At 40.8% G+C, this 69,799-nt stretch overlaps 2 protein-coding genes across 2 annotated transcripts; both read left to right on the top strand.

Moving 5' to 3' along the window:
* Window positions 1-37,164: 37,164 nt before the first annotated feature.
* LOC128508357 (uncharacterized) lies at window positions 37,165-42,638 on the top strand. The gene is made up of 6 exons (XM_053479651.1): window positions 37,165-37,253; window positions 37,363-37,420; window positions 41,500-41,702; window positions 41,986-42,047; window positions 42,140-42,288; window positions 42,486-42,638. The coding sequence occupies exons 1-6, from the start codon at window positions 37,218-37,220 to the stop codon at window positions 42,590-42,592; spliced, it is 615 nt and encodes a 204-aa protein (XP_053335626.1). The 5' UTR covers window positions 37,165-37,217; the 3' UTR covers window positions 42,593-42,638.
* Window positions 42,639-51,259: 8,621 nt separating this feature from the next.
* LOC128508463 (mucin-5AC-like) lies at window positions 51,260-54,879 on the top strand. Its single transcript, XM_053479809.1, has 5 exons — window positions 51,260-51,266; window positions 51,462-53,311; window positions 53,371-53,685; window positions 53,749-53,979; window positions 54,043-54,879. Exons 1-5 carry the CDS (start codon window positions 51,260-51,262, stop codon window positions 54,877-54,879), a joined length of 3,240 nt encoding a protein of 1,079 aa, XP_053335784.1.
* Window positions 54,880-69,799: the final 14,920 nt, after the last annotated feature.

Below are 69,799 nucleotides of genomic sequence, written 5' to 3'. Positions count from 1 at the left end.
GCGATAGGCTCAAAGCACGAGAGGCAAATGTTCGTCCCAATCCTTCTGCCGGTCGCTGGTCAGCACGGCAAGTTGAGTGGTGAGTGTTCGATTCAAACGCTCCACGAGGCCGTCACTTTGCGCTCGCACATCGCCACAAACACCTCCGCCTCGAAGTTACGCCCCTGATCGCTGTGCAACTGCTCCGGGGCGCCGAATCGGCTGAACACCTTATCCACCAGCACTTGAGCCGTGGTGGAAGCGCTCTGGTCAGGAACAGCAAACGCCTCCGGCCACTTGGTGAAGTAGTCCATGGCCACCAGCACATATCGATTCCCGCGATCGGAGATGGGAAACGGCCCAAGAATGTCCACGCCCATATGCTCCATGGGTGCCCCCACCCCAAAGTCTTGCAGGGGTGCCTCGCGAGCGCTGGGTAGGGCCCTTCTTTGCCGTGCAGACGTCGCATCTGTGCACAAAGAGTTTGCTATCCGTATCACAGCCCGGCCAGTAGAAGCGAGCGCGCAACCGCTGCAGAGTTTTCATTACCCCACGTGCCCATGTACCATCCCTAACACACGTGCCCGCAGAGTCCGCGGCACCAGCAGCTGAAAAAAATATTCGTCAGCGCCGCACGTCCGTTCCCAGTGGCGGTAGAGTAAACCCTCCCGCAACGCTATTCGGTTAAACTGCGAGTGGAGTACCTGCTGCAGCGCCGGATCCTTCTACTGCTCGGCGATAGGCTGATCACAGTCCAGCTGTGGCGCAGGCGAAACGACTACAAGCATTTGCTTAGACGATGCAGTAACTCGGCTGCACGCCAGCTCGGACGGCTAATTACCCACGGGGGCTCCAGAGGACTGCGCAGGGAGAATGTTCGGATTCATGGGGTTTGGAAAGTGTTCGATGTCGCAACCACCCACGCGCTCTTCAACCCGCTCACAGTACCGACAACGCCGTGTAACGCTCTTTGTTACACGGCCGGCGGGATAAAACATCGGCGTTAGCATGCAGTTTTTCCGCTCGGTGCTGAACGGTAAAATTATAATCCTGCAACCGCTCAAGCCAGCAAGCTAACTGCCCCTCGGGCTCTTTAAAACTAAGCAGCCACACCAGCGAAGCTTGTTCGGTCCGTAGCAAAAAGGATTGGCCGTATAAATACGGCCTAAAATGTTTAAGGGCCACGACGACCGCTAGCAGCTTGCGCCACGTGACGCAGTAATTCTTCTCCGGTCCAGACAACGCGCAGCTGAAGTAGGCGATAGCACGCTCTTTGCCCTCGGAGACTCGGGACAGGACAGCCCCTAGCCCAACAATGCTTGCATCCATGTCAAGGATGAACATACAAGATGCATCAGGATATTCGAAAACGGGCGACGTGACCAGAGCTTCCCGTAACCGAGTGAAAGCACGCGCGTGCACCCTGTCCCAGCGAAATGGCTGATTCTTTCTCGTGAGCCTGTGCAGCGGACTGGCGATCGTGGCAAAATCCTTCACAAACCGGCAATAGTACCAGGCTAAGCCGAGAAAGGTGCGTAGCTGCGACACGTTTAACGGTTCAGGCCAATTCTGTACCGCAGCAATTTTGGCTGAACCTCAAACTCCTTGCCGTACACCAATAAATCATCTAAGTAAACGACACAACGGTTGCGTTAAATATCTGCCAACACTTTCTCCATCAACCGGTTAAACATCGCTGGAGCGTTACAGAATGGCAGGCGCCGAAATTGCCATAGCCCTTGCTGATCGAGAACGGCGTTTTAGGTTGTAGCGCAGCCACATAAAAGGGCATTTTAACAAACAGGGAAATGGATTAAGGAGCTAATGCTGCTCACCTGTGCTCGTAAATTTGCCCGATTTGGTTTTATTTGTCCCCATTGACAGTGTTGGTCACAGGGTAGGCTCTCGCGTGCATGCGCGATCGCAGCGCGAGAGAACCCGGAAGCGGCGTCGGGTCACGTGTGCCGGTATAAAGCCGGAACCGGCAAGTGGCTCGACACGGAGAGATGAGACAGCGCACTGCATTTAGGATAAGAGAAAGAGAGCTTGGTTGTGGTGACGGTGGATTATTTTCCTTGACTGGATTAATCTTCATTGGACACATTCAGTACCCTTCTCGTTCCGTTTTCTCGTGCTCCCGGATGATACATCTTTTACCGATGAGGCTGAGCCATCTCTCCCGTACACCATTTCACACTCACAATAACAAGGACTTGGACTTTCATACATCCGCACTCACACACACGCATACACTACACACACTGTTTATAGTTGTATATATTTTGTATATATTGTTTAGTTGGTGCACCTTATTTATTTGTCTTTTTCATTTAATACACTTTGGGTTTGTTTAGTAGTTGTTGTCACGTGTCTTGTCTTGCTCCGCGAAGATTGCGCAACACCGGAAGTGAATAATATTAGCCCGTATTTGGATTCTAGACCCCGTATTAGTGTAATTAGCTCTAAAATAAAACCTGAGCGTTACAAGGTCATGCTCCCGGGGCGAGCTCTGCTTGCCAATACCCGCTACGCAAATCCAACAAGGTAAACCACGCCAAACCCGCAACGTGTTCCAGCGCATCATCTATTCATGGTAACGGATAAGAATCTTTGCGCGTCACCTTGTTAAACCGCCGGTAGTCCACCACCGGTGAAGACCACGGTCCGGACGCTGGCTCTATGATGCCACCGGTCCACAACCGGTGAAGACCACGGTCCGGACGCTGGCTCTATGATGCCCAAGTCGGCCATCTCACGCAGCTTCTGCTCGGCGATAGCTCGTTTAGCTAATAAGAGCCATCTCAGATGTAGCCGAACAGGTGCTGCGTTACCCGTATCGATCGTTGGTAAGTTGGTATGAGTGCACTCGCGCTCATCTACCGTGAAAATATCCGTGAACTCGTGCAAAAGGGACTTCACGGTGTCGCTCTGTGTCTGACTTAGCCCCACACTGCTACGCTGCATCAGCTGGGCCATTATCCCTGCTCAGTCGGCTACCAGGTGTTTACATGGCGCGTCCACAGGAAGTTCCGCCCCCCTGGTGCGTGCTACGAACACGTCCGGCTGCGCTTTGGGCACTAGAAACCTGGCTAACCCAAAGTTTCCACGCAAAGTTCCGTCCGCGAGATTCAGTACCGCACCCCACCTTTCCAAACTGTCTAACCTCAAGATACAATCATCCTCTATGTCTGCCAGAAAGAATGTCTGCCACAAAGAACGTCCTGACCGAAAGTTGAACCCGGCAGTTGGGGAAACAAAGACGGCTGTAGGAGGCGACTTCCCCTCTGCGCCCCCCGAAGCTAGTTTAACGGCTGCTGGGGTACGTTGTCCTCAGGCTGGAATCCCTGCAGGAACGCACGGCAAGCTAGCTCTTCCTGCTGGACGGGCCCGAATTCCAAGTAGCCCCGGCGCGCAAGAGATCTCAGGTCCATGGCGAACGTCCCCAGTGGCTTGGAGGCGCTCCGCTCGCGGGTTGCTAGCTCTTCGCACACGGCCTCCTTACTGACACCAAATGTAGCGTTTTTCACCGCTAAGAAGGAACTTGGAGAGACGAGTGAGCTACCTTGCTGCCCAATGCAAATGGCTGGGAGTAGTTTATTCTCCACACAGCATGTATAGCAGGAACAGCACATTCAAGCTAGGGCTCCCTCCACTAGAAAAGCTTATGCCCTCAAATGGAATGTATTTGAAGGTTGGTGCATGACGAAGCAGGTAGATCCAGTCCACTGCCGAATTGTTTCAGTGCTGGGGTTCCTGCATGAAAAGTTGTCATCGGACTTGTGCTCTAGTACCCTCAGGACGTACGTAGCCACTATTTCAGCCTGCCACGTTCCGATTGAGGCGGTTACTGTGGGAAAACACCCTTTAGTTGCCTGACAGGTTTCTGACCCTTAAGATGTTTTTTCTTATGGCCATTACCTCTGTGAAGAGAATTGGAGGTCTGCGCGCCTTGTCAGTCTCCCCATCCTGCCTGGACTTTGCCCCTGGGCTAGTCAATGCCATTTTGCATCCTCAACTGAACTATCTTCCGAAAGTTCCATTCTCAACCATGCACCCTGTTGTTCTTGAAGCCTTCTGTCCTCTGCCTTTCACAGCTTCGGAGCAGGAGAAACTTCACCTACTGTGTCCAGTATGTTCTCTTCAGATCTACGTCCACCACACCAGCCAGTGGCGTAAATCAGAGCAGCTTTTTATATGCTATGGAGGCCGCAACCGGGGGGCGGCCGCCACTACACAGACCTTGTCACATTGGGTGAGAAATGCTATTGCTTTTTCCTATGAGGCACGTGGGAATACCTCTAGGAATTAGGGCTCACTTAACCAGGAGGATCGCTTAATCTATTGCACTAGCAAGAGGTATTCCCCTGCAGCAAGTGTGAGAGATGCGACGGGTTGGTCCTCTCTGCACACATTTGTGCATTTCGAGTCCTCGAGTCAGTTTCCCAGACATAGTTTTGAGACCTCTCGGCCTTGTGCGCACACGTTACACAACCTGGGGGTCCAGACACTTGCAGTGCGGCGGCGTTGGTACTTTCGTTCCCATAGCATTTTTACGCAGCATCGAGTGCCCTTGGTATATATTGGTTTTGGTGCAACATGTTTGTTTATTTGTTGGTTGGTTTTGTTTATTACACTTTGGTTTGATTTAGTAATTGCTGTTGTGTCGCATCTTTACTTGTTCCGCCTCGATTGCGCAATACCGGAAGTGACTTTTAAAATCTTTTATTTTGATTCATGACCCTGTGACATTGTAACTAGTGATAAAAATAAATCCAAACATTACATAGTGGTGGCCCGTACGTAAGGGAAATCTGTGTTTTTCGGGTATTTTCCGGTATTACGTGTCTTGGCAGAGCAAAATGGATGCTAATGACATTAATGCTAATGCTAGTGGTGCCGGAAAGGCCGACTTTGCTGTTGCTAGTCATGTACTGGATGATTTAAATGATGCATTTGTGACACGCCGTAACTCTACAGCTGAAATAACATCATTGATTAGTTCACTTTATATATCAGATAAACATGATGATGATGATAATGATGATGATATTGTTGCTCATGTGTCTGATATTAATGTTGTACACACACTACAAACTGAACTAAATCAATGCAAAGTGGATGTGGTGGCTCTTACGGATAAAGTGAGCATGTTGGAGCAAGATTTTAGACAATCCATAAACAGCAGTATAAACAGAGAAACCAGTTTTCGTGAAGTAGTGGACGCTAGCTTAGAAGGGCTGGATTGCTACTTCCAAGAGGCTCTGGAGAAACTGGAAAGAGCTGTCACTGACTGTTTTCCGCGATGCGACGTTATCTGGGAAAGCCAGATGAAGAAACTGCGTCTAACTAGTATGCCCACCATCCAAAGTTACAGGCCTACACCCCTGCATCACCCCAATCTCCTGCTCTACATTCTCCCAGGACACCAATCACAGTGTCTATGGCCAAGATACAGCAAACAAGCAGTCATGTAACATACGATATTCCTCCTTGTGTTCCAGCACATTCGGCTGCTCAGCTTACCTTCTCAGTTTTACCCTCTTCTTCTTCCTTTTATGCTCGACCACCCATCCGCTTGGAGTTTCCAGGCTTTGGCGACGCTTCAAAAACAGGATGTGCTTAACTTTATAGAGCAATGTGCGAATTATCTGGAGATCAGACTACTGTCCAGCCCAGAGCTGATGGAAACCCTCAGCTCAGTTCTATGAGAAGCCGCTCCAAACTGGTGGAAGGCCGAGAAAGGCAAGGTAAAGGACTGGACGTGTTTTAAACATTCATTCATGGCGGCATTCTCACCTGAAGACTACATGACAGAAGTTGAAGACAAATTAAGGTCTCTGGTACAGCAGCCTGGACAACGTCTGAGGGATTTGCCTATGACTACCGGGCCCTCTGTCTAAAGTGGGAGCCTGATATCTCTGAGGAAGAACTGATGGGTCGAATCCTGAATAACATCAACCCGGGATTGACAGGATGTCTAAGAGGAACTGTGAACATCGTTGAACAGCTGGTGAAGATAGGTTCCATGGTGGAGAAAGACTGTAAGGGCACAAAACACTACTGGCAGAAGGTAGAGTCTTAGCACATTGAGGAAAAGAGCCCTAAGAAAGCAAGTGAGCGGGCTCCTTCGAAACAGGTAGCAAACCTCTTCATTGCACTGCACAACCCCTTGCAGCTCCATCTTTTTTCCTGGTTCCACCTACAGTGCAGGGAAGAAAAGTAAATGCTGTGGTTGATACAGGAAGCTCCTACACGCTGATGAGGGAATGGCTATGGAGGCAGCTCAGCAAACAGGAGGCCAAGTGTGACGTTCCTTCACCCCAGAAGTTTGTTATGGCTAATAAAAAAAGACACATCAAGCCTAAACTGAAAGAAGACTTTATTACAACTGGCACGGGACCAAATGTAAACTAAATACATACATCATGTGCGACTCTTACCTGGCTTTCTGTCTGATTGCGGGGCTGGACTTCTTAAGAGCCACAGGAGCCATCTTGGAAATCGCTCGGGGAAGATACGGGCTAAAATCAGAAGAAGAAATCATCTATCATCCTTTCATAGCTCCTCACCAATACTCTTTTCCTTCTACGGCAGCTAGCAGGAGCAGCACTCACCGCCCAGCTACAACTAACCTGTATCTCGCCTTACCTATTACTTCTGATCTTTTTCTATGCACTTATGGAACCACAGAAAGCATGACAACCTGGGACACTGATAATGAAGAGGAGCTGCTGAAACTAATGGCCGCTTGGCCCCGCACCACCTCCAACATCCTAAGCAAGACTGCATTAGAGAGAGACAGAATCACCTTGTCAGACGACACACCATTTAGGTCATGAGCATATTAAGTTTCACCTTTAAAAAAACAAATAATAGAAGATCAAGTCGACCAGATGCTAAAGGACCACATGATCGAAACTTTGTGTACACCCTGGTCCTCACCTGTTGTACTTGTACCAAAACCCGATGGGACTTACCATTTTTGCGTGGATTTTAGAAAACGGAACAGCAAAACCAAACCAGATGCTTATGTGGCTCCTGGTTCACCACATTGAGTCTGCAATCCGGTTACAGGCAGGTGGAGATGGAGAAAGAGAGTCGCGAAAAGACCGCCTTCATCACCACCAAAGGCCTCTATCAGTTTTGTGCCATGCCACACGGTCTCCGCAACGCCACTGCCATGTTCCAGAGACTGATGGAGAAGGTTTTGGAGGACCTAAAAGGGAAATATTGTTTCGTTTACATTGACATCATTATTAACTCCCAATCACTAGAGCAGCATATAGAACATATGCCAAGCCAACCCCTCCCTCAATATGAAGAAGTGTCATTTCTTCAAGAGACAGCTTTGAAGTTTTCAAAGGCCTCTATCAGTTTTGTGCCATGCCACACGGTCTCCGCAACGCCACTGCCATGTTCCAGAGACTGATGGAGAAGGTTTTGGAGGACCTAAAAGGGAAATATTGTTTCGTTTACATTGACATCATTATTAACTCCCAATCACTAGAGCAGCATATAGAACATATGCCAAGCCAACCCCTCCCTCAATATGAAGAAGTGTCATTTCTTCAAGAGACAGCTTTGAAGTTTTCAAAGGCCTCTATCAGTTTTGTGCCATGCCACACGGTCTCCGCAACGCCACTGCCATGTTCCAGAGACTGATGGAGAAGGTTTTGGAGGACCTAAAAGGGAAATATTGTTTCGTTTACATTGACATCATTATTAACTCCCAATCACTAGAGCAGCATATAGAACATATGCCAAGCCAACCCCTCCCTCAATATGAAGAAGTGTCATTTCTTCAAGAGACAGCTGAAGTTTCTAGGTCACGTCATCTCTGAGGAAGGTGTGCAGCTAGACCCGGAGAAGACAAAGGCGGTGGCTGAATATCCTCCCCCACAAGACTTAAAAGCTCTCTAACGTTTCCTGGGTCTCGCTGGATGGTACCACAAATTCATTCCACACTTTGACGATATAACTGCTCCATTAAATAATTTAAAAAGGAAAGGAGTGAAATGGAAATGGCCAGAAAGGTGCCAGAACAGCATGGATGCCATAAAACACGCTCTCCAGGACCCACCTGTACGAGTACAACCCAACCTAAACCTGCCTTTCCAAATGCTCACTGACACCAGCGAAGTGGGCCTAGGAGCTATCCTCACTCAAACATCAGCATCGAAGTTGAACAAGCAGTAGCCTATGCCTCACGATCGTTGAAAGGAGCGGAGCTGAATTACTCCTCTTCTGAAAAGGAGTGTTTGGCTGTGGTTTGGCAGTAGAAAAGTGGAGGCACTACATAGAAGGCAGGGCTTTCGGGGTCTTTACAGACCATGCCGCTCTCTCATGGGCCTTCCACTGCCCGAAAACCAGCTCTCGCCTCACCCAGTGGACGTTAAGACTAGAGCAGTTTGTTTTCACAGTTCATCAGAAAAAGGGTTGTTTAAATTTGGGTCTGGATACCCTATCCCAAGCGCCCCTGCCACTAAAAGTGGGCGTCGCCCCATGTCTAGCCATCACGACCAGTAAATGTTTCTCTGACCCAGCGACCTGTGTGAAATAACCCAAGCCCAACAGAATGACCCTACGATCTTCAAGCTACTCACTAAAGACCATCTAAGAAGCACACAAAATTAGAGGGTCTCCTTTAAACATCACCAACGGGCATTATATCGCCGGGTACCAGTAATACACGGAAAGAAATTTCAGTCAGTTGTCCCCCAGTCATTAATAAAAAAAATTTCCCACTACTTTCATGACAACCCCTTATGTGGACACCTGGGTCAACTAAAAACATTACTGAGGTTGCTAGATGTGGCATAGTAGCCGACTGTGCGGAAAGACGTCTGGCAGTACGTAAGAACATGCAGCGTTTGTCAAAGGTATAATAACAAAAATCATCAAACCTAGTGGGCTGTTACAGAGCACTGAGGTCCCAGAACCGGGACACACCGTGGGGTTGGACAATTATGGGTCCTTTTCCATGCAGTAAAAGACAAAATGAGTACCTGCTGGTGGTGGTAGATTATTATACCAAATGGGTGACGATGTTTCCCCTTAGGGATGTAAAGACTCCAAAACTCGTGAAAAAGAGAGGAAATCTTCACTAGGTGGGGTGTCCCCAAATATCTAGTTTCCGATTGAGGACTCCAGTTTACGTCTCAGCTGTTGGCTCAACTCTGCCAAACCTGAGGGAGCGTTTAGAAGCTGTCTACAAGCCATCACCCACAAACTAACCTGACGGAACGAGTTAACAGAACTCTGAAGACAATGATAGCTTCGTATGTTGGAGACCATCACCAAAACTGGGACCAATGGTTACCAGAGCTCAGATTCGCCATCAACACAGCTTAAAACACCTGCAGACCTTACACTTGGCCGACAACTAAAAGGACCACTCGAAAGGCTCATCAATAACCCACCAACACCTGATCACTCAGCATACTCACTACTGGATAGACAAAGACTTATCACAGAGGAGGTAAAACAAAGAGTTAAACAACATAAAGCCAAACAAGCCAGATACTACAATGCCCGGAGGAAAGATGCGCATTAATCTTTGTGGACACTTACAATTCACCTCTTGTTCCGTTTCTCATGCTCCCAGATTCCCAGCCGAGCCATCTCTCCCGTACACCATTTCATACACTACAATAACTCTGACTCTGGACTTTCATACATACACACACACACACCTGCATGCACTACACACATTGTTTATATTTGTATATATTTGGTATATATTGGTTTTGGTGCACCTTGTTTGTTTATTTCTTGTTTGATTTTGTTTAATACACTTTGGTGTGAATTAGTAATTGCTGTTGTGTCGCGTCTTTACTTATTCCCCATCGATTGCGCAATACCGGAAGTGACTTTTAAAATCCCGTATTTTGATTCACGACCCTGCGACATTGTAACTAGTGATAAAAATAAATCCAAACGTTACATAGTGACACTGAACAGCTGAACAACCTCACTTTTCTGTTTATCTCTGAGTAAAAAAAGCTGTATTTTGTTTGTTTATATTTAGAATTTTTATAACAGTACAAGAAGGTAACAGTTTGGTCTGTGTAATTAGTGCCCTTGTAGAGAATAAATAAATGAATAACACCTTCCAACCACCTCTCAAGAGAGTGCCATAGTTTTGCAAAAATACTTGCAAAACATCAGCATACATTCGAGGGAACTTCCGAGGTGGTCAGTGATTGATGGCACGGTCGTTCAGAGGGCGTTGTGATCACACCTACAGTTCTTTTGTTCTAGGTTGTCGGTCAACTATCTCTACACTTAAAATGGAAGCCCAAAATGAAGGGGCAACATGCAAGGGATTTCAGCATCTCAACGCGCAGTATGCTAAGCTGTTTATAGAGTAGTTTGTTTGTTGTTGTTTTTTCATTTTGTTTACCTTGTACTGTACAATGTATATTCATTTTTTTACATGAATTACTGTAAATAAACTACATATGCAGTTGATTTACCAGAAAGGACAACAATAAAAAAAATTAAAATTAAACAGCGGTCCGTTCTTCGTACGTCGCTAACTCAGTTAGCTGGATTTGATTGTTGTGGATTTGTCCTGATCTTGGATTGTTTCGTTCTTCGATGCGCTTCTCGCATTTGCTGTCATAGCAACATATCCGTAAGCTTGACCCTGCTCGGGAGCAGGTTTATTTCATGTAAACAGGATTTAGCCTGCGCTCCTGGTGGGTTATGATTGGTTGAAATGGCGAGGTCACATCTTATTGCTTAAAGAGCACGACTGACGCGGACTGACTCACGTGGAAAAAAAAAAGTATAGGTAAGCATAATATAGTTTTCCGACTATGTACACAGTTTGCAACTATTCAATTCAATTAAATTTTATTTGTATAGCGCTTTTAGCAATTTTCATTGCCGCAAAGCAGCTTTACACAGTCAAAAGAATTATTTAAGTTTGTATGAAATGTGAATTTGTATGAATCAAAATGGTCAGTTTGTCCCTGGTGAGCAAGCCGAGGGCGACAGTGGCAAGGAAAAACTCCCTGAGATGGTAATAGGAAGAAACCTTGAGAGGAACCAGACTCAACAGGGAACCCATCCTCATTTGGGTGAAACAGAAAGCAGTAAATGATCTGCATTTATACAGTGTGTAGGGTGGAAGGCAGTTCAGCTATAATAGCTGATGTTAATTGATGTTAATATGGAGTCCAGGTAGTTATTGAAGACCCAGGTAGACTTGTAAGAAGTTCCAGTCATGAACTATCGAACTGTCAAGTCCCCAGAGAAACAGTTGCCAACACCAGTCAAGGCCAGAACCATTTTCTAGGTAGAGAGAATCATTCCCAGACACCAGACGCATCCCAGAGAGACACACGGGGCATCCATGTGACGAGATCTTCAGCCAGAAGCGGGGCACCAGGATGGGTCAGACAGGTCCGGAGGGCAGAGGGAGTCTGGATCACTGGCAGCTCAGGAACGACATGTGTAGCTCGACAGAGAGAGAAAGAGTGAAAGGGGGGACAGGGGGAGAGAGGAAAAAGAAAGAGGGCGGGAAAGAGAAGAAGAGGAGAGATGGCAGTTAGGTATGGTCACAGTCACACAATGTATAATGTGAATGTATATTAACTGTAGAGTGCAAGCAGAGACTCCGGCAGGACTAACTATGACAGCATAACTAAAAGGGAGAGCCAGAAGGAAACACAAATATGAGGGCTTCCTGACATGTAAAGCAAACAATCACCTCACCGTCAGCAAACCTGAGTGATCAATAAGAGTGAGGAAGACAGCATCCAAACATACCAGTTCACCATAATACTCTACGTCCATGAGTCCCCCAGATCTGCTCCTTTACCTATGGCAAATCTATTTATAAAAATGCTTGGCTAAATAAATAGGTTTTTAGCCTGGACTTGAACACTGAGACTGTGTCTGAGTCCCGAACACTATTTGGAAGACTATTCCATAACTTTGGGGCTTTGTAAGAAAAAGCTCTGCCCCCAGCTGTATTTTTCATAATACGCGGTACTGACAAGCAGCCTGCATCCTTTGATCGAAGTAGGCGTGGCGGATCGTAAGACACTAGCAGTTCGCTCAGATACTGCGGCGCGAGACCATTTAATGCTTTATATGTCAAGAGTAGTATTTTAAAATCAATGCGAAATTTCACAGGGAGCCAATGGAGTGAAGATAAGATAGGGGTGATGTGCCCATATCTTCTGGTTCTGGTGAGGACTCTCGCTGCTGCATTCTGGACTAGCTGAAGCTTATTTATGCATCTAGCTAAACAACCAGACAGTAAGGCATTACAATAGTCCAACCTAGAGGTGATAAAAGCATGAACTAGTTTTTCTGCGTCGTTTAGCGACAATAAATTTCTTATTCTGGCAATATTTCTGAGGTGAAAGAATGCTATCCTGGTAATATTATCTACATGTGCTTCAAATGAAAGGCTGGAATCAATAATCACACCAAGGTCTTTCACTGTTGCATTTGATGGAACAGAAAGGCCATCTAAAGTTACGGTGTGATCTAAAATTTTACTCCTAGCTGTATGCGGTCCTATGACTAGAACTTCTGTCTTATCCGGATTTAGCAGATGGAAGTTAATTAGCATCCAATTTCTTATGTCCTGCACACATTGCTCAATTTTAGTAAGCTGTTTTTTCTCATCAGGTTTTGCTGAGACATATAACTGTGTATCGTCAGCATACCAATGAAAACTAATACCATGCTTACGGATTATGTTGCCCAGAGGAAGCATGTAAAGGGAAAAAAGCAGTGGACCTAAAACTGAACCCTGCGGAACGCCAAACTCCACTAGAGAACATGCAGAATAATCACCATTTAAGTCTACATACTGATAACGATGGGTCAGATAGGATCTGAGCCAGGAGAGGGCTGTACCCTTAATTCCCACTACATTTTCTAATCTGTGAAGAAGAATAGCGTGATCAACGGTGTCAAAAGCTGCACTGAGGTCAAGTAATACAAGCATAGTTACACAACCCTGATCAGAGGCCAATAGAATGTCATTTACTACTTTAACGAGCGCTGTCTCTGTACTGTGATGAGGCCTAAATCCTGACTGATACAGTTCATGTATGCCATTTCTATGTATATATAAGCATAGCTGCTCCGCTACTATCTTTTCCAGGATCTTAGTGATAAAGGGGAGGTTTGATATTGGTCTGTAACTGGACAGCTGACAGGGGTCGAGGTCAGGTTTCTTAATTATTGGACAATCACCATAATGCATTGTTTTTTAATGTAGGTGCATGTTATTCACAAGTTCTGACGCGTGTCTTTAGTTACACAGTGTCACTGACGACATCAGACGTTTCGTTGATTTCTTTGTCTCTTGTTTATTTTCAACATCAAAAAACAACGGTTGTTACAGTTTCTTGCATAAATCCACTGTAGTCACGACAAGTCGCTTGCTGTGTTCTGTAGCTTCGATAAGTTACAGTTACAATAACTTATCTTACTGTATTCCTTTTAGCTTACTGTCTCACGTTATCACGGTCAAAAGCTTGTGTGCTCCAAACCTTTCTGTATCCTTCCGTGTCTTAACAACAACTACAACTAACGTGCGTGATAGACATGGAACTGCATAACTGTGGAATGATGTCACAGAACAACCCATGAAGTGATGTCACAATACAAATTATATTTATGATACTTAATGCTTAATGCTTAACTAATAAACTGAAATAAGATAAACATAACAACAAATCACAAGAATGAAATATGGCCCTTACATTTCCAGCCCCTAATTGACAGGCAGGAAGACTGACAATTACACACATTTTTTGTTTTGTTGTTTTTTCTTTTTTTTTTTACAATTGGGCCACAACATTTACTATTGGATTAAAATTTGAATTAACTTTCTTAACACTTTAGAATTAACTTTCTTAACACTTTAAACATTTTTTAACGGTTTAACTTAAGGTATTCATATTGCTGCGTACCAAATGAAAGGAACATGACTACTTTATAAGGTAATTAACAGTCCATTTCACATATCAGGCACAGCTTATCGATGGGTCTTTCCAGGGTACTGGTTTTAGTTTTGACCAGTACACGCCTCACAAGTCCTTTTTTATCAGGGAACACTTTCGTGATCCGTCCGACGACCCATGAATTTCTTGGAGAAGACTCATCAATTATTAGAACTACGTCTCCAATCAAGAGGTTTTTTCTCACCTGAGACCATTTTTGGCGCTCCTGAAGCAAGGGCAAGTATTCACGCACCCATCGCTTCCAGAATAGGTCGGCAAGATACTGAATTTGCTTCCACTTGCGACGTGCGTAAGTGTCCTCTTTTTTGAAAAGACCAGGAGGCAAGTTTGGCTGTTTTTTCATCAGCAGCAGGTGGTTAGGTGTCAGGGGCTCCAGGTCTGTGGGATCGTCGGTAGCGGTGGTAAGGGGACGGTTATTTATTATAGCTTCCACCTCACACAGGAATGTGTGCAAGCTCTCATCGTTTAGTGTTTGTTCTTTTAGTACAGACCTCAAGATTTTTTTAACTGACCTTATCTGCCTTTCCCTTATTCCACCGAAGTGAGACCCAGCAGGAGGATTAAATATCCATTGTATCCCCTTTTGCATGAGGACGCCTTCAATTTTTGACTGATTCCACTGTTGGATAGCTTTACGCAATTCAGTCTCAGCGCCTATGAAGTTTGTTCCATTATCACTTCTCATAACTGACACCTGGCCTCTTCTGCACATGAAGCGTCGAATAGCATTTAAGCAGGAGTCTGTATCTAATGACTGCGCGACTTTAATGTGCACGGCTCTTGTTGTCAGACAAGTAAACAATACGCCATATCTTTTAACATTACTTCTACCCCGTTTGACCTCGAAGGGTCCAAAATAGTCTACCCCTACGTTAGTGAACGGTGGGTGATCTGGTGTTATTCTATCGGGTGGCAGTTCTGACATTTTTTGTTCACTATTCTTCGCTCTGATCTTTCTGCATGTCACACAACTGGACAGAAACTTTCTCACAAGGGAATTTGCTGTCGGAATCCAGTATTTCTGCCGCAATTTTGAAAGCATATAATTCCTTCCACAATGTCCGACCTGTTCGTGAGTGTTTCTTAAGATTAAAGTTGTAATGTGTGAGTCTTTGGGTATAATGACAGGGTGTTTTGCATGCTCAGGCATTGCAGACCTACCAAGACGTCCTCCTACTCTTAGCACTCCATCCTGCAGTACTGGATCTAGTTTGGAGAGACAACTGTTTCTTTTTACGGAAGCATTACCCTTTTGTAACATGGAAATTTCGTCTTTGAATTTTTGGTTTTGAACGAACTTAATGACTTCGTTTTCTGCCCTTGTTAAGTCCTTAATTGATAGAGACTTATGGTTTTCTATTATTGAGTTGTTTGCCTGTCCCTTAATCCTTTTCGTTCTCTGTTTAAGCATGTCTTTAACGCAAAGAATCCAGGCAACGGATCTTTTTAACTTATACCAGTCGGAGTGATAGTTAATCAGTTTACTCACGGCATCTGTGCTCTCTGTAGTTTTTACGAGATTCGCTGAGGCTGAGTGTTTAATCTCAATGTCATCCTCTTTCGTCGACAGATCGTGAATGTTTTCAGGCCATTTACTCTCTGGTGTTTTAAGAAAGGGCGGACCATGGATCCAATTGTTGTTTTTCATGAATTTTTCACAGGAAACTCCTCTGGAAGCAGCGTCGGCTGGGTTTTTTAAAGTGTTGACGTACCTCCACTGCTGTGGCTTGGTTGACTCTCGTATGATGGAGATTCTGTTAGCGACAAAGCTTTTGAAGCGAAGTTTTTCATTAACAATGTATCTCAAAACAGTTGTGCTGTCGGTCCAAAACACAGAGTCCAGCAGTTCTATTTCCAGTTGACCTTTCAGCATTTTGTCGTTGTTTACGGCGACCACTGCCGCTGTCAATTCCATTCGGGGGATAGTAGTTTGTTTCAAGGGCGCTACGCGAGAATTCCCCATCATGAATGCACAGTGTGTAAGTCCATCAGCATTTACTAACCTAATATATGAGACAACTCCATATCCCATTTCACTTGCATCTGAGAAGTGGTGAAGTTGTGCTGTATTTGTGACTTCAAAGTCAACTGGTTTTACGCATCTTGCTACACTAAACTCAGACAATTGATGCAACTCGTGTAGCCAGGCCGTCCATCTTTTTATAAATTGTTCGGGAATGTCATCGTCCCAAGCGAGTCTCTCTTTACATAACTGCTGCATTAAGATCTTAGCTGGCAGTATGACTGGTGCAAGGAAGCCTAAGGGGTCATAAATTGAACTAGTGACTGACAAGATTCCTCTTCTAGTCACAGGCCGCTCTTTTAAACTAATCTTGAACTTGAGCGTGTCTGAATTAATACACCACAGCACCCCTAGAGCCCTCTCAACAGGGAGTACGTCTTTACTCAGATCTAAGTCCCTCATGTCTTTAATTCTCTCACCCTCAGGGATGGAAGCTAGCAATGTACGACTATTACTTGCCCACTTGGTGAGGTGAAACCCTCCACTTGCGCACAGTTTGGTGAGATTACTATATAGCGCAACTGCTTGACTATGACTAGAGACAGACTTCAAGCAGTCGTCTACATAAAAGTTTTTAAGTACTGTGTTGACTGCCTCGGCAGATGCATTGCTGCGGTTTTCTTCTGCTGTTTTCCTAAGGGCGAAGTTAGCTACACTTGGAGATGATTTTGCACCAAACAAATGAACAACCATTTTATACTCAACCAAGTCCTGACTCACGTCTCCGTTCGGCCACCACAGGAAACGCAACAAGTCTGTGTCCTTTTCCGGAACTCTGACCTGATAGTACATGGCTTCCACATCTGCCATCATAGCAACTTCTTCTTGTCTAAAGCGTGCGAGCACCCCAATGAGTGAGTTTGTCAGGTCGGGTCCCTGCAGAAGCTCGCTATTTAATGATATTCCCTGATAGCTAGCAGCACAGTCAAAGACTACCCTTAGCCTTTTCTTTTGAGGATGGTACACACCATGGTGAGGTATGTACCACACCTGCCCGTCTTGTCGACTTAGGTGGGGTGTGGGGACCTTGACTGCATGACCCTTCTCAAACATGTCATTCATGAAGTTTAAATACTCTTTGTGAAAGGAGCGGTTATGCTTAAACTTCCGTTTGAGGTTCAGTGCGCGCTGCATGGCTGCGCTTCGGTTATTGGGCATTTGAATAGCTGCTTTCTTAAATGGGAGACCGATGTAGAAGTGATTATCGGTAAATTGCAGGGAGTTAGTTACAGAGTCTAAAAACTGATAGTCCTCTTGTGACAACTCAGCTTTGTCATCACAGTTCCGTTCAGGAAAATCGTGGTTGTACTGTTGTATCGGTATTTGTTCTACACTTTCGATGGAGACTCTGTTGACTGCAACGCTCACTTGCTCATTGTCACATGTGTCTTCCTCGACCGACTCTCGAAGAGGTCCATTTATGGTCCATCCAAGAGCAGTCTTTACTGCATATGGCCCATTGTGCCTGCTGTTAATTACTCGCCATGGTTCTAGGAGCCTGTGCTCTTTGTTACCTATGAGAATTTCAACTCCAGCATTAATGTAAGACAGTTTTACTTCGCTGAGGTATGGCCACTTATCAATGTCGTGTTGTTGTGGAATATTTTCCACTGAGACTGGGATACTCTTTTGTGTGAACACTTTGGGGAGTTCAACAAAGGTGTTTTCTTCCAGACTGCTAACCTCTAGATCAGTAAGCACATAGCTTTTTACTTGTTTCTTTGCGTTCAGGGTGCTTAACATGATGTCAATTTTTTTACCTTGTACGTTTAATCGCCTTGCTAGTGACTCTGTACAAAATGTAGCAGAGCTACCTGGGTCCATAAAGCCGTATACTTTTACTGTCTTGTTGCCTTTTTTGGACTTTATTTTAACAGGTACTATGGAGAGAATACAGTCATCTCCAGCCCCGATACACGCACTCGTTTCGTGACTCGCTGCAACAGGCAATGTTTGAACTGGTTCGGTTTCGTCAGTCTTTGCGATCGCTTGAGCTGTGTCTTTTGCTGCAATGTGTAGCATGCGAGGATGTTTCTTTGAGCACAACTGGCAGGTAATTTTCTTCGTGCAGTCTTTGCTTAAATGTCCTTTTACTAAACAGCCAAAGCAGAATCCATTCTTTTTTAGAAAGTCCAATTTGACCTTATATGTCTCATTGTTAAACTTGTGGCATTCGTCTAGGGTATGATTTTGCTCACAGGATGCACAAGGTTTAGTGAAGGCACTAATAACTAATGCACCACTACTCTTTACTGTGATTGAGTCTCTATGATTTTTACCAACCTGTTTTACGCCGGTCGCAAAGCTGCTGCCCCTCTTTTCTTCAGTTTTTTGCTTGAATCCTGGAGAGGATTTGCTGCTGTGTTTTTTACCACTAGTCGTTGTACCACTAGTCGAAACGTTCAGGTCTCCAAAAAGCGGGTTAGACATTGCCTTTGCTTCTCGTTCTACGAATTTCATCAGCTGCACAAACTTAGCTGTTTCTTCATTGCGCTCTTCGTACTCGTATACGTGGCTTCTCCATTTTTCACGCAATTTGTAGGGCAGTTTTGAGGCAACACCTCTCAAGTTGGTAGCATTGTCTAGCTCATCCATGTAGTTAATGCTTGACATGGTATTGTAACATTCTACTAGGAACAGGGAGAAAGTTTTTAGCGACTTTCCGTCCTCTGACTTTATTTCCAGCCAGTTGAGTGCCTTTTGCATCAGCGTTGTAGCGATTATTTGTCTATTTCCGAAATTGTCATGTAACAGTTTCATAGCCTCTGCGTAGCCACGATGTTCTGGCATGAGCAGGCAGCTTCTCACTAGGTCCTTAGGCTGTCCTTCAGTATACTGCTCGAGAAAGAACAGCCTATCATGATTGCTATCAGTGTTGGTTTCGATGGCGTGTTTAAAGGCTCTTACGAAGGACGTGAACTCAAGAGGGTCACCATAGAATGGAGGAACGTTGCGCGAGGGTAAGGAATGTTGCCTCTGACTCTTTGCAAACATTTTTGTAAGATCTGCCTGAAGTGGCATCCTACCCTGAGGCTCCACTATGTCAGTGTTGTAAAGTGAGTGTTCGTTACCTTGGGTGGGCCGTTCCATTAGGGTGCTTGACATTATGGGTTTGGCACTCACTGGCATGCTTAAGTGGGTTGCTCGGAGGCGTGATGGCAGCTCGAGGTATTCCGTTGCCGAACTGTGGTTGCAGTGGTCGTTTTGCTCTGGTTCCGAGGGGCGTGCACCACTCGTTTCGACGACCACGCTCCGTCTGGCAGGATGTTGTTTTTTGCGGTTCTGGTAAGAATTTAGTTCAGCATCGGCCATTGCAAGCGCCGTTTCCATTTCCAGCCTTTCCTTTTGTGCCTTTAATTGTGCTTGTTTAGCCTTTAGTTGTGCTTCCTCAACCTTTAATCTTGCTTTCAATTGCTCTTCCTCAGCCTTTAATTGTGCTTCCTCCAGCTCCAGCGCCTGCCGATCTCTCAAAGTTGCTGCTTTAGCCAGCAAAGCTGCTCTGTTGGCTTCTGCCTTTTTTAGTCGAGCTTCGGATGCTGCTGACGTTAAGGACCTCTTGGATGCCGCTGACGTTACGCTTCCTTCCCTTTGGGGGGCGGGCGTCTTACGCTCCGCCATTGACACACTGTCGTTTGGCGAAACTCCATCGTCAACTGTTTGAGACAGCTTAAAGCGATTACTATTGTCCGCGATCCACGACTCCACTCTTATCATGAATTCTGTGCAGCGCGTTAATCTAGGGTGATACCAGTGTTGCTGATCGGTTTCACGCTCTTCGTCCTTTGCGCACGATCGCACTGTTACATTACTTTCAATAAAGTCATTTAGCAGCGCTTTGTATTGGCGGCGCTTGGCTTTAACGTCATGCAAATTACAAGCATTGTCCATAAGCGCCTCTAGTTCATTGTATAATACAGTCAACTGACTCCACTTGCCTTCTCTGGCGCTCTTCAGTTCGTCGAGCACCATCACCTGCTCAGATTCGGCGATAGCGGCGTTGTCCTCGCCGTGTGACATGGTGAAGTTTAAGGCAGGCAAGTCCTCTTCTCGCTTTCGGTTTCGGTTGATGCGCGTTTTTGAAGTCGCACGCGCGCTCTTCACAATCTTAAATCACTTCTCTTCATTTCTGCGGCGGAGCCAAGCTTTTGACTTTAATGTAGGTGCATGTTATTCACAAGTTCTGACGCGTGTCTTTAGTTACACAGTGTCACTGACGACATCAGACGTTTCGTTGATTTCTTTGTCTCTTGTTTATTTTCAACATCAAAAAACAACGGTTGTTACAGTTTCTTGCATAAATCCACTGTAGTCACGACAAGTCGCTTGCTGTGTTCTGTAGCTTCGATAGGTTACAGTTACAATAACTTATCTTACTGTATTCCTTTTAGCTTACTGTCTCACGTTATCACGGTCAAAAGCTTGTGTGCTCCAAACCTTTCTGTATCCTTCCGTGTCTTAACAACAACTACAACTAACGTGCGTGATAGACATGGAACTGCATAACTGTGGGATGATGTCACAGAACAACCCATGAAGTGATGTCACAATACAAATTATATTTATGATACTTAATGCTTAATGCTTAACTAATAAACTGAAATAAGATAAACATAACAACAAATCACAAGAATGAAATATGGCCCTTACAATTATAAACAGGCGATTAGGGATTATATAGAGACGGATGTAAATAGAGAAGATGACATAACCATGTTCTATGAGAGTATAAGTTAACTTACACTCCGCAGTCACCGTGATTATTGAAAAGGCGATCTGCAAAGAGTCATTTAAAAAGAAATTACACTCACCAAGCCTGGTGAAGATGAAGCAGGAACACAAAGCGTTGGTACAGATCCCTTTTTTCAGGAGCAGCTTCGTAGCAAAACCAGCTTTATACTGACCCACGTTTATAAAGCAGTCCAGTGAAAAATGATTAGCGCAAACATTAACGCATTTAGGTAAATCGGTGGGGACGTTAGCTTCAAAAACAAAATTCAGCCACTGCGTCCTCAGTGGCTCAGATGTCGGTAGTAAATGCCGACTGCTGTGTTCGCTATTACACCCAACAACTGTACACCACACACGCTTAGGTGACATCTTGCTCGAGCGGCAAAAAAAACAATGGCCGACAGCGTCTTTTCACTAGTCTTTGTTAAAACACCGGTGTCAATCAACTTGTGTAGGAGCGGCCTCTTGTGGTGTGGCGTCACATCGACAGGCATTTGTGATTGGCCCGATTTCAGAAGGGGCATGTTATTGTAATAAATGAAAGGAAAACCACTGGGCAGCTCTTTATCATCGTAGAGTGGTTGTGTACGCACTCTCCTAACACACAGTTCAGTCCAAACAGCTTTAAAAAAGTGCATGTAGGCCTGTATGACCCCTTTAAACATTATAAACAGCAATATAAACAACACACGCACTCTTTTAGCTACTGATGAGAGACTGACAAACCCACCAAGTCAGATTCCAATTGAAATGCCCTCTGACAGCAAATGCAATTAGTTTGCTTTCTTTTTCTTTGAGAAAATCAGTAATATTAGGAGGGCTATTACCACATCAAGTTGTGCAGAGATCAAAAAAACTCAAACACAACCTCACAAAACAGTTACTATGACTGTCTTTCAAGCAATTAAAAGCAAAATCTTGAAAGAAACAGTGCAGCACCTCAAATTGTCAACCTGCGACCTTGACACACTTCCTACATCTTTTCTCAAAAGTGTGTTAAACTGTTTGGAAACAGATTTATTAGAAGTGGTGAACACCTCACTTTTTTCTGGGACTTTTCCAAACTGTCTGAAAACTGCAGTTGTTAAGCCACTTCTAAAAAAGAATAATCATGATAACTCCGTATTAAATAACTACAGACCAATATCAAATCTTCCTTTTACAGGTAAGATTATTAAAAAGGTTGTCTTTCATCAGGTGAACAACCATTTATAAATACCTAGACAGTTTTACAACCAATAAATACCTAGACAGTTTTACTGTACAGAGACAGCGCTCCTAAAGATAATAAATGATATTCGTTTAAATTCTGACTCCGGCAAAATATCAGTGTTGGTACTGCTAGATCTTAGCGCTGCGTTTGACACTGTCGATCATAACATACTAATAGAAAGACTGGAAAACTGAGTCGGGCTTTCTGGGATGGTACTCAAATGGTTCAGGTCATACTTAGAAGGGAGAGGTTATTATGTGAGTATAGGAGAGCACAGGTCCACTACATCGACTACATCTTGTGTCGACGTTGTAACCTGAAAGAGATCAGTGACTGCAAAGTGTTGGTAGGGGAGAGTGTAGCCAGACAACACAGAATGGTCGTGTGTAAAATAACCCTGGTGGTGAGGAAGGCGAAGAGGACAAAGGCAGAGCAGAGGAGAAAGTGGTGGAAGCTGAGAAAGGAAGAATGTTGTGAAGTCTTTAGGGAGGAGTTGAGACAGGCTATGGGTGGTCAGGAGGTGCTTTCAGTTGACTGGACAACTACAGCCAATGTGATCAGGGAGACAGGTAGGAGGGTACTTGGTGTATCATCAGGTAAGGGGAAAGTGGACAAGGAGACTTGGTGGTGGAATGAGGAAGTCCAGGAGTGTATACAGGGAAAGAGGCTAGCTAAGAAGAAGTGGGACACTGAGAGGACTGAAGAGAGTAGACAGGAGTACAGGGAGATGCAGAGTAAAGTGAAGGTAGAGGTGGCAAAGGCCAAACAAAGAGCATATGAGGACTTGTATGCTAGGCTAGACAGTAAGGAGGGAGAGGGGGATCTGTACAGGTTGGCAAGGCAGAGAGATAGAGATGGGAAGGATGTGCAGCAGGTTAGAGTGATTAAAGATAGAGATGGAAATGCACTGACAGATGCCAGGAGGGTAATGGGAAGATGGAATGAGTACTTTAAGGAGTTGATGAATGAGGAAAACGAAAGTGAACAAAGAGTAGAAAAGGTGACTGTTGTCGAACAGGAAGTAGCAAATATTGGTAGAAGTGAGATGAGAAGGGCGTTGAAGAGGATAAAGAGTGGAAAGGCTGTTGGTCCTGATGACATACCTGTGGAGGTATGGAAGTGCTTAGGAGAGGTGGCAGTAGAGTTTTTGACAAGTTTGTTTAACAAGATCTTGGAGAGTGAGAGGATTCCAGAGGAATGGAGGAGAAGTGTATTGGTGCCAATTTTTAAGAACAAAGGAGATGTGCAAAGCTGTGGCAATTATAGAGGTATAAAGCTAATGAGCCAGACAATGAAGCTGTGGGAAAGAGTAGTGGAAGCTAGGTTAAGGGCAGAGGTGAGCATTTGTGAGCAGCAATATGGTTTTATGCCTAGAAAGAGTACATCAGATGCAGTATTTGCTTTGAGGATGCTGGCGGAGAAGTACAGAGAAGGTAACAGGGAGTTGCATTGTGTCTTTTTAGATTTAGAGAAAGCGTATGACAGGGTGCCAAGAGAGGAGCTGTGGTATTGTATGAGGAAGTCTGGAGTGGCAGAGAAGTATGTTAGAGTGGTGCAGGACATGTATGAGAGCTGTAAGACAGTGGTAAGATGTGCTGTAGGTGTGACAGATGAGTTTAAGGTGGAGGTGGGTCTGCATCAAGGATTGGCTCTAAGCCCCTTTTTGTTTGCTCTGGTGATGGCACGATGACAAATGAGGTAAGACAGGAGTCCCCATGGACTATGATGTTTGCAGATGACATTGTGCTCTGTAGCAAGAGCAGGGAACAGGTGGAGGAAAATTTGGAGAGGTGGAGGTATGCTCTGGAAAGCAGAGGAATGAAGCTTAGCCGCAGCAAGACGGAATACATGTGTGTAAATGAGAGGGACCCAGGAGGATCGGTGAGGCTACAGGGAGCAGAGGTAAAGAAGGGGCAGGATTTTAAGTACTTGGGGTCAACGGTCCAGAGCAACGGAGAGTGTGGAAAGGAGGTGAAGAGGCGGTACAGGCAGGTTGGAATGGGTGGAGAAAAGTGTCAGGTGTGTTGTGCGATAAAAGAGTATCAGCGAGAATGAAAGGAAAGGTGTACAGGACAGTGGTGAGACCAGCGATGCTCTACGGCTTAGAGACAGTGGTGCTGAAGAAAAGACAGGAGGCAGAGTTGGAGGTAGCAGAGCTGAAGATGTTGAGGTTCTCTTTGGGAGTGACAAGGATGGATAGGATTAAGAATGAGTTTATCAGAGGGACAACCCACGTTAGATGCTTTGGAGATAAAGTCAGAGAGGCCAGATTGAGGTGGTTTGGGCATGTTCAGAGGAGAGATTGTGAATATATCGGTAGAAGGATGCTGAGGTTGGAACTGCCAGGCAGGAGGTCTAGAGGAAGACCAAAGAGGAGATTTATGGATGCAGTGAGAGAGGACATGAAGGTAGTTGGTGTGAGAGAAGAGGATGCAGAGGATAGGGTTAGATGGAGGCAGATGATTCGCTGTGGCGACCCCTGAAAGGAAACAGCCGAAAGACAAAGAAGAAGAAGAGGAGAGCACAAGTCCAAGTGGACGTCCATGACATGCGGAGTCCCACAAGGCTCAATTCTTGCACCGCTCCTGTTTAGCCTGTATATGCTCCCACTAAGTCAGATAATGAAAAAGAACCAAATTGCCTATCACAGCCATGCTGATGATACCCAGCTTTACCTAGCCTTATCTCCAAATGACTTAGCTCCATAGACTCCCTCTACAAATGCATTGATGAAATTAACAGTTGGATGTGCCAGAATTTCCTTCAATTAAACAAGGAGACAACTGAAGTCATTGCATTTGGAAACAAAGATGAAGCTCTGAAGGTGAATGCACACCTTCACTCTAGGTGTCAGAAAACTAAAAATCAAGTCAAGAATCTTGGAGTGATTCTGGAGACAGACCTTAGTTTCAGTAGTCATGTCAAAGCAGTATATAAATCAGCATACTATCATCTCAAAAACATTGCAAGAATTAGATGTTTTGTCTCAAATCAAGACTTGGAGAAACTAGTCCATGCCTTTATCACCAGCAGGGTGGATTATTGTAATGGTCTCCTCACCGGCCTTCCCAAGAAGACCATTAGACAGCTGCAGCTCATCCAGAACGCTGCTGCCAGGATTCTGACTAGAACCAGAAAATCTGAGCACATCACACCAGTCCTTAGGTCCTTACACTGGGTTCCTGTAACATTTAGTATAGATTTTAAAGTACTTTTACTTGTTTATAAATCACTTAATGGCCTAGGACCTAAATACATTACAGATATGCTCACTGAATATAACCCTAACAGACCACTCAGATCGTTAGGATCGAATTAGTTAGAAATACCAATGGTTCACACAAAACAAGGGGAGTCCGCCTTTAGCCATTATGCTGCCCGCAGTTGGAACCAGCTTCCAGAAGAGATCAGATGTGCTAAAACATTAGTCACATTTAAATCTAGACTCAAAACTCATCTGTTCAGCTGTGGGTTCATTCAATGAGCACTGTGCTATGTCCGAACTGACTGTACTATTTTATGTTTATCTAATTTCTTTAACTGTTTTATTTTTATTTTAAATTAAGTTTTCATTAGTTTTAATTAGTCTTTTATTTTTATTTTTAATTAAATTTTAACTAGTTTAAAGTTTTGTTGCAAACTGCATTTATTTTTATTTTAAATGAAATTTAAAAGTTTTTGTTAAAATGTCTTATTGCTATTATCTTTTATTTCATTTTATGTTTATTTTATTTTCTTCTATGTAAAGCACTTTGTATTACCACTGTGTATGAAATGTGCTATACAAATAATCTTGCCTTGCCTTGCATGCAGAAATAAGATTTAGTTTTCTATGTAGCAGTTTATTGATGTAATAAATGCACCACATTATGTTTTTTTTTTAACACATAGCATAAAGGTAAAAAACAATAAATGCAGCTTTATCTTTATTTTAAATGTCAAAAGGGTTTTGTGGCTGCATGCAGTGCTGGTCACAAACCCAGAAAAAAAGTTAATAAAAAAATGGGTTGTGTAAGGACTTCCGGTGTAAAACCTGTACTAAAAGTTGTGTGTGGATCAGATGGTTTGCTGTGGCGACCCCTAAAACCCTCAGCAGGTCCATTTGCATTTTTTTTGGTAACCATAAAAACGAACTTTAAATGCTCTTTCATTTTGATTATATACAGGTGGACCTCAATAATTTACTGTTAAGGGTCTGTGAGGTTTTGATCGATCCAAGTGCTGGGGAGAGATTGAAAGAAGACCCTTGCAGTTTATTGTGTTGTATTCGGGTAAAAGTGAAGCTTGAGATGGGGCTGGCAGCTGACACGGGGTTCTTATTTTCGCGCTTGGCACTGGGGCTCTTGCTGCTCTGTGTCGGGAAGCAGTGTGTGCAGAGAGAGCTGCGCTTGAATAAGGAGCCGTAACGAGAACTCTGTGTACGGCGTGAGCCTGGCAGGAATGTGGAAGCGCAGTGAGCCTGAAAGATAGTGTTCTGTGCAGTGCAACTCGTGCAAGAATGCGGAGCGTGGGTCTTGTGAGGAAATAGAAGCACAGAAAGCCTGTGAGAGTGAATAAAAGCGTGACCAAAAAGAAATCGCATGGGTTGGTGGCTGGTTTGCAGGAATCGTTTGTGGTCGAAAGCGAGCAGGGTTAAGAACCGAAAAGACCGGAGATATTCTGTGATCAAAATTCGTAGCCGTTAAAAAAATTCCAGTGGTCGGTAACACAAAGATCCGTGATTGTGAGAATCCAAAATTTGAAGATAAGAATCGAAATTTGAGCAACGTAAAAGTTAACACACTTAACCTTTAGACTTTATGTGTAATTAGAAAAGCTACAAGTGTAGGGTCTTGGGTCATCTATATTATTATTTTTATTTGTAGTAGATTCATTAACTAAAATAAATGAAACTAAATAACCATAAAATTAAAACATTGTCAGATTAATGTGCAAAAACTATATAGTAAAACTATATAAAATAATAAAAAACAAATTATTAGATTATGTAATTCGCATCCACTGGTGCGAAGACGACGAGATGACATCACCTTCAGCACAGCCAAAACCAAAGAAATCACTAATTTATCAATTAATTATTAAAATGGTCAGAGTGAGTTTCATTGCTGTTTTTCGCAACGCATTCATAATCATTGGTCTACTTCTGCTGCTGCGCTCTGGAAAACTTTATGCCTGCGGTTGAGCGCTGATTAGACTACATAGGAAATTAAAGAGCAGGATCACGACGCTCAACACCCCGAGCCCAAACCTAATTTAAACCAAATTAACAAATATTTGAAGTAGATACCAATAGCCCACATTTATAAAAGCATTTTTTTTAGACTATAAAAAATAATCCTGCATTTATTTTTAGGTGTGCCCGCTGCCACTTTTCTTATATGGCTCTTTATCGGAGTAAATCATTCAGTAACAAGCCAGTAACTTTCCATGTAAAACAGGTACATCTGTATGAATAAATCATTGTTGCGCCGTTTGGGGGAGGGACGTGCTAATGACGATTTGGACTGCTGTGTGTGTGTGTGTGTGTGTGTGTGTGTGTGAGAGAGAGAGAGAGAGAGAGAAAGAGAGAGAGAGAGAGGTAGTCCATACTAATGAAAAGTGTATGTTTCTTAGCCCCACCCCTGTGAACACAGCGTATTCAGAAAAAAGCGCACCCGCGAGAAGTTGTGCTCGGACCACTCAGCTTCTGCGGATTCTAAAATTGACAGTGTTACCACTTTTTAATTGCTGGAATGGAATAGATAGAAAGTTTTCTCATCATAACATGCCTTGTATTGTTTTTAATCACTCTATACACAACCCGTGATTTTTATGCTATTTTAAAGATGGAAAATACAAATGGAATATTTTTTGTTATTGAACCCGTTACAGATACCAAATCCCGAGCCCAAACCCAAACCTCATTTAAATTAAATTAACAAATATTGTAAGTAAACAACAATAGCCCACGTTTAGAAATTCTTTCCAAGGTTGCGTTAGGCCGGTGTTATGCGCAGAGCGCCGGGAGATTTCCTGAAGCTCAAATCTCAGAAAACCACACTTGTGACACAATAACAGTAATATTTTAAACATTTTGCAGGCTGCCGTTTGGAGAAACCAGAGAATAGCGAATAAATCAGTTGTTGAGTCAAAATAACACAGCCAGGTGTTTATTTGTAATTGACTCACTACATCTCATATGATGCAACATGAGCAGCACAACAATGTGTTTAAAGTACCCAAAATAACCCAGAATTTTGATCCAGCATAAACCAGCCAACGATGTGTTTACAGGAACAACACAGCATTTTTAATGCATTGTTTTTTAGTTATTGTAATGTTTTATTTTGAAAGTCTATATATTTTTAAATAACAATAAACAGATACAAATAGAGATAGGCTATATAACAGTTCATGCTTTGTACAAATAAAATTATCTTATAATAATATCTTTAAAAAAATATACTTTTTTATGACTTATTCATATTTAAAACTGCGTAGTGAAAATTATTACTTTGCACCACCTAGCGGTCATTTCACAAATGACTTTAAAATGCAACTGATTTATTTTGGCCACTGCCGTTTTCCCGCGACGGTAATAGACATCGGATGTCTGGTGGGAGGGAGTTCCACAGAATGGGAGCAGAACGACTGAATGCTTTACTCCCCATAGTACTGAGTCGGGCACGAGAGGAAGTGACAATTTAAAGTAGATCGAGTAAATAAGGAGAGGCCAGATTATAGATTATCTTAAAAGTGAGTAAAATGATTTTAAATTCAATTCTGTATTTTATGGAAAGCCAGTGAAGTTGCTGCAGAACAGCAGTGATAGAAAAAGAGGGTTTTGGTAATGATGCGAGCTGCTGAGTTTTGGACAAGTTGTAGCTCATGAAGGAATTTCTGGGGAAGAGCAAGAGAAGAGAATTGCAGTAATCAATACAAGAGGACACCAAACTGTGACCAAGAATAAAAGTAGAATGGGTGGAGAGGGGCGAAGATGATTAATATTGCGCAGATGGAAGTAAGCAGAGTAAGTAATATTGGTAATTATTAACAATATTAATAATTAATATTATTATTCTCAGAGCCTGTGCAGACCAGCTAGCACCTGTGTTCACAGAAATATTCAACATCTCAGTCGGTGATCCCCACATGCTTCAGGAATCTCAGGTCGTATTCTCAGAGCCTGCGCAGACCAGCTAGCACCTGTGCTAGCACAACTCCAACAGAGTGACTCTAGGAGCCTGTGGCAGGAACTAAGGACAATAACGGACTATAAAACACAAACAACCGGTATGATGAATGCGGACATATTTACCGGACATTCGGGACTGCAACCTCCTCTGCTTCACCGAGACATGGCTGAACCCAGCGGTGCTGGACCACACCATCCACCCGGGCGAGTTCTTCTCGGTTCACCGCATGGACAGGACACGGGACTCGGGGAAGTCAAGGGGAGGCAGCGTGTGTTTAATGGTGTACAGCAGCTGGTGCAACAGTGCGAGCGTTGTTCCACTTACATGCTCCTGCACACCCAATCTGGAACTACTGTCCATCATGTATCGTCTTTTTTATTTACCTCAGGAGTTTACATCGGTCAAAATCAGTGCCGTTTATATTCTACCATAAGCAGACACAGACACTGCCTTATGCAAGCTGTATGAGGCACTCACACAGCACCAAACACAGCACCGGGACGAACTTTTATCAGCACATCACCTGCCCCACCAGGGGTGAAAGGACACTGGACCACTGCTTCACTACAGTCAAGGACGGCTACAAGGCACAATCTCATCCACCGTTGTTTTGGTTCAGAGGGAGGTCACGCGGACCAATTGGTGGCCGCGTTACAGGACGCACTTAATTATGCAGACTGGGACATGTTCCGAAACAGCTCTGATGACGTCAGTGTGTTTACGGAAGCGGTTGTGGGTTTCATTTGGAAATTAGTGGATGGTAACGTAGAGAAAAAGAGGACATGGAACTGTACAAGACTGCGTCGTATAATGTCTGGAAGGCGAAGAAATAGGCGAAGCAGTGCTACGGAAGCAAACTAGAGTCACAACTCCAACAAAGTGACTCTAGGAGCCTGTGGCAGGAACTAAGGACAATAACGGACTATAAAACACAAACAACCGGTATGACGAATGCGGACGTGACTCTGGCAGATGAGCTGAACACCTTCTATGCTCGCTTCAAGGCTGCAGCTAAAGATGCTAGCAATGCTAATGCTAGCGCCGCTAACGGCTACGGACAGGAAGACACTGCCAGCCCCAGAAGCGCGTTCATCATCATCGAGCACGATGTGAGAAGAGCCTTCAAGTGAGTGAACACCAGGAAAGCAGCAGGACCAGACAGCATCTTAGGCCGTATTCTCAGAGCCTGCACAGACCAGCTAGCACCTGTGTTCACAGAGATATTCAACATCTCTTTATCTCAGTCGGTGATCCCCACATGTTTTAAAGAGTCCATCATTGTTCCTGTCCCAAAGAACCACATTCTGCTTTTCTCAATGACTATTGCCCTGTAGCCCTCACCTCAGTAGTGATGAACTGCTTTGAATGCCTGGTCAGAGACTTTATCATTTCTTCACTACCGGACACACTGGACCCACTACAGTTCACTTACCGTCCAAACCGTTTCACAGACAATGCAATCTCACATCTCCTCCACACATCACTCACTCACCTAGACACTCGGAGGGGGAATTATGTAAAAATGCTCTTCATCAACTACAGCTATGCATTTAATAACATAATTCCCTCCACACAGCACCTGAGACTCAGCTCATCTACGTGTCAGTGGATCTTCAACTTCCTAACTGGCAGACCACAGGCAGTAAGGATGGGCGGACATGTCTCAGACTCCCTCACTCTTAGCACTGGAGCCCCCTACGTTTGTGATCTGAGCCCCCTGCTGTACTCTTGTAGCGCGGCCACAAAAAAGGGCTTTTCAAATAGCGGGCTTCTAATTAAGAAGCTAATGCTGCTCACCTGCACAAAGAAATGTGTCTGATGTGGTTTTATTTGTCCCGTAACAGCTTGCGAGCATGCGCGATCGTAATGCAAGAGTACCCAGAAGCGGAGTCAGGTCACGTGTGCCGGTATAAAGCCGGAACCCGCATAGTACTCGGGATGGAGAGATGAAGATGCGCTGCGCAGGTATTTGTTTACGAAAGAGCGATCGTTTGTTAGTTCCCAAAGGATTACTTTTTCCTGGCTGGATTAATCTCATTGGACACTTACAATTCACCTCTCATTTAGTTTCTCGAGCTCAAGATTCAACATCTTTACCGGTGAGGCCAAGCCATCCTACATGTATGCATATGTGTGTATGTGCATATGTAGATATATGTATATATATATGTATGTGTATATATATACATAGACGTGTATATGTGTGTATATTCTGTATGTGTATATGTGTATACTTATGCTCCCTTTTTTTTTTATAAATTATATATAAATATTTTTTTAATAACACTTGCACAATATTTTACTTCTGTATTATCCATATGTATATTTATTCTTATAATTGTATACTACTATTGCTTGTGTAGCTTGCACGTAAGAATTTCACTCACGTGTACGGTACCAGTGTACCAGTAATGTGATGTGACAATAAAAGCGACTTGACTTGACTTGACTTGGTGTTAAAAATGTATCTCTACATTAATGAGCCAATGTATTATGGTGTGGGCTGCTGTGGGCCAGGAAGTCCAGAGCCACTTTTTGGTCCCAGTCCGCCCCTGTAATAACGAATGGAGAAACAGTCAAAGCACGGGGATTCTGTGTTCCGCGGGGGCCAGTCGTGAATAGCTGACACAGCCAATGAAATTGAAGCATTTTTGCCGCTTTCCACGTGGTGTGGCGTTGCTTAAATAATATCTGTATAATATCCGTATATCCTATAAAATCGTCCAGACTCTGGTTCGATTCCCGCTCTAGGTGAAAATGTAATAAATGTGAATCCTTTGTTTTACACTTTTTGCTTATGATAATCATTAAATTATAGCAACTGTGAGGTGAGTGCTAATGTGTTTCATAGCTTAAGAAAAAAAAAATTCTCCATTGCAAACATGCATTTAGTACTGAAGCATAAGTTAATAATGTAATGGCTATATCTATGGCATTTTAGCGAATAGCACCAGCATTTTGAGCACTGACTGGGAATCGAACCCAGGTCTCCTGCATGGCGGGTGAATCACCTACCACTGAGCCACCAGTACCCATCTGCATTTAAAGCGCATAAAAACAATAAAACAATACTGTTATAGGCTAACGTCATACTTTTGCACACGCGCGGGTGCGTTACAATAATAATAATATTAAATTCGGAGAACTACTACTACTAATAATAATAATTCTGAATGAAAATGATGAATAAATACTTAACAGTTTGAGCTTGACATGTTTATGAGCTCTGTTGCTTGCTGTCAATGGGCGCCTAAGAGACATAACGTATAGTTATATAACGCTTCAGTAGACACACAATACTTTAGACTGAAACACGACTGCCCCCTACAAGTATTGAAGGGCATTTTCACAGCTTGCCGCGCGCAACCGCGGCAAGTCGTGGGATCCCTTTTCCGAAAACGTGCGTTTTTAAAGGCCAGATCTGTATAAACTGAGAATGGCCAAAAAAATAAAAGTGAAACCAGTAAAAGGGTCTGTGAGAAATGGCAATAGATGACAGTCTGGTGAAAAGAATGGTGTGAGAAATGGTATAAAGGGCTGCAGTCAGATCATGAAGAATAAGAATTGTAAGTGGGCCAGAGTCAGCAGCCAAGAGGAGGTCATTAGTGATTTTAACAAGGGCAGTTTCAGTACTGTGGAGGGGACAAAAGCCAGACTGGAATTGTTCGCCGAGATTATTCAGTGATAGGTGGGTGTGAAGTTGAGCAGCAACAGTTTTTTCAACAATTTTTGAGATAAAGGGAAGGTTAGAGGTTGGGCGAAGATTATTATAATCATTGGGATCTAAACCGGGTTTTTTGAGTATGGGAGTAACAGCAGCAGTTAAAAAGTGATGCTACAATTCCAGTGAAGAGAGAAGAATGAATAATGGCAGTTATAAGGGGCAGCAAAGAAGAGAGGCAAGGCTGTAGGTAAAGCGTCCAGCTAACAGGTAGTGGGTTTGGATTTGTAAATGAGGTCAGAAATTACTGAGGCATCAGGGAGGAGTAAAGTAGAGAATAACTGGTAATGCAAGAAAAAAGAAGAGGGAGACAAAGAATGGGTGTTAAGGAGGTGGTGAATTTTGTGAATTTTCTCATTAAAAAACAGCATTGGGAAGTTATAAGTGTCAGTTGAATATATGAGGGGGGGGGGAATCAGAGGGAGTTGAAGATTTTATGAAGTAATGAAAACAATGTCTTGCAATTAACTTTATTAGAACGAATTAGACCAGAGTGATAAGATTTAATTTTGGAAATAGATTCTTTATAATGTAATAGGTGGGATTTGAACACGTGGATTTAATCATGGTGGGGCTGTGGGTTGGCAGGTTGTGACAATTAAAATATCACCAAGTGTTTGTTTGTTTTTTATTTATTTATGCTTATGACAACTAACAAAACCCCCAAATTAAGGGGTTTAAAATATTAGAAAATTTAAAAGTTAAATATTGGAGACTTCAATATTGGAGATCCAGGACACAGGCTACAACTGTCGCATGCTTTGTGTCAAGCCACTCTTGAAGCAGAGACTACATTGGAGGTGTTTTACCTGGGCTAAGGACAAAATAGACTGGACTGTTGCTCAGTGAGTCAAAGTCTTCTTTTTAGAAATTTTGCATTTAATTTGGACATCAAGGTCACAGAGTTTAAAGAAAGAGAGAAGAGACACAGGTTGCTTGAGGTCAAGATCAACCTAAAATTTGCACAGTCATTGGTGGTTTGGGAAGCCATGTTGGTGTTGGTCCACTGTGTTTTATTAAGTCCAAGATCTGTGCAGTCTCTAATGAGACTTTCTTTTGCTTTGCACACGTGCACACACGTGTGTTATAAGAAACAGTACACGCACACTGTACACACATTCTTTTAAACACAAAATTAAATATGTTTTACATACACACACACACACACACACACATGGTCACATGTTATAGTAAACAGTACACTTGTGCACTGATGTTGATTATACCAGTAAGAGATACACCAAGACCCAGCAGGGAAGATGATTACCCACAATTCCGCAGCGCAAAAGAGAGAAAAACCATTGGCTCAGTCGTGATCACGTGATGCTCGGCGTCCAAATAAAAAGCGCATGTGTAATACATGACATTCGGTACTTGTAAACCAAGACTTGTTAATTTTCCAGGTCTTAACTTATTAAAAATCTTTGCTCACTTTGCTTACCGTAAATGTATTTGCTCATCTGCCTTTACATGCATAACATCCAATTCTTAATCCATAGGGACACTGATGGTGGGGAAAATGGCCTGGCTCGCAGAGCTAATCTGAAGGCCACATGAAATTTGGAGGTCTATAGCTACTGACTTTGGTGACTTCTGTTCCCTATGCGTCTCAGCATCTGCTGAGACTGCTCTGTGATTTTACCTGGCTTACCACTTTATGGCTGAGTTGCTGTCATTCCCAATCACTTTTATAATATCACTAACAGGTGACTGCGAAATATTTAGTGGCAAGATATTTTCATGACTGTACATTTCAAGGTGGCATCCTATCACAGTACCATGCTAGTATTCACCAAGCTTCTGTTGGCAAGATACTCCTTCCTGTTGGTCTTTCGGCAGATACTAAAAATATTTCATATGAATCCTTGTTTCTTACTGTATATAAATTAACATTATCAGAAACAACAACAATAATGTTTATTAAAATTCAAATTCAAATTCAAATTTTATTTGTCACATACACAAACATACACAGTACGAAATGTAGTGAAATGCATTATACGACTGCCATTGACCCTAAAAGAGAGTTAAATTTTACAAATAAGAAATAAATATGAATAAAAGAAATACGATAGAAATTAAATTAAAAAATTAAATTAAACTAGGAAAAATAGAACTAAAAATAAAAATAGAAATGTGCTAGGAAAAAAATAGAACTAGAAATAAAAATAGAAATATGATGTACAAAATAGAAATATACTGTGCAAATTGAAATATACTGTACGGTGTGTGCAAATATGCATAGAGCAAAGTGTCTTAGTGCAGAGGTTATTAAAGTGTCTTTGTGCACTGGTCCAGGATGTAAACGTAAAACTGTAAAATGTAGTGTAGTTGTGAAGGTAGGTGTGCAAGGTTATTAAAGTGTCTTTGTGCAATGGTCCAGGATGTAAACGTACGACATGTAGTGTATATATGAAGGAAGGTGAGCGTGTAATTGTCCATAGTGTTCATGGATGTAAGAAGATTGATAGATTTGACCAATTATGAAAATATTGTGTAGTTCTGCATAGTGGTGTGGTTGTGGTTGAGAGACCTTATCGCCTGCGGGAAGAAGCTCCTCCTCAGTCTCTCTGTGTTGGCCTTCAAGGAGCGGAATCGCTTCCCAGACCGCAACAGAGTAAACAGTCCATTATTGGGGTGGCTGAGGTCCTTCACGATCTTCCTGGCCTTGGTCAAGCACCGCTTGCTGTAAATCGATTGCAGGTCAGGGAGCTCGATGCGGATGATGCGCTCAGCTGATCGCACCACCCTCTGTAGAGCTCGTCTGTCCTGCATGGTGCTGTTCCCGAACCAGGTCGTGATATTTCTCGTCAGGATGCTCTCGATGGTGCAGGAGTAGAAGTTCCTGAGCACCTTGGAGGGCAGTCTAAAGTCTCTCAAGCGTCTGAGGTGGTAGAGACGCTGTCGGGCCTTTTTTACCACGGTGTTGATGTGACAGGACCATGCCAGGTCCTGCGTGATGTGAACACCGAGGTATCTGAAGCTGTCCACTCTCTCCACTGGGCTCCTGTTGATGACGGGGGTCTGGTAGTTCCTCACCTGCTTTGTACTAAAGTCCACTATCAGCTCCTTTGTCTTACTGACGTTCAGGAGGAGATTGTTTCTCTGGCACCAGTTCTCCAGATTTCCAACCTCCTCCAGGTAGGCCGTCTCATCGTTGTTCGTGATCAGGCCCACCACAACAGTGTCGTCAGCAAACTTGATGATGGTGGTGGAGCTGGTAGTGGCCACGCAGTCGTGGGTGTACAGAGAGTACAGCAGGGGGCTCAGAACACAACCCTGGGGGGCTCCAGTGCTGAGAGTGAGGGAGGCTGAGACATGTCCGCCCATCCTTACTGCCTGTGGTCTGCCAGTTAGGAAGTTGGAGATCCACTGACATATAGATGAGCTGAGTCCCAGGTGCTCCAGCTTGGTGGTAAGTGTGGAGGGAATTATAGTATTAAATGCAGAACTGCAGTCGATGAAGAGCATTTTCACATAATTCCCCCTCCGAGTGTCCAGGTGAGTGAGAGATGTATGGAGGAGATGAGAGATTGATTAATATTATTATTATTATTATTATTATTACAAATCTTTACCCATCTATATAAGCACACATTAATAATTTGAACTGCCAATTTATTTACTGTATGTCTAATTCAAAATATTAAATGAGAGCTTAGCTTGTACAGACTAACATAATTCTGTAATTCATGTCAATTCAGTGGCTTTAAATGAAAGAGCTTTAGACATTAATAAGTTCCTTATTACTCTGGAATTAATTAAACCAAATTGCAGGAAAAGTCATTTGTTAGGAATGTTGTTTTTCAAGTTGCCACGGTCAATTAACAAAAAGCCAAGCTGTGATTGGCTCTCAGTCCCATTTGACACAAAGGGTTTGGCATAATTATAATTTTCTGACTTATATGAAAGCCTTTTGTCTCTTCCCTTTTTATGATCTAAATAAAAAGCTGTCACCTTGACGTATTTCATACGCAACATGTCACCTACACCTTTATTTATTTTTGTGGTATTGTGGACAGTGTGAATAACAGAAGGCCATCTGAGAGAAACTTCTTAATCTTCTGAAAAAACATTTCAGAAGATTAAGAAGCATGTTGGAAAAAATTAATCAAGTGATGTTGAAACTATACTTAACACCACTTTATTTATTTTATTCTAACATATATATCTGAAACTCATTAAACCAAATTCGAGGAGAAGTCATTTGTAAGTAATGTTGTCTTTCAAGTTGCCTAGGTCAATTAATAAACAGCCATGCAGTGATGCAGGCCTATTTAACATAATGCATAATGGGTTCAGCATAATTATTTCCCATGCTGTGTTATGTCTTCAAGTTACATAACCTACTTACCTGCTATGTGTTTTACTCTCTGCCACTTGGATGAGACCACTGAACACTTGCTACCTGTGGACACAGGTGAGTAATTTCTTTCTTTTATCCCTAGTGATATATAAAATATATATATATATATATATAACATTATTGTGTGTGATATATTAATATATATAACATTTTATTTTTTTAGGTTATAAACAGAACAATGAACTGCAGGGTTTTACTGGCTATTTTATGTCTTATAACTGGTAAGTGTTCTTTTTTTCTTGTTTTTTTTCCTGTAGATCTATAAATTCTGTTTTAGTTTCTGTAGACACTGTAGTCACATTATTCTGCTCAAATTTAATGCACTCAGTTTAATCAAATTATCCGTCTTCTCTATTAATAAGCTGCATTACTTAATGCGACAGTGTATGAATTACTCTACACAGATACAGTCCTGCTACAGGACAATCCCTGTAAATAGTCTTGTAGATTAATACATTGTGTAGAAAATTAACAAATTTGTAAAAACAGATTATAGCGAATTATTTACAAACAACAACAACAACAACAAAATATTACTTACAGTAAGAACAAAAGAGGGACATAAAACCACAACAAAGCAATGCCATTGTTTATCTGTTGCACAAATTTCATAACGAAACATGTAAAACTTGTTCATTATCTGTGTTATCAGAGTTATATGTCTCATTTTAATTTATAGCATGCCAAGCGTTGCCAAGATGAACCCAAGTGAACTGTAAAAAAATCCAACTAGATAAATGTTGAATGAATTACTATTGTATTGTTAATCTAATTTTATACAGGGGTATTTGTTGAGACAAAATGAACCTTGTTCTTGAAAACTTTGGAGACACAGACTAAATAATAAAAAAAAAAATTAAGTTGAGCCAGCAAAGTTACCATGCCTGTAATGCAATCAAATGATTTTAAAAAAGCTTCTACCCATTCACCACCCTGGCGGACTGACACTAATGACCTGCACTAAAAAGGTGAAGATGGACGTTTTGTGGACTCTTTATCCTGGGTAAGTTTTTATTTATTGTTTTTATGTAATATGTTTCAGTTATCTTAGAGGAATTTTAGACAGTTAGCGTTAAATACGTAAGGCCGGTGTGTTTGCACTACTTACTATACTGCGGCACCCTGACATTCCTGATGTCCGTCCCCCCTTTCCCCTGACTTTTGCCCAGCAACAGCGTCCTGCTCCGCCCCAGCACTCACAGCAGTGCAAGCCCTCAGATATCGAAAGTTCAAGAATATGTAAGGGTGAACCCCTAGAGGGCGCCAAAGCGCCCAAAGACTCTGTTTTTTGTTGTGTTTTTTATGTTATAGTTGGTTAGAAGGGAACTTCATTTCCCATAGGGCACCTGGGTCAGGTGCTGGAAGCATGCACCTGATCCAAGTCAATCATTAGTTAGATTATAAATAGCCTGACTGAAGCTCAGTTAGGCGTGTAGCATTCGTTATTGTTATTTTGATGATGGTTGTTTCTAGGTTTACAGTAGGATGATATATTAAAGTTCTCAGAGGGCTCTAGGAAAAGAGCTTTGGTTTTTATTTGGTTTTCCTTAATATATTATTAAAAGATTAAAAAGGGAATTACTCGTCTGAGCCTCTGCATTTATGCCACATACACGCCGACAGCCACATCGTGACCCGAAGTCTTTAGCAGATAAGGAGTAGTGTCGCTTCAGTACATGATGAGTTATGGTTATAAAAATGTATGTCTTAGATTGGCTACAGAGTCCCTATTGCTCATCTACGAGTGTTATATCTGTTAACCTATTCATATGAAAACCAAATTGATTACATACCTGGTTATTTTAAAACATCACTCCAAACATAAAACTATTCATGAGAATGAAGTAAGCCCTCGATGATATTAAATTATTTTAAATATGAAACAATGCCTTAGTATATAGCCTTATTCATATAATGAAAATGTATCATCTTTGTCCTTACTAGAATTTTCTTGTTTCTATAACCAGAGCTCTGCTGTGAAGCTACTGGAGAAGCGTGAACATGCTGATGGAGGTGACCACGCACCAGCTTCAGGAGTGATGTTTGGTCAGGTCTTGCATATTTACATATGACTTGTATACTTATACTACAAGTTGAGTCAACTGGATTTTTTTATTTTGAACTGGATACATGTTGTGTCAACATGTTGTGTTATGTAAAATATTTAGTTTAGCCAGCAAATTCCTTTAAAACCAAACTTTCTCCAAAAGTAAAAATAAAAAAGCTGTACAACTTTTTTTACATTAAGGTGGCTCATTTTTATCTTATGTGTGTGAGATACTGTATGGTGAGGGAGATAATGTATTAATTTATTTGACAACCAGTTTATAATCCTTATATGTTAATGACATCATATGAATTATATGATCATTTATCTGACAGTCACTCATGATAATCCTTTGTGATGGCTTTTAATCCTCACAATAATAAATCTTTTGCTGATTCATTATTGTTTAATTGCTGTTTTATTTGGTGTTTTATTGTTCTGTTGGGTTCTAACATTCTCCAAAAGTAAAAATAAAAGTCACTCATTAGTTTGGCCTGGACACTTGAATTGTTAACCCAAGATTAAGTATCACTTTTTAAAGTAACTATACATGGAATATTTTTGTACTGCATTGAGATCATAAAGCATTTTTCATAAAGCAATTTTATACAGTACTAGTAAGTTGGGTTAAAAATAAATCTCCACATTTATAAACCAATGTATTATGATGTGGAATGTGGCGGGCTGCTGTGGGCCAGGAAGTTCAGGGCCACTTTTTGGTCCCGGTCCGCCCCTGGTGTACATGCAAATAATTTAAAATCAGTAAATATAATGTATACAGAAATATGATTATGTTAATGTGTGTGCCATGGATGATGCCCACAACTCCATGAATGCCGTTGGTCTTTTGTTGATTTCACACTGTGTGGTGGGAAAGTGTATGATCAATGCATGATCTGCGGTGCTGTAAGAGTAAAGGTAAATTTATTATTTCCAACACTGTCAGCTGTGTCACTGTTTTAAATCTGTGTCTTTACAGTTATTAAAAATTTTTACTGTATCAGTCACCTGCAGAGACAATATACAGACTGTTAATTATTAGACCAGTTTTAAAAGAAAGGAGATTTAGTTTTCTTTTGTGAGCCTTGCATCACAAATTCTCTCCTCCATGTGTGTCTTTGCCTGAATGCTATCCTGATTTCCTCTTTTAAGAATCTTGATAAATAGTTCCTACCCCTACTCCTAAAAGTAAGACCAAAATAGCATCTTCTGATTTCCTACTCTGAAACGCTTAGTAAATACTGTATGCGCTCAGATCACATTTTATGAGAAATTAATGCTGACAATTTCTTTCAGTAAACACAAGTGTTTTAGGACATTATTGTTTTCCGATGCACATGGTTATCTACTGTACAGCAAAATGTAAATTTAAAACTAATAAAAGACACCATATTTACATGCATATTTATTAACAAAACACATGCAGAAAAATATTTGTAAACCAAAAAACTATATGTATAGCTGTCTCTCAAAATTAGGTTTGTAATTATTAATTTTTTTTGTATATTAATTTAAATTATAAATTGGACCAAGTCTATCTTATAATCCAAGTTAATTTCCAGGGCATAAAGTATCAATTTTGTCCTATTTTTTATAAGAATAATTTTACAGCAATAACATTTATTCGATATCAGTGAAAAAAAACACACCAGTATAATAGTTCTATTGGTTACAAGCAATCCAAACATATTAAGTGTGGGAAAAAAAGACTGTTCTTCAAGCCATAACATACTCCAGGTTGTCCTTATTGGGAGCTGGAATATGCATCTAATAACCTGTGTGATCAGCTCCATTACTTTCTGTTTAAGTCCTTTGAGATGTACAAAGCAGCTAGTTTCCTTTTTGTATTTAAAGCACAGGTGAAAATGGTTTAGGTTCTTATAAAAGGTTCTGCATGCACCCATCACCTCAGTTTAAACAAAAGGCCCTGGCTTGTAGCTCTTTATTTCTAATCACAGTAGCTTTGAAGCAGTTTTCCTCATTCATGCCAGAAAGATAAGAATTGATGGTAGGAGTCACTGTAAAGACAGGTCTCATTCAACCTTTCTTTTTTTTTAATTGTCTTCTGTTATAAGTGTACAATATTTAACAGTAGATGCACTTGTAATTTTGTTATTGATTTTAAGTCTCTCCAAATAATTTCTAAAACTAGTCCATGCTCTCATGGTTTCCCTATGAACATTTTAGGCACTTTAATATAAAAAAAGGTTTGCTTTATGTTGGTAATCTTATTATTACTCTGCTATTTGACAGCCAAAAGTGCTGCACAAGTAACCACGTCTTCCACCAGTTCAGCACCCATGACAGCTGCAAGCACATTAAGCACAACTTCAGAGCCTGAAATTGCAACTGCAGTTTTTGACTTGACCTTCAGCATTAAAGAAACCTTTGATCCTGCTCTGGCCATTAGCAACTCCCCAAAGTTTTTAGAAAAAGCTAAAAATATCCGTAGTCAGGTATGTTTTCTTAATAATGCATTTCTATTTGCCATTTCTTTCTTTCTCCTAAACAAAAGTCATTTTGCCACTCTTAAGATCCTGTTGTCAACTAATACAGTGCCTTGCAAAAGTATTTACACCCCTTGAAATTTTTCACGTTTTGTCACATTAAACTGCAAGCGTAAATGTATTTATTTATGTAATATACCAACACTAAGTGGCTAAATGTGGCAGTCTAGTTGATCTGGGTGTTTGACACTACAGGTGATACTCACCTGAGTCATTATTAATTTTCTTTTAGGTTGAACCTTTGTACTCTAAATCCTTTAAAAACTTCATGCGCATGGAAATTGTACAATTCAGGTATTATGAAATTCATGGCTTTAAATATATCTTTCTTTGTGGATTTGTGCATTGTAATCTTATAGATATACTGTATATGTGTGTCACTGCAGAAGTGGTTTTGTGGTAGACAGTAGTGTCTACTTTAGTTCTAGTGGTCCAAATGTTACTGCATCCGACGTGAAGAAGACTCTCCTCAATGGACTGAGCAGCTTGGATTTTCCCGTTATTTCAGCCTCAATAAGTGCCATTCAGGTTCTTGGTCAGTGTACCCTTGTTCAGACTTTACTGTGTTATAATTTATTTATTATAAGAAAATCCAAAATCTTTCAATGTACAGCCAGATGTCTGATGTTACTATCTTATACTGAAGTATAATTCCAGGCCTTTTATAACTGAAGGCTTTTATTGACAATTACATTCATATTTTTTTTTCTGTGTATTTACTGTTATGTCCAGGTTCAGGTTCTGCAGGTAATTCCATGCCACCAGTGATCGCCAGCTCACTTTCCCTGATCTGGATGTCTCTTCTATCACTTCTACTTTCACTAGCATTGCATTTCTAACTTTAGACCTTATCATGAAACATAAATATATGATTTTTTCTGTAATCTGAAGGGAAATATAATTTATTTTTATAAACAAATGTATCTTTACATAAGAAATACAAATAATTTAACTGGGGAATAAATGAGGGTCATGATTTAATGAAAATGTCCTCAAATAGTGCTTTTTAGCTATATTTATAAAAAAAATTTTTTTGTTGTTTTATACATTTTAATTCCTTACACGTGTATTCATACCTACATTTTACCACATTATATCAGTGTGCAATAAAAAGTTTTGCCAATACATTATCATGCTTTATGCATATGCAGTATTTAAAGAATATGGTTTTCCCAAATTATGTGGAGATTTGATTATTGTACACATAGTTTTTCTCCGAACCTTTGAGATAAAAGCACAGAATTGTACAGGCTGTAAAAACGGCTGGCTTGGGTGCAGACTTTCATTTCAATTAAGCAAAAGTCTCTGTAAATGTGTAGAACAAAAACCTGCATGCACACTACCCATGTCTAGGACAGATTGGAATCCTTGTATTTCGAATTGAGTTTTTTTCAGTGCAACAAGTGGACACAAAGCAATCTCCATGAGAATATATTTTGCCTAGGTTGGAGTAAAAGAACTTGAGTGATCTGCACAATGCCTTAAACCCTTTTAAACACTGACACTTATGATTGTGTTCCAATTTATACAAATCCCCACAGCCATGCTACATAATTTAGTGCAAAGCATTCCCAAAAATAAAGCAGAAAAGGGAAATTAATCTGTCTTAATGCCATGATTTCAGAGTTTAATGGTCATGTTTTTACACTTTCTTAAAAAAATAACGAACGTCCCATCCTAAAGAAACCATTTTAAGGGGACACCAGTAGCACCTCTGACCTCCTGCCCTACCCTCTCAGCTATATAGAAATTAAGAAAAAGTAGAACAATATATAATCATATACACATACAGCATATATATATATATATATATATATATATATATATATATATATATATATATACACACACACACACAACTTGGAGGCTAAAGATATGTTATGTCTTTATGTCTTATATGTGCATAACTTTCCATATTCATATATATAAAAATATTTATAGATTTATTAATATGACAAAAAATAAGCTTTAATTACTATTGCTTAGACTCATTATTATTACTATTATTTTTATTATTGTTATTATTATAAATAATAATAATAATAATAATAATAATAATAATAATGTTAAAAAGTAACACAGTGGCAGATAAAAGGAAAGTGAAAGAGAAATAAATAAATAAACAAAATATAATAATAATAATAATAATAATTAAAAAAAATAAATAGCAGACAACAATAGTTTAATTGGCAACAGAGAGAGGGGATGAAAGAAGAATGGAAAAAAATTACAAGACCAATAATAGTGGCAGCAGTGATGGGTGCTGGGTAATCATACTTCAATAAGCAAATATGATGAATAATAAAATAAATATTTTATTAATAAAAATAATTATAAAAATATAATGACCTTATTGTGTTATTATTTGTAAACAGTAACATTTATTTTCTTATTTTTGTGTTTACACTTATAATTATTAAGAATAATCATAAGAATAATATTAGAATAATCCTGTGACTAATATGTGATAAGTTTTTAGTCTTCTAATGAAGAAGAAGAATTGTCTTTTTGACTGTTAGTGAAATAAGTAGTGAGTTTCTGTATTTAACTCTGAGATGATCGCCTTCTGAGATGTTTCCGAGCAGACAGAGAGATGGGGAAGTGGGAATTTTGCAGCTCAGGATGTTGGCGAGATTCTCCGTCATCACTACCAAGATGGAGTGAACTGGTTTGCATGCCCAAGGGACGTGGAAGGAATCGTCTATGCCACCTGAGGTGGACACTGTGAGCAGGTGTCTGTGTCGGTTAAATCCATAATCAAATAAAAAATTAAATATAGTTGCAAGCAACAATTACGGGCCCAAGCGCCTTTACCACCAGGCGGCACTGCACAAATTGTGTGTTATCTGAGTGTGTTAAGACCTACAAAAAGCCACTGATGCCCAGGTGTACCGCACAATTCACACACATCACACACTATATAGGCCTGATGTTAGCTTGGGCCCTAAATATTTGTTGAGTGTGTTTGTGTGTGTGTGTGTGTGTGTGTGTGGGCGCGTAATCTATCTGTGTGTTTCTGCATGCGTGAGTGTAAGTGTATTTGAGTGTGTTTGTGTGTGATATATGAATTTTGTGCATGTATTCGGAAGAGAGATCTGTGTGTGCGTGTGTCTGTGTGAGTATGTTAACATTTGTAATGAATGTGTGTGTATGTATATGTGTGTATGTCTGTGCATGTGCGTAAGAGAGATCTTTGTGTGTGTATGTGTGTGTGTGTGTGTGTGTTAACATTTGTCATGTGTACGTGTGTACAATAGGCCGCAGATGCTGGGGAAAAAAAGCATCACACTATGACTTTACTCAATGTGATGTCACTGAACGTGTCACTAAATGTGATGTCACTCAATATAAAGCCACACAAAGTTATTAATCATTTTTTGAGGGCACTGGTGGGGTTCGATTCCCAGCCAGTGCCCAAACCCCAGCCACTGGATGGAGTGCCGGTCCCTAGGTTGCGTCAAGAAGGGCATCCGGCGTAAAACCTGTGCCAAGTTGTTGTGTGGACTGGGTATTCCGCTGTAGCGACCCCTTGTCGGAAGCAGCCGAAAGACCAACAACAACAGTGTAAGTTTAAGATGTTATCACGGCTGACCCATTTGAGATATCAAAAATCCCTTCCCATTTTTGCGTCTTCAGTGCCTTTGGATCACATCGGCTCTGTTTGGTGACGATGGTATAAATTCCCTAGGAGGAGTATATCAAAATCCTTCAGGTGCATTTTTTCAAACGACCCAAAATAACCAGCCTCCTGTTGAGTTGAGCCCAGTACAAAGTTGTTTGGCTCAATGAGTTCTAAATGTTAAATGTGTACCGAACTTCGTGTGTATAGGTGCAAGTGTGTATGAACTATGCTGCTGATTCTAGGTTTAAACCCCACAACCACCAAGTTGCCACTGTTGGGCCCTTGAGCGCGGCCCTTAACCCTCAACTGCTCAGATGTGTAATGAGATAAAAATGTAAGTCGCTCTGGATAAGAGAGTCTGCCAAATGCCTAAATGTAAATGTAAATGTAATCTTTTTCCAACCACATTTCTTGCTTAAAGACGGTAGTTCTACCCTTAAAGGTTTTAATAATGTGTTTTACAGTTCTTAACCCAATTTTTTTTACAGCAGTCTTTTTAGTAGTTTTCTTTGCTTAATGCAGGCCTGTAATTTAAGCCTACTGAAACAAAGTAACATCTTTGCCTTGATCACAGAATGGGTCTTTTGACATTGTTGTTTAAAATATGAGAAGCTACTTATAATATTAATAAGCTTCAGCGTCAACACGTTACTTAAACCCTGGTTAATTAGGCAGTCACTAAGCTACAGTAGGGTTAAGTAACTTGCTGCAGCTGAAGCTAATTAATCACTGAAGTAATTATCCAATGGAAGCCTCTTAACTATTTGGTTATTTAAATTCAGGAGGTGATTTTTTTTCTTTGTTTAGTGACTGCTTTGTATATATGCAGACATTGTAACATTTAAAGATGTGCAATTCTATTATGTTCCATTATATCGCATCATAATATTAGCATCACTTACTTCATGTGATGGTTTTTATTTTCTATTAAAAATGTATGTATACAGTAAATTAAGTTTGAATTCATAATCACAGGACCTCAATACAGAGTAAAAGCTAAAAACCCACCTTAACGGGGTTTAGTAGGGCTGTCGATATTAACACCTTAACAAATGTAATCAATCTAGAAAATGTAAGTGTTACTATTTTTCACACAAAGGAATCACATGGCAAAGTTTGACTCTAATGGCGTTCCATAATTGCAGAGCAGTACCTGGCTATGTGGAAAAATAGCATGTTTAACGCAGATAATAAAATGAATCATCACTAATTGTGCTGAATGTTTTTTTTTTTTTAAAGATTCATTATGAAAAAAAGGTTGATAGTAAATAGCTTCTACATAAAGGTTTGGATAAAACCACAGTTGTGTGTTCGAGCTACTTTCAAGAGATACTTTTTTTTACAAGAATACATTAAATAAGACATGATTTTTGTTTAATTTAATAGAAAAGGTTATAAAGTGAGGCAGCTGGCAAAAGCCAATTGATTTGCACCGTTTGGAGACCATCAGTAAGTAACCATACCTACCTCAAAGTAACACTAATCGAGCTTACCACTCGAGATATTTAAATTTAATATTTGTTTAATGTTAATGTAGTGAGTAAATGTTTCTGCCCAAAGATAAATGACAATAGGGTAATAAAAGATGAAGAAGGGGTAGTTAAGTGATTAAGGTGTGGTGAATGAAGAAGGACATACCACCAGGCAGTTAACTGCATAATTGGTTTTCTAAAACCAGTTTGTCATGGATTCCTTTATTCCAGCATTGCACATTTGAAATACAAGTAAATCTGATATTTTAAAATTGTAATTAAACATAATTAATTAAAGTCTATGACTGTAATAAACTAGATTCTTTTTTTTAAATCGATTGACAGAACAAATGCACCCTGAATTGGGAGACCTCACATACTGTACCTGTTTGCTGTTAAAAATTTTGTTTAAGATTTGCAAGACTGCAGTCGAGCTCTACAGACGTCTGAATATAATCACCACATAAAAGATACACCTGGGCTGAACTTACAATGTTGGTCTTTAAATAAATGTTTAAATAAAAACTTATTTTTGGCAACTTTTCACTTTGACATCACTGTTTATTGACAAAAATAATGACAAAAAAGACAGTATAACCCAATAACAGCCCATACAATAAAAGGTTATATAATTAAGATTAAATAAAACACACATTTTGAGTTAAAATGCTGTTTTTAGTGTACTATTACTCCACTTTGGAGACACACCTATATCACTTATTGGCTAAACCATTAACTATGAATCACTCATTATGTTGAATCTTTTATACAGTATGATTCATATAAAACTTCCAGTTTAAAGTGATTCTATTAATACATATTGGCATACATCCAAGTGTGAACTAAAACATTAAGCCACAAAATGTGCGCCTTTTTTTTTTTTTTTTACACAAGTATTGTGATTATTTAGGCAACATTTAAAGGATACCTTTACCATTTTAAATCTGTACTGGCAACTTAAAACTTCGGGTTCTGACAACTAGAAGAGCACAACACCAAGATGCCTCATTTTCAGTTTATGTCAAATATCATTGTTCAAACCTAGCAGTGAATAAAATGTTTAATCTTAAAATAGTGTTTAATTAATCACAGAGTGACTTTACATCAGTCACACCTTCAAACAGGTGAGGCCAGTAATGCAAGTATCGGGACAACCCTTTCAAAATATGGGAATGACAAGCACATTATTTCCTTATTCAGATCCTTATGATAGATATCTAATCCCAGTGTGAGCTTCACAGCAGCACCTCCTTCAAACAGGTCATGCAGATATATGAAGAGGTGAAAAAACTTGTTGGTAGGAAAAATACACTTTTGCCTTTTTGAGATCTTTTAAAAAGTTGTTTAATCCCAGAGTGATCTTCATCACAACCACACCTTTAGGCTGTATCATGGCTCCTTGGTATAGTGGGTAGCACTGCCATCTCACAGAAACAGGAATATATCAATCATTTTGGCTGCTTTCTGTATTTATGAACCTTAAATGTGGAGTAGACACGTCTTGTTTGATACAGTCTGTGATACTGAGGGCATTGACCTACCCAAGACATAATATGAGCTACCAGTAAGGATGAGTAATAGTCACTTCCTGTGCCAAACCTTCTCCACACCACAGTTTCTACCTAAAGATAAAGGACAATGGGATGTTTCCAGTGTGATAATTCTGCAAAGAATGAGAACTCAACAAAGCAAAAGTGATCTTAAACTGTTTGCATGAACATTATAATGAGCTCAAAACACTTCAGTGACTTTCTTACTGACTGGACCTGAATCCAATGAATATCTTTTGGGGTGTTGTAGAAGAGGAAATTCAGAGCATTAAAGTGCTGTAAAACCTGGATGGACTTTATTATGCAGTTGTATTAATATAGACCAGATCCTCAAAGAAATCCTTCCAATATTCTGTGAAAGTCATTTATTAAGAGAAAGAGACTTTTACCCAGTATCAAAATAGTGTTGCTAAGTGTTGGGTGAGTGTAATAATTCTTTGTGGAATCTTTAGATACAGTATATTCTGCTACACAGTAAAAAAGTTCTATGTTTTTATTCATCTGAAGTTGTATTTTCTAAAAACTGTGATCTGCTATGATCAGTTTATTTTATAATTATATTTTACCCCTGGTGTGCTGAGGAAAACACCTCTTGAGAGAAACAGACTTAACAGGGAACACATTCTCTTTTGGGTGATACTAGATAGCAGGGTTTAATTTTTTAATGTTTCAAAGGTTAGTATAACAGGAAATGTGTTTAAGGTAATATGGTGTCAACTTTCTATATTAGAGGCTCAAGTACACAACTTGTTTGTTGTCTATGTGACCTTAAGGAAGCAATCAAGCAGTCATTAATTAAGCGAGTGACACCAAGGTCCTGCAGATATTTTTCTGATTCTATGCCCAGCCAGATTCAACAGGTTTAGAAGAACAAATGAACTTCATTTAAAACATTGATTGTTGTCAAGCAATTTCCCTGCACAAGGCAACAAATAATGTTTTATCTTGATTGTCATTATAAAAAAAAACACACTGTCTCAAATCCTTTTGGCCACCACTGTATTCCTCTGGAGTTTATTCATAGCTTAGAATGTTTTAATGACCTGTAAACCTGTTCTGCCAACTGAACCTCAGCAGGTAAGATAACCCAATGAGACTCATTAAAGATTATAAGCTTCAGTTTATGCCATCTAATTTCACCACATTCACTGGAATGTGGTCTCACTATGTCGCATAAATAAACATTATCATCATCATCGTCATCACCCTAAAAACATTATTATTATTATTATTATTATTATTATTATTACAAACAACACTGCTTAGCTACATAATCACACAATAATAATTTGCACTGCCATTATACTTATATTTAAATCAAAATAAGTGCGTAGCTTTTAAAGGCTAACATCATACTGCATTTCGGACCATTTTAGCAGCTTTAACTGAGAACAGACATTTTTCTGATTTATTAAAAGACGTGTGCTACCATGTTCTTCATTTTTTTCTGACTCAAAGAAAAGACATACACTGACATATTTTTCCATGCACAAATTAACACATTACCTAATTCTTTATTTATTTTCTCAATTTTTTTTCTTTTAATCTTCTTTTTACTTAATCGTAAAGAAAGGCCACACTAGTTAGGGGTATCAGCGTATAGTGTGAACTACAGACGAAACTTTGAGAAAATTAACATTAATGATGTTAAATTATATAATATTATTCTAACCTGTTTATTATTTCTCAGCAAGAAAAGTCATTTGTTAGTAATGTTGTTCTTCAAGTTGCCTTGGTTAATTAACAAACAGCCAAGTTGTGATTGGATCGTAGGCCTGTTTGACATAATGGGTTTGGCATAATTATGATAAACACATTGTTCTGTCTTTACATTAAAAGTCCACTTAACTGTTCTGTATTCACATTCTAACACTGCCACTTGGACGAGAACACTGCACACCTGCTACCTGTGGACACAGGTGAGTGATTTTCTTGATTTTATCCCTAGTAATATATATGGTGATTTTTTTTTATGATATGTTAAATAACATTTTACTTATTTTTAGGGTATAACCAGCACAATGGACTACAGGCTTATAGTGTCCATTTTATGTCTAATAACTGGTATGTGTTATTTATTTATTTATTTATTTATTCATAAAGCTATAAATCTTTTTTATAAAGAGTTTTTGTGGTCACTCACAGTATCCTGTCCTGCTCAAATATATAACACACTCATTCTATAAATCATATGCCTTCTCTCCAAAGAAGCTGTGCTAATTAGTAAAACTGTGTGTCTGTGTGACACAGATAGCCCCTGCAATTATTTAATATATTATAATCACACACTGCAGGACAATCATAAATAGTCTGTTAGATTAATTTAATAGTGTAAATACTATTTGTCCATTACATGTATTAATATTTGTACTTAATTTACAGTAAAAACTAACACTTTTTACAAATATTATATGGCAAATTACTAATAACAAACATTATATGAACAGGATATCAAAACCATACAAAAATTTGCTAAAACATTTGGAACAATTCCATAATGACATTGTCAAACTTGTGTCAAGAAAAACAAACATGTTTCTAATATTTGTTTTAGGAATCACTTATGCTGATACTCTTGAGGGCTTGGTCCTTTATCACAAAGTAATTATCAGTGTATCATTTGACTTACATATTTATGCTAAAGTATGTAGGCAGACTAAATAGACGTGTCTGTCAGTAAATGTTAGTGTGAAAGAGAGAGTACTTTTAATCACACCACCTTTGGCACACTTCTCCTCATTCATGTCAAAAATATTGATTGTGGGAGTCAATTTAAAGATAGTATCACTTACAGCCGTAGCAGTCTAATTTATCCCCTTTTTGGTCCTTATATGGTTAACATGTTCTGTATTCCTGTGGTAAATGTACAGTATGTTACACTGGACACAAATTAAAATGTATTATTGATGTCTTCATGAGTCTCTCCATTTAAAATTCCAAGACAGTTCCTTGGTGCAACTGGAGTTCACTATAATCATCAGTCATTGGTTATTATATTTTTAAAATGTTTGCTTCATATTGACAATAAAACTATTAATTTTATTTTGTCAATTTTGTTTGATAGCCAAAAGTGTTACACAAAACACAACTCCCACCAGCTCAACAACCACAACTTCTTCCACAAGCACGTCTACAACCAGCCCGACGACTCTGACTTCACCCACAACCACGTCTCCAACCAGCTCAACAACCACAACTTTACCCACAAGCACGTCTACAACCAGCTCAACATCCACAACTTCTTCCACAAGCACGTCTACAACCAGCCCGACGACTCTGACTTCACCCACAAGCACGTCTCCAACCAGCTCAACATCCACAACTTCACCCACAAGCACGTCTACAACCAGCTCAACATCCACAACTTCACCCACAAGCACATCTACAACTAGCTCAACATCCACAAGCACGTCTACAACCAGCCCGACGACTCTGACTTCACCCACAAGCACGTCTCCAACCAGCTCAACATCCACAACTTTACCCACAAGCACGTCTCCAACCAGCTCAACATCCACAACTTTACCCACAAGCACGTCTCCAACCAGCTCAACAACCACAACTTCACCCACAAGCACGTCTCCAACCAGCTCAACATCCACAACTTCACCCACAAGCACGTCTCCAACCAGCTCAACATCCACAACTTCACCCACAACCACGTCTCCGACCAGCTCAATAACCACAACTTCACCCACAAGCACGTCTCCGACCAGCTCAACATCCACAACTTCACCCACAAGCACGTCTCCAACGAGCTCAACATCCACAACTTCACCCACAAGCACGTCTCCAACCAGCTCAATAACCACAACTTCACCCACAAGCACGTCTACAACCAGCTCAACATCCACAAGCACGTCTACAACCAGCCCGACGACTCTGACTTCACCCACAAGCACGTCTCCAACCAGCTCAACATCCACAACTTCACCCACAACCACATCTCCAACCAGCTCAACAACCACAACTTCACCCACAAGCACGTCTACAACCAGCTCAACATCCACAACTTCACCCACAAGCATGTCTACAACCAGCTCAACATCCACAACTTCACCCACAAGCACGTCTCCAACCAGCTCAACAACCACAACTTCACCCACAAGCACGTCTCCAACCAGCTCAACAACCACAACTTCACCCACAAGCACGTCTCCAACCAGCTCAACAACCACAACTTCACCCACAAGCACGTCTCCAACCAGCTCAACGTCCACAACTTCACCCACAAGCACGTCTCCAACCAGCTCAACGTCCACAACTTCACCCACTAGCACGTCTCCAACCAGCTTAACGTCCACAACTTTACCCACAAGCACGTCTACAACCAGCTCAACATCCACAACTTCACCCACAAGCACATCTACAACCAGCTCAACATCCACAAGCACGTCTACAACCAGCCCGACGACTCTGACTTCACCCACAAGCACGTCTCCAACCAGCTCAACATCCACAACTTCACCCACAACCACATCTCCAACCAGCTCAACAACCACAACTTTAACCACAAGCACGTCTACAACCAGCTCAACATCCACAACTTCACCCACAAGCACGTCTACAACCAGCTCAACATCCACAACTTCACCCACAAGCACGTCTCCAACCAGCTCAACAACCACAACTTCACCCACAAGCACGTCTCCAACCAGCTCAACAACCACAACTTCACCCACAAGCACGTCTCCAACCAGCTCAACAACCACAACTTCACCCACAAGCACGTCTCCAACCAGCTCAACATCCACAACTTCACCCACTAGCACGTCTTCAACAGCTCAACATACACAACCCGTTGGTTTTCCCACAAGCATGTCTCCAACTATCTCAACTATCACAAGCACGTCTCCAACCAGCTCAACATCCACAACTTCACCCACAAGCACGTCTCCAACCAGCTCAACGTCCGCAACTTCACCCACAAGCACGTCTCCAACCAGCTCAACGTCCGCAACTTCACCCACAAGCACGTCTCCAACCAGCTCAACGTCCGCAACTTCACCCACAAGCACGTCTCCAACCAGCTCAACGTCCGCAACTTCACCCACAAGCACGTCTCCAACCAGCTCAACGTCCGCAACTTCACCCACAAGCACGTCTCCAACCAGCTCAACGTCCGCAACTTCACCCACAAGCACGTCTCCAACCAGCTCAACGTCCGCAACTTCACCCACAAGCACGTCTCCAACCAGCTCAACGTCCGCAACTTCACCCACAAGCACGTCTCCAACCAGCTCAACGTCCGCAACTTCACCCACAAGCACGTCTCCAACCAGCTCAACGTCCGCAACTTCACCCACAAGCACGTCTCCAACCAGCTCAACGTCCGCAACTTCACCCACTAGCACGTCTCCAACCAGCTCAACGTCCGCAACTTCACCCACAAGCACGTCTCCAACCAGCTCAACGTCCGCAACTTCACCCACAAGCACGTCTCCAACCAGCTCAACGTCCGCAACTTCACCCACAAGCACGTCTCCAACCAGCTCAACGTCCGCAACTTCACCCACAAGCACGTCTCCAACCAGCTCAACGTCCGCAACTTCACCCACAAGCACGTCTCCAACCAGCTCAACGTCCGCAACTTCACCCACAAGCACGTCTCCAACCAGCTCAACGTCCGCAACTTCACCCACTAGCACGTCTCCAACCAGCTCAACGTCCGCAACTTCACCCACAAGCACGTCTCCAACCAGCTCAACGTCCGCAACTTCACCCACAAGCACGTCTCCAACCAGCTCAACGTCCGCAACTTTACCCACAAGCACGTCTCCAACCAGCTCAACGTCCGCAACTTCACCCACAAGCACGTCTCCAACCAGCTCAACGTCCGCAACTTCACCCACAAGCACGTCTCCAACCAGCTCAACGTCCGCAACTTCACCCACAAGCACGTCTCCAACCAGCTCAACGTCCGCAACTTCACCCACAAGCACGTCTCCAACCAGCTCAACGTCCGCAACTTCACCCACAAGCACGTCTCCAACCAGCTCAACGTCCGCAACTTCACCCACAAGCACGTCTCCAACCAGCTCAACGTCCGCAACTTCACCCACAAGCACGTCTCCAACCAGCTCAACGTCCGCAACTTCACCCACAAGCACGTCTCCAACCAGCTCAACGTCCGCAACTTCACCCACAAGCACGTCTCCAACCAGCTCAACGTCCGCAACTTCACCCACAAGCACGTCTCCAACCAGCTCAACGTCCGCAACTTCACCCACAAGCACGTCTCCAACCAGCTCAACGTCCGCAACTTCACCCACAAGCACGTCTCCAACCAGCTCAACGTCCGCAACTTCACCCACAAGCACGTCTCCAACCAGCTCAACGTCCGCAACTTCACCCACAAGCACGTCTCCAACCAGCTCAACGTCCGCAACTTCACCCACAAGCACGTCTCCAACCAGCTCAACGTCCGCAACTTCACCCACAAGCACGTCTACAATCACAACAAGCACAGCTTCAGTGCTTGAAAATGTAACTGCGATTTTCGACTTGACCTTCAGCATTAATGAAACCTTCGATTCAGAACTGGCCAATACCAGCTCTCCAAAGTTTGCAGCAAAAGCAAAAAGGTATGTCAGGTATGTTTCATTGATAACATATTTACCATTTATTTCCTTCTCCAAATCAAAAGTTATTTTGCCACCATTGAAATTCTGTTGCAAATTACTATGACCTGACCTATTAATTAATTAATTAAATTTTTTTAAACTATGTAACTTAGGTCATACAATTTTTTTGACACACCTTTAGTGAGTTAGTTTTTTTCAGTTCAGTTTATTTAAATTATGTGAATATTGAGAGACCAAGTGAACGTGACATGCATCAAAGTGCAATTATGTTTTAAATTTAACATTTTTATGCTTTAGTGTATTCACTATTAATTATTTATTCATTAACCACACCTTGTACTAAATGTGACAGACTGTTTGACAATATAATTAATACTTACTTGAGTCATTTCTAATTTTTTTTTTTAGGTTGAACCTTTGTACAGCAAAGGCTACAAAAACTTTGCAGGCATGAGAATTGTACAATTGAGGTATGATGAAATATATGGTTTTGAATATTTATTTCCTTTGCATTAGCACTGTTACTGAATTTAATCTTTATATCAATATTTATGTCTCTGCAGCAAAGGTTCTACTGTGGTAGACAGCCAGCTCTACTTTAATTCTAGTGGTCAGAATGTCACTGTACCTCAGGTGGAAAACACACTTTTCAATGGACTGAGTATCCTGGATTTTCCTGTTATTCCAGACTCCATCAGAGTTGTTCAGTCTCTTGGTCAGTATACAGACTCTTCCACATTTACATATTCATAATAATAAAATCCAAAATCTTTTTAAATCTCAACATATATTTCTGTGCATTTAATGTTATGTACATGTTTTTATTTTGCAGGTACAGTTAGTATCATACCACCAGTAACCACCACCTCACATTCCGTGATTCATGATTCTATGATCTGGTTGTCCCTTCTCTCACTTCTACTTTCCCTTACATTGCATGTCTAACCCTAAGCTTGATCATAAAACATACACAATCAAAGGAATATGGAAAATTATTTAATTTGATAAATAAATGTATTTTTACATAGGAAATACAAATATTTTAAATCGTTAAACTGAGAATTAATGAGGGTCCTAATTTGCCTGAAAACATTCTCACACTCTGTCCTACAAATATTGTATTTCAACTATATTTAAATCTTTTTTTTAATCGCTGTGTTGTTAATAGTATAAATCAATGTTGTTAATACCCAAACATATGTATATACATACCTCCTTTAGATCAATGTACAATAATTAAAAACACTATGAATTAAAGCTTTGCACTTCATGATCATAATGTATGCATAGATACTGTTAATATAATGATATGCGGTCTGTCCCAAGGTATGTGGATATTTGTCTATCAGGCACATAATTTTTTTCAAAAAGAATTACAAATCCAACAAATAATCAAATGCTATAAAAATAGATAAATTAGTATAATAAACATACCAACAAAGCTACCAAATGCCAAGGATGAATACAGATGGTTGCTAATTTACTGCATCACATGTTCAGAACTGCCCCAGCATGGAAAACACTAATCACCTGATTAATCACATGGTAACTGCTACAGTATGCAATTATCAAGATGTCCACTAGGGGAGACACCATTAACAAATGATTAGTTCTTAATTATTATTTAACAATAACTGTTACAGAACTATATATATATATGTAACCCTCTTTATGTGCTCCCAAACGAGTCTCTGCGTTGTGTTGGGTGTATTAAGAAGAAGGGAGGACACCATTTGTGGCTGGATCGACAGCAGGGCAGCTCTCTCTCTTTATTTAGTTGCTTTTTTCCCCACACCAGGCCTCGGTTGACAAACAGGCAATCTTCTCATAAGAACAAAACAACTCACATAAGAACAAAACAACTGAAGCAATTTTCTTTCAATTAAACATAGAATGCAAGTACAACAAAATAGTAAAACAAAATACCACAAATACAGCCACAACTATACTAATTCAAATTAAACCACACAGATCTCTCAAAATTATAAAAATGCCACATCTCTTTCAATAAACATTCCATCATTAAAATAATTACTTTAAATAATGTAAATGGTTAACCTAGATAGCACAAAGATACAGATTATTATGAGCACAAAAAGAACTGCCATCTCACCTTCTCATAAGAACAAAACAACTGAGGCTAAACAACAAGCTCAACAATTTAGAGAAGGGGCCTCATTACACATTTACTTACAAAAAAGTGTGTGGAAGACAATATTACGTCTTCCCTACATATATATATATATATATATATATATATATATATACTGTATATACTGTATATATACCAGTGGCGGCTGCTAGCTTTTGAAAGGGGGGAAGCTCATATTAGCTGGCTAGTTTCCCATTCCACAAGCTACTTTAATTATACAAACGAACTAACTTTACAATGCTGAAACAAGGACGCTATAATATGTTTTTTTTTATTATTTAAAGAATGCTTTATATCACCAGCAAACAATACAGAGTGCAGCAGTCTGTCGTACCACATCACCTGCAAATCCGCATGGGACTGAACTCGAACCTCTGTAGCGCTGATGTATACTTAAGACATGCTGTCAATCAAAGAAGGGGTTCCGCCCTTTAAACAGCTTCTCCAAGCATCATGCAGCAGCCCAGCGTCCAGGCCAGCCCACTGCTTCATTCACTCCCAGAGAAGAGCTAAGCTTTTAATGCATTCATCCTCTGTGCTGCCCATAGAGCTCCAGTGAAGCTGGGCTTCAGGAGGGTTTAACCCACTGTGCTGCACGGAAATGTATGACAAGAAATCTACAATAAAGTTGAACGCGTTCTAGCGCACTTTTATTAAAACTAATATAAATACGACAGTGCATATATGAGCATTTATTTTCTGACATAGTAGAGGAAGCGGAGCTCCCCTTGTAGTCTTAGAGCAGCCGCCACTGATATACACAGTGGGGCAAAAAAGTATTTAGTCAGCCACCAATTGTGCAGGTTCTCCCACATAAAAAGATAAGAGAGGCCTGTAATTTTCATCATAGGTATACCTCAACTATGAGAGACAAAATAAGATTAAAAATAATTTCCAGATTTTTTATGAATTTTTTTGCAAATTAAGATGGAAAATAAGTATTTGGTCAATAACAAAATTTCACCTTAATACTTTCTGGCAAATAATAACACTAAATGATATGGATCCAAAATGTCACACAACCTGATAAAGATATTAAGTGTCTCACTGCTCAACTCAAGGTATGATTTATACAGGAGTTACACAAAGGCCACAGCATTGTGATAATCTTCCAGTGAAAAGAATCAGTCAAAAAGGAGATTAAACTTTTTTTAAGGAAACTTGGTTGCTTGCTGTATGTAAGGGCTACAGGAACAGATATGGAAAAGCTACATCAGTCACTAGCTACATCAGTCTTCTCTTGGGGTGGATGTCCAACAAGTTTGCCCAAAGTCTGCAACTGAGATTTACCTAAACACCATTCAGCAACTCCATTTCCAACTTTCTGAAGGTTGAGAGGTGGGCTTGAGTTTGCTCGTCAGCTGCTGCTTACCCGACTGATGATGTGGTGCTGATGGAGACTCCGGAATATTCCAATGCATTTTCTTTGTTGAGATTCTTGTTCTCTCGAACGTTTCTGAGGTGGCATGCTCTTGAAAAGAACCCAGTTAAAGTAAAGTGTATATACTTACCAAGATAACCTTTCCACAAACAAACCTATTGGTCTTTATTCATAGAATATAATTATCTAATGTCCCTAAAATAATATGTTCGGGTACTGTTAAACACTGAACACTCTATAATAAAACGACTGTTTTTTCCAAAAACTGACCATGCAGTAACATTTAGTGCATTAAGAAGAAGACAATTAAGAAAGCAACTTAATATGTCAAACCACACTGGATAACTCAGGACCAGCCTAATAATGATACTGTAACTAGCTGTGTTGAAACTGTTTTGACCACAAACTCAAGTGGTTTTAACTTAAATTCTGACTCCTTGTCAATAATAACTATGCACTTAATTTTAAATTTAGCGCAAAAAGTTAAATCCACCTTCACCTTCTTTTTTTTAATAAATATATAGGAATTAGAATTGTTCAATAAAGAGTGACATATTTTTCAGCACCACCTAGGCAAAATTATCCATTTTATTTCATTTTAACTAACTAGAGACACAATATGCAAAATACAGCAATTTTTTTTAAAGGATCATATAGGCAAGAAATAGAAAAGATTTATGAGATCACGTGTGACCATAATAATAATAATAAGAAGAAGAGAAGAAGAATGCATACATTAACTATGCAGTCTAAAATAATAGTGACGTGATAAAAAATGTCTGTCAGCAAAAATACACTTTATATCAAGGACATTTTGTGAGTTCTACATTTTGTAAGTTGTACATGGTCATTCTGATCGCAGTAAAATGTAGTAGTTAAAGTAATACTAAGATAAATTTTAGATGACATATCAGAAAACCCAAATGCACAGTTTACAAGCACTGTATACTTTATATGTTGGAAACACTGCTTTGGAGAAACAAAAAATATGTGAGTCGCACACAAGACAAATATCAACTATGTATTTAGAGTCCTATTTATTTCATTCTAATGCCTACAGTACAATTAGGTGTTTAAATGTATAAAATTACAAAGCTATCTGAAGCTTGTAATTACCTATAATTAGTAACAACCCATAACAAGCTATTAATTTATTCAGGAAGGGGGTTAAAAAGTTGTAGGCTGCTTAATTAAAGGAATAAAGCCTCTGGGGAGGGTGAATGGATGGAAATCACTTGGCCCTGATGGCATCCCTGGCTGTATTTTGTGCAGGAGCAGAGCAGCTGACTAAGGTCTTACCAAACCTGTTCTTTGCTCAGGCAGCTGTCCCCACTTGCTTCCAGACTGTTACCATTTTGCCATTGCCATGTGAAAGCTAAAACCTCCAGCAGAATTAGAAAGTTCACGGTGACACCCCAGTGGAGGGCCTGATCAGAAGTAACAATGAAATAGCTTAGAGGGAAGAGGTCTTCCATCTGGTACAGATGTGGCCATTAAAAATGTAAATTTTTTCCTTGTGGTGGCAAGAAAAAACTTCCTGGGCTGGCAATGGGGAGAAATATGGAGAGCAACCAGACTCAACCTGGAACATAACAGATAGCAGGAATTTATTTTTGCTGACATACTGTGTTAGGCAGCTAGAAGTTCAACATAACCAAATAAGTTAACATAAAGTCCAATTGAGTTCAGCACCAGCAGGTTTTGTAGTTGGTGATGGCTTGTATGCCCTTCCACATGCGAGTGTGTCACCGCTGTCCCTGAAGTTGTTGTGGTTTCTCTGGGCATGTGTGTGCTTTTCTTTTCTGATGAATCTCTTTTTCTTATGCAATGTGGCAATGTTTTAAATTGTCATACAGTGGTTAATCAATCGGAATGTAGGTCCTACCGTCGCCGCGCTCGGCGGTACCGTTTGGCTTTGTGCGTTTGCTGGCTTTTACCATTGAGTGGCGCTATATAACTACAGGCTGACGCCTCATGCCTTAGTTCATTCTCTGCTGGATTAATGAGACACGGAGTTTTAGAACTGCACGTAGTAGCGGATAAAATCAAGTAAAACATTGTAGTTAAACAAATTTATAATCACAGAACTAAAATGACGATACAAATGTAGAATTTAAATTAAATTAAATCTTATTAGGATCAAATTTAAACAAAATAAATGTTAACACAGTGAGCCTTTAAATTTTATCACGTGTAATTAGAAAAGACGCGTGTAGGGTTTTGTGTCGTCTTATATCTTGTGTTCTTTAAATTTATAGTAGATTTATTAACTAAAATAAATGACCATAAAAATTATAACATTGTCAGGACGTTCTACTGCGTCAGCTGATGTCGGTCATTCAGCCCCGCTTGTGTTTTTGCGTTTATTATAAGAATGAAATGCAGTAGACTGATATGATCTGTAACGGATTCGACCCATGTTGCACGGGCGGCACCATAAAGCACGGACACGAGGCGAGGTCTTACGGGAAAAGGGTAATTTATTTAGGCAAAATGGGGAAGGAAAGTGTTGAAGGAGGGAGAAAGGAAAGAATGGGATAAAGGTTGTGCATGTGCAGTTCCGGGGGCTGTACCACACTGGCATGCGGGCACACAGCTGACGATAAGTGTTGGTGCACGGAGTGGCAGAACTGAGCACGCGGAGGCAGCGCTCCTGCACGCTTCCTCGTGACGGCGCTTCTCCCGCTGTCGATGGCCGGCGCGAGTTCTCGCTGACGCAAAAACCTAACCACACTTTTCCTCTTCGGCAGCGGGGCTGCGAGGGCGGGCACGGTGCAGGAGTGAAGGTGCCGCGGGAGCTCGCGCAGCTCTTTCTCGCGCTGTCCTCAGCGCGGAGATCAAAGAGCGGAATTCTAGTGCCCTTGTTTAAAGTCCCCGGGGCGCGTCACATCTCCCCACTGACATGCTTTTTTTTTTTTTATATTCTCCATTACATCACGTACTTCCCAGACCTCAGACAAACCTCCGCGCCTTGCTTTTATAATGCGGAGCAAGCCCGAGATCATATTAACGTTAATTATCGCCAGCCGGCACAAATAGGCGGCCCCGTCCCTTTGCCGCCTATTCAGGGAGCCTACGGAGTGAGGGAGTAGTTATAGTAGATTTGGGCGTACACCCATCACACGCGCACGCCGTGGCAGATCATAATAATTGTCCTAAACTTGTATTTCATAAGGTTTTCCGAGCGGTGGTACAGCGCAACGGGGGTCATTATTTACTATTAAACATTAAACGAATTTACAAAACTTAATGCGTGCGATTAAGCGCTGATTCTGGTGTTCCAGCTGCCACTGTTCTAAAATATAAATTAAATCAAATCTTATTAGGATCAAATTTAAGCACAATAAATGGTAACACAGTGAGCCTTTTGATTTTATCACTTGTAATTAGAAAAAAAGCGTGTATGGATTTGTGTCATCTTATTTCTTGTGTTCTTTAAATTTATAGTAGATTTATTAACTGAAATAAATGACCATAAAATTAAAACAGTGTTAGGACGTTCTACTGCGTCAGCTGATGTCGGTCATTCCGCCCCGCTTGTGTTTTTGCGTTATTATAAGAATGAAATGCAGTAGACTGTTATGATTTGTAACGGGTTCGACCCATGTTACTCAAACAACTCAGTTCAGGTGTAAGTAAATGTCTGTGCTGTTTGGGGGAGGGACGTGCTAATGATTTGGTCGGCTCTGTGTGTGTGTGTGTGTGAGAGAGAGAGGGGTGTCGCGGTCGTTTTCAGTGAAACAAAGGCTCAGCTGAAAAATGTTAGGCACATCAGTCACTTAACCCCCAATAAAAGGTATTTGAGTGTTATAATAGTTGTGATATAACAGATATGATATAACGATAGTAACGATAGCTTACCAGTCATGTGTAATTCTGCGGTCCCGCTGCTTCGCATGTCTGAAGGGGAGGCCGCCTAACTAGTGAGCGAGAAGCGATATTGATTTGGGCGCACGCCGTGACAGGCTGAAAAAACTGTGTGAGATTAATGTGCAAAAACTATATAATAAAACTATATAAGACTACATTCCTTTATAAGACTCAACTTTTATTTAAGCGCACTCACAATAACGAAAAAACGTTGTGATTTTGTAAGTGTTGTAAGCTGCTCTGTTCTGTATTGTTTTTGGTGAACTTGAGCGCGTCAGAAAATGAACGCAAACGTTTTTTTAAATGGTCAGAGTCAGTCTGCTTGCTGTTTTCCCGACGTGTTCATAATCATCTGCCGGTGCGCCCTGGAAAACTTTATGCATGCGGCTGAGCGCTGATTAAAACTATGGAGTAAATTAAAGAGGAGAATCACGATGCCGAGTCGAAGTCCTGAGCCCAAACCTCATTTAAATTAAATTAACAAATATTATAAGTAAAAAAACAATAGCCCATGTTTAGAAACCGTTTATAAATTATTTCCGACATGAGTTGGCCCGGTGTTATGCGCAGAGGTTTTGAGCTGTATACACACGCATTCCTGCCTAAACAACTCTTAAAACTACACCTGTGACACAATAAACAGTAATATTTCAAACATTTTGCAGGCTGATATTTCGAGAAAGGAAAGAATAATGAATAAACCAGTTGTTGGGTCAAAATAACCCAACCAGGTGTTCATTTGAGAACTTAAATAATAATAAACCGATACAGAGATACGCTGTATAACGGTCACTGTTGTATTTACGGCAACGAGCGAAAATGTCACTTTGCGCCACCTGGCGGCCATTTTACGAATGACTTTGAAATGCAACTGATTTATTTTGGCCGCTGACGTTTTTACGCGGCGGTGAGCGCGACGGTAATAACCATTCCAATTGATCAACTACTGTATGTCTCAGCTCTTTATAGCAGATCAAAACAAGGTGAGTTGCAGCTCAACGAGAACAAAGGCATTGTAGGAAGATGCGCAGAGTTCTGGCGAGATGAAATGCTGCTAAGGCTCTGCTTCCTGACATTGCTGCAACGTCTTGTGAAGAGAATCAGTTGACATCTGCAAGGCTGCAGGACGCGAGGCTTATGTTATCAAAGATGTTCTTCACACCCAAGATGCTCTGTGAGGTGTAATGTCTGCGGTCGCTGCACTTCTTAAAAAAACTGTCTGACAGTTTGTAAAACACAAGACAATGTTATGTATTTTGTGGATTATTTTAAGACTGTTTGGGAACAGGCAATCCTGGGGAACACATTTCCAAGGACAAGGTGAGTCAGGTGCTGACCTTTACAGAATTTTACACCAGTAATGGTTTGTCCTTTGCAGATAGATATTTCCCGTTTGAGTTTGTGATTAAGGAATGTTAATCATATGCAATGCAATACTGGTCACTAATGATGTGTACTCCTCCAAGTCAGTGAAGTCGCTGTAAGTTGCAGCCTCCCTGAACATGTTCCAGTCAGTGTTCCCAAAACAGTCGTGAAGAGTGCATTAGAATATTCCATATTCCATAGAGTCTCCATTAGATGGCTCCTGCTGGCCAGGTTTTAACCTGCTTCAGAACCTGAGTAGCCAAGGTGGGGGCGGGGCTGTGCCCAATATGCACCAGAGAATGAACCTGGCTACCTGTACATAGTACAGTACTAAAATGTAATATGTGTTTTGTACATAATAATTTTATGTGTTCAGGATGAACATAAATAAATTATGTTGTATTTGCATGAAATTAAACCTATTTATTTAGCCAAGCATTTTTATAAATAGATTAGCCTTAGGTAAAGGAGCAGATCTGGGGGACTCATGGACGTAGAGTATTATGGTGAACTGGTATGTTTGGATGCTGTCTTCCTCACTCTCATTGATCACTCAGGTTTGCTGACGGTGAGGTGATTGGTTGCCTTACATCTCAGTTCCCCCTCATGTTTGTGTTTCCTTCTGGCTCTCCCTTTTAGTTATGATGTCATAGTTAGTCCTGCCGGAGTCTCTGCTTGCACTCTACAGTTAATATACATTCACATTATACATTGTGTGACTGTGACCATACCTAACTGTTGAGTCTGGTTTCTCTCAAGGTTTCTTCCTATTACCATCTCAGGGAGTTTTTCCTTGCCACTGTCGCCCTCGGCTTGCTCACCAGGGAATATTTGACCATTTTGATTCATACACATTCAATTTCCATACAAACTTAAATAATTCTTTTGATTGTGTAAAGCTGCTTTGGGACAATGCCAATTGTTAAAAGCGCTATACAAATAAAATTGAGTTGAATTAAATATCGCAAGAAGAGAACACAGCGTGTTGAGAAGACAAACGTTTGGCGCGCGTGTGGAAAAGGTAAGCAGGAATTAATTCCCATCTTTCTAAATAGAAACGAAATACTGAACATAAATGTCACCTGCTGTTTAGCGATGTTTAGTCACATTATTTTGGTTTAAGCTATTTCTTGTATTTTTAATCACACTTAAAATACCGAGGGTTATATGCGCGTGCTTAATCTGCGGTTCGGTTCTGGTTTCGGTCTGTTCTCATGAGTTGTGAAGCGAGAGGAAGAAAGTATAAATATTGTTTATTTGATAAATTAAGTATCATGAATTTTAATTAAATCTATCTCTGTATTTTTTCACAGGAGTTTGTGAGTGAAAGTGTCCTGTCTGCATCTGACTTCAGGAGTTTCCTGACCAACCGTCTCTAACGGTCATATTTAAAAGTCATAACGGACAGTTATAAAGTACAAAACGCTTCTGTTGGTGTATAACATACTTAATTAATACTTATTTGTGGTGTTTTATGTTTTGTACATCTTTTCAAATTGAGACTTCATTTGTAAGTTGCTGCTGGTGTAAAACAGTTTTTTTTTTATTAAATATAAAATAAAAATCTCTGTTATGTTTCCTTCCTTCACAGAATTCTGTTGACCAGGGTTCGAAATTTAAATTTACTTAAGTTGGATCAACCTAATTTTCAACGAAAAAAAAATTGTTGTACCAACCCTATTCATATATTTCACAGCTGTAGTAAATAAGTTAAATGAACCTAATAAAATTTATTTGACTAATTAATTTTTTTAATTAATGCTACATTAAACATTTGAATATTGTAAGCACTAAGAAATTGTTAGACTTTTCAATGATAATGGAGTATCATAGACGTAATTCAATTACATTACAAATGCACAATCAATTGCTATTACAGTAAATGATAAAGATTATGTTAAGTCAGATAAGAAGATTCTTTCACACAAGTTTAACATGAATGAAATACTTTGGTTTAACAGGCAATATTTGTGTAATTTGGCCACATTTTGATGATGTGGGACCGATGTACACATTAAAATCAACTAATACAGGGGATTTTTTTTCAGTGCAGGTGCCATGAGTAAAAGTCCTCCCCAGGTTTTTGTTCCAATCACCTGGATTTGCTAACTAGCAAATCTAGGTGATTGGAACAAAATACTGTGGAGGACTGGATTTGACACCTCTGCGGAAAGAGTCAGAGAAAGAGTAAGACGATGAGGAGGAGGAAAAGAATTAAGAGGAGGAAGGGGAGGAAGAGAAATCAACAGAGGAAGAGATGAAGGCCATGCTGGAGGTAGAAGAAGAGGAAGATAAAGACAAGAAGGTGCTCAAAGAGGACCAAATCTGACAAATGAGATCTGCGCAACACTGGTTGACCACATTGTCAACCATAGCCTGATGCTGAGGGAGGCTGGACTGCGAGTACAGCCAAATCTAAGCTGATACATAGTGGCAAGTGTGATAAAAACATTTTGACTGGAAAATAGGTATTGTAAACATATCACCATATCAAAAACATCTGCACGGTTTCAGTAACTGCTTACAGTACAGTATTTTATGCAGTATCAGCACTTTTGTTATCATGTCCTGTGAAATTACTGTACTATTGTTTACTGTTTTTTTTCTACATAGGATTGAGGGTCAGGAACAACAAGGGGCAAGGCCTTCTATGTTTACATAACAGCGAGAGAGGGAGATAGTAAACATGATTTTGGCCAACAATGCTATAACATTCAAACAGCTCCAAGCTAACATTGTCAATAACCATGGCCCGGTTTCTCGAAAGCTTCTTATCGCTAAGTAGTTCTTAAGTTGTACCTTAACCTCTCTCTTAACGTTATGGCGCATTTCCTGAAACGTTCTTACGGTAAGTATCTCTTAGGGAAGTCACGTGTTCGTAGGGTGGTCTGGACCAACCTTAACTCATTCTTAGCGTAGTTTCAGCTCAAGACGCTAGTCGCCGCCACTGAGCAGCAGTCTTTATACACTCACCTAAAGGATTATTAGGAACACTATACTAATACGGTGTTTGACCCCCTTTCGCCTTCAGAACTGCCTTTATTCTACGTGGCATTGATTCAACAAGGTGCTGACAGCATTCTTTAGAAATGTTGGCCCATATTGATAGGATAGCATCTTGCAGTTGATGGAGATTTGTGGGATGCACATCCAGGGCACGAAGCTCCCGTTCCACCACATCCCAAAGATGCTCTATTGGGTTGAGATCTGGTGACTGTGGGGGCCATTTTAGTACACTGAACTGATTGTCATGTTCAAGAAACCAATTTGAAATGATTTGAACTTTGTGACATGGTGCATTATCCTGCTGGAAGTAGCCATCAGAGGATGGGTACATGGTGGTCATAAATTCAATTCAATTCAATTTTATTTTTATAGCGTTTTTAGCAATTTTCATTGCCGCAAAGCAGTTTTACACAGTCAAAAGAATTATTTAAGTTAGTATGTAATGTGAATTTGTATGAATCAAAATGGTCAGTCCATAAAGGGATGGACATGGTCAGAAACAATGCTCAGGTAGCCCGTGACATTTAAACGATGCCTAATTGGCACTAAGGGGCCTAAAGTGTGCCAAGAAAACATCCCTCACACCATTACACCACCACCACCAGCCTGCACAGTGGTAACAAGGCATGATGGATCCATGTTCTCATTCTGTTTACACCAAATTCTGACTCTACCATTTGAATGTCTCAACAGAAATCGAGACTCATCAGACCAAGCAACATTTTTTCAGTGTTCAACTTTGGTGAGCTCGTGCAAATCGAGCCTCTTTTTCCTATTTGTAGTGGAGATGAGTGGTACCCGGTGGGGTCTTCTGCTGTTGTAGCCCATCCGCCTCAAGGTTGTGCGTGTTGTGGCTTCACAAATGCTTTGCTGCATACCTCGGTTGTAACGAGTGGTTATTTTAGTCAAAGTTGCTCTTCTATCAGCTTGAATCAGTCGGCCCATTCTCCTCTGACCTCTAACATCAACAAGGCATTTTCGCCCACAGGACTGCCGCATACTGGATGTTTTTGCCTTTTCACACCATTCTTTGTAAACCCTAGAAATGGTTGTGCGTGAAAATTCCAGTAACTGAGCAGATTGTGAAATACTCAGACCGGCCCGTCTGGCACCAACAACCATGCCACGCTCAAAATTGCTTAAATCACCTTACTTTCCCATTCTGACATTCAGTTTGGAGTTCAGGAGATTGACCAGGACCACACCCCATTGAAGCAACTGCCATGTGATTGGTTGATTAGATAATTGCATTAATGAGAAATTGAACAGGTGTTCCAAATAATCCTTTAGGTGAGTGTAAATCAGCGGTGTATGGAAGCACATTATGGCACATTATCAAAGTCGTAATAATGATTGAAAATACTTAAGGCCTGTTTAAGTATTTTATTTTATTTAATTTCAGTACTAACAGAGTGACTTTTAATTAGCCTATTTCATAATGTGACTAATGCATTATAATTGCCAATCACTTTTAATATTGAATAGGTGGCAAAAAATTTGGGAGTGGTACAGCGTGTTGTTGTGCTAAACTGAAGACGGCGCCGTCCGTGGAGCCGTGTGGAAATTTTTTCTTTAGGCAAAACTTTAGCCCTTTTCATATTTTGCCTGAGGTGGCTATTTAAAAAAAAAAAGGTTTTGCCTTCCAAGGCAACAGATTATGGAGCTTCTTGACCTGCTCAGACCTGCACTTGCCAGGCCAACGCATCGGGCGGGCGCTCTACTGTACGTCCCAATGTCCAGCTGATTGCTGCTTTTTGTTTAAAGTATGTTTAATTGATCATTAGCCATCATTCATGACTGGATGGACTTTTCGTTTTACACGTTTTATTTTATAAAATTTGATTTAGTAAAATGAGAACTTGGGAGTTTCAAACCCCGCATCTATTCATTTTTTTGAGTGATTGTAATGCTTAGTACACCTATCTCACCCATGCGGTTTGACTCGCTGTGAGATGCTGTGTTATACCCCTATATCACCTACGCGGTTTCGGGTAGTGGCCGTAAGTAGGGTTCATCATGATTTACTGCGAGTTTTTGCGCTGTAATTATGTTTTCATCTTTCCGCGTGAAAAATTAAACGTTTATTTTTTAACGCCGGACGTAAGAGGCAGCGACTTAAGAAGACTCCTAAGGGACAGTTCGAGAAATACACTTAAAAAAGTTATTACTTTACGTAAGATATATCCTAAATGTCTTCTTAGCACGCGAATAGTGTGCGTTATCGAGAAACCGGCCCCAGGTCAGTTTTAATGATATCCATCAGGTCTCAATATCAACACTGGCACGCATCCTAAAAAAAAAACCATATTCAAATGAAGCAAATTTATCGAGTGCCTTCGAGCGCAATTCTGAAAGTGTAAAACGACTGCGGCATGATTATGCAGAGGTATGTATTCACAGCAGTGTGATCTTGCATACTGTCTGGTAATCTTTTACTGTACTGTAATATGTATACTACTTACTATATCTACACAATTTTGCCTGACACTGTTCTTCAGGTAGTTTTACAACTGGATGGAAAGAAGATCCAGCATAAGTTCATTTATGTAGATGAGGCTGGGTTCAACCTGACTGGAACACGAAGGAGAGGAAGAAACGTCATTGGCCACAGGGCTATAGTCAATGTCCCAGGGCAACGTGGGGGAAATATAACACTCTGTGCAGCCACTACACAGAATGGGGTCACCACCGCCACGCCCATATGGGCCCTTACAACACAGCACTCATACTTACATTCGTAGACCAATGTTGATGAAATTCTCTGGCCAGATCCAGTGTTTTTTTAATTTATTTTTTTGTAACAGCAAACTTACAGTAAAGTGACGTGTTGTTACAGTACTATGAATCTCCATGTCAACATTTTGGGCATGTTGAAAAATAAATGAGTTTCTTTAGTGTGCAACATTGGTCTTGTGTAGTGTTTGGTGGATTTACTTTATATTTGTACTTTGTTGATGGTAGCCTACTCTAATCATAGGGAAGTAGAAGTGCTAAAAGTGTTTTAGGTTTATTACAGCAGAGTGTAACTCGTGCAAACAGAGTAT

This window comes from Clarias gariepinus, chromosome 20 (genome assembly GCF_024256425.1).
Source record: "Clarias gariepinus isolate MV-2021 ecotype Netherlands chromosome 20, CGAR_prim_01v2, whole genome shotgun sequence".
NCBI lineage: Eukaryota > Metazoa > Chordata > Actinopteri > Siluriformes > Clariidae > Clarias > Clarias gariepinus.
This window is presented reverse-complemented; position numbering and strand designations above follow the sequence as displayed.

Bases quoted from the DNA above. Each gene is read 5' to 3' on its own strand.
- LOC128508357 (XM_053479651.1), top strand. From the start codon at position 37,218: ATGAGACCACTGAACACTTGCTACCTGTGGACACAG. The intron at 37,254-37,362 runs GTGAGTAATTTC...TTATTTTTTTAG, and splicing joins CTTGCTACCTGTGGACACAG to GTTATAAACAGAACAATGAA. The intron at 42,289-42,485 runs GTCAGTGTACCC...TGTTATGTCCAG, and splicing joins AAGTGCCATTCAGGTTCTTG to GTTCAGGTTCTGCAGGTAAT.
- LOC128508463 (XM_053479809.1), top strand. The intron at 53,312-53,370 runs GCAACTTCACCC...TTCACCCACAAG, and splicing joins CTCCAACCAGCTCAACGTCC to CACGTCTCCAACCAGCTCAA. The intron at 53,980-54,042 runs GTCCGCAACTTC...TTCACCCACTAG, and splicing joins ACGTCTCCAACCAGCTCAAC to CACGTCTCCAACCAGCTCAA.